Source organism: Equus caballus, chromosome 4, assembly GCF_041296265.1.
Source record: "Equus caballus isolate H_3958 breed thoroughbred chromosome 4, TB-T2T, whole genome shotgun sequence".
Lineage (NCBI taxonomy): Eukaryota > Metazoa > Chordata > Mammalia > Perissodactyla > Equidae > Equus > Equus caballus.
This window is the reverse complement of record NC_091687.1, coordinates 87,779,827-87,840,837: the sequence shown is the minus strand read 5'-3', so window position 1 is coordinate 87,840,837 and position 61,011 is coordinate 87,779,827. Positions and strand designations below refer to the sequence as shown.

The 61,011-nt window shown below is 42.4% G+C and overlaps 3 protein-coding genes across 23 annotated transcripts; 1 reads left to right on the top strand and 2 right to left on the bottom strand.

Moving 5' to 3' along the window:
* Positions 1-3,205: 3,205 nt before the first annotated feature.
* OPN1SW (opsin 1, short wave sensitive) lies at positions 3,206-7,206 on the top strand. The gene is made up of 5 exons (XM_001502735.6): positions 3,206-3,666; positions 3,968-4,136; positions 4,487-4,652; positions 5,063-5,302; positions 6,303-7,206. Exons 1-5 carry the CDS (start codon positions 3,312-3,314, stop codon positions 6,414-6,416), a joined length of 1,044 nt encoding a protein of 347 aa, XP_001502785.2. The 5' UTR covers positions 3,206-3,311; the 3' UTR covers positions 6,417-7,206.
* Positions 7,207-7,490: 284 nt separating this feature from the next.
* Positions 7,491-32,403, bottom strand: CALU (calumenin). 3 transcript variants are annotated; one of them, XR_011438228.1, is made up of 7 exons: positions 32,256-32,382; positions 23,258-23,489; positions 18,163-18,356; positions 14,220-14,386; positions 13,459-13,519; positions 11,305-12,376; positions 7,491-9,898 (listed from the first exon to the last, which is right to left on the bottom strand). XR_011438228.1 is itself a non-coding variant. In XM_001502691.5 (7 exons), the coding sequence occupies exons 2-7, from the start codon at positions 23,476-23,478 to the stop codon at positions 9,794-9,796; spliced, it is 948 nt and encodes a 315-aa protein (XP_001502741.1). In that variant the 5' UTR covers positions 23,479-23,489; positions 32,256-32,403; the 3' UTR covers positions 7,491-9,793. The 3 variants fall into 3 exon arrangements, 2 of the variants coding, with proteins under 2 accessions (XP_001502741.1, XP_003364896.1); XM_001502691.5 differs by having other exon boundaries at positions 11,305-11,504; positions 32,256-32,403; XM_003364848.4 differs by lacking the exon at positions 18,163-18,356 and adding an exon at positions 17,896-18,089 and having other exon boundaries at positions 11,305-11,504; positions 32,256-32,388.
* A 6,772-nt stretch (positions 32,404-39,175) lies between these two features.
* On the bottom strand, positions 39,176-57,662 carry GARIN1B (golgi associated RAB2 interactor 1B). 19 transcript variants are annotated; one of them, XM_070265775.1, is made up of 10 exons: positions 57,483-57,613; positions 54,067-54,143; positions 53,351-53,610; positions 52,730-53,118; positions 51,423-51,607; positions 50,030-50,282; positions 46,317-46,438; positions 43,882-43,925; positions 40,617-40,784; positions 39,176-39,847 (listed from the first exon to the last, which is right to left on the bottom strand). In XM_070265775.1, the coding sequence occupies exons 4-10, from the start codon at positions 52,973-52,975 to the stop codon at positions 39,834-39,836; spliced, it is 1,032 nt and encodes a 343-aa protein (XP_070121876.1). In that variant the 5' UTR covers positions 52,976-53,118; positions 53,351-53,610; positions 54,067-54,143; positions 57,483-57,613; the 3' UTR covers positions 39,176-39,833. The 19 variants fall into 19 exon arrangements, with proteins under 19 accessions (XP_070121876.1, XP_070121882.1, XP_070121875.1 ...); XM_070265781.1 differs by having other exon boundaries at positions 43,882-43,919; XM_070265774.1 differs by lacking the exons at positions 53,351-53,610; positions 57,483-57,613 and adding exons at positions 56,176-56,280; positions 57,061-57,119.
* Between the last annotated feature and the right edge of the window lie 3,349 nt (positions 57,663-61,011).

The window sequence follows — 61,011 nt, the reverse complement described above, 5'->3', positions numbered from 1 at the left end:
TTGTTGTGTCCCATATATTCCTGCAAGCCTCCCTTAAACTATTTCTGGAAAAGGTGGGAGTAAAAATGAAGGCACTACTAAAGAGAATAGGAAAAAATAAACTCTGGAACTACTTAGAAAATATCCTCTTTTTCTAGGACTTTCCTTTTTTTCTGGACAATTAGAATGATCGGAAAAACAGATTTTCTATGGACTGTTTTCCATTCAGTTCTGGGCGTTTGTAAGTCTAAATCCAAATCAACGGTTCTCAACTGGAGGGGACGGGAGCAGGGGCCGATTTTGCCTCTCAGGCAACATTTGTGTCTGGAGACATTTTTGGTTATTTTGACTGGGGTGGTGGTGGTGCTGTTGGCACCTAACGGGTAGAGGCCAGAGATACTGTTAGACATCCTACAATGTATAAGACAGCCACCTCACAACAAAGAATTGTCTGATCCAATATGTCAGTGGTGCTGAGGTTGAGAAATCCTGCTCTAAATATACCTAACATGACCTTCTGTAAAGCCTTAGTGTATTATCTTGTTCGTAAATTAATGAAGTGACTTTAAATCTGAAAAGGGCACTATATATATACATACTAAATGCACTTAAAATGTCTCCAGTTTTTATCTCATTATCCTCGTCCTTTACCACAAGCCCCTTCCTCCAAATCTCCCTTCCTCCTACTTTATGGCTTCAATGACTCTGGAAATTCTTTGTCCTTTGCTTAGGTGCCAGTGAGTCTCTATGCTTGGGTAAGGCTCTTTTTGGGCTGAGCCCCTCAGGGAGCATCTGCCCCCTCTTAGCTGGGGCTGGGTGGGCCCCAGATTGGGCCCGTTGCCCCTCCCTCTGATGTGGGCTGGAGTAGCGTGGGTAGGGACTGTCTGGGAATGCGTCAGGACAGTACTTGGAGAGGTCAAAGATATAGCCACCTGGCCTGGGTAGTGGGAGTGAGAGGGCCTGGGGTGTCTTTGACCTACATCTGTTGGGCTGGCAGCCCAAGCCCAGGGGCTACCCTTGAAGACTCCTGTCAGAACCATTTGCAGAGGTAGACACCTCGATAGAACCCTACAGAGAGCTGAGGCTGACTCACTCCATTCAGCCCAGGCTAACACAGCCAACTGCCCTGCCCAGGGATAGGCACCTTAAACACTGCCTTCAGGGACGGCCTCCGGCCCTGGTCCTAAAGGCTTGCCCAGGCCAAGGGATGTGCTGACTCAGGCAACCAGGTGGAGACCAAGTGGCCTTGCAATTCTTGGACCCTTAGCTGGCTCTCACCAGGAATCTCTGCCAGGAATCCTACCTGTGGGTGAGTGTCTGCGTGGAATGTGCGTGTGTGTGTGTGTGGGTGTGGGCACATGTGCATGAAAACGTCAGTCTTTCAGAGATGGCTAACAAGTCTCCATCAAGCCTCCTCTAGCTCAGGGTTCAAGGGACGTAGATTTTAGTCCTAAAGTGTGGCCTTTGGGAGTTTTAAATGGAAAGCCTGAAGTGTTGGCCCAGCTCCTCTAACTGGGTGGGAATCAAATTCAAATTCTTTTTAATTTTTTTAAAGATTGGCACCTGCGCTGACATCTGTTGCCAATCTTCTTTTCTTTTTCTTGTCTTCTCCCAAAAGCCCCCCAGTACAGAGTTGTATATTCTAGTTGTGAGTGCCTCTGGCTGTGGCATGTGGCTCGCCACCTCAGCATGGCCTGATGAGTGGCGCCATGTCCGCACCCAGGATCCGAACTGGTGAAACCCTGGGCCATCAAAGAGGAGCATGTGAACTTAACCACTTGGCCACGGGGCCGGCCCCTCAAATTCTTTCTGTGCTGCAGTGGGTAGCAGCCAAAAGCTCTGCTCAGCTTTCAGACCTCCCGTTCCAGTGTTTGCTGGGCCCCTTGGAGATTCCTCCGTGCATAGCCCAGCAGTCAGCCTAGGCACTGGGGGGAGTTTATACACAGATTTGACGGCTACCCCTTCTGTGGCTTCCTTCATCCCAGGAAACCTGCCTTCAATTTGCGGCTGCTCTGGAGCCCCAGACCCTGTCCCCTGACTCTTCAAGCCAATCAAGGCTGGGCTTTCTGCTTGAGTTCCAGCTGCTCCTTGCCGTTCAGACTGGAGAGTGTTCTCAGGAAAAAATCCTTTTAAATGTAGCTAGTTCCCTTCATTCAAGTCGAGTCCTTTCAGTTTCTGCCTGCTTTGGGGGTACTTTACAGTGCTTTCAAGTAGTTGTTTTTCATATTTTGTCCAGAGTTTACAATTTTTAACCTATGGGGTGGATTCATTTGATGCAAACTACTCTGCCATTATTACTGGGCCATCCTTTCACTTTTAACTTATCTATGTTTAAGCTGTGTCACTTTTGTCTACATTTTGATAGTCTACTGAGGTGGGGAAGAAGACCCATCCATGAAGGCTGAAGTATGGTGTTGAGCTTAAGTGCAGGTGCAGCTTAGAGCAGAGCTGGCATCATAGGGGCAGGCTTCACAGGCGAGGTCTTTGCGAATTAGGCTGTGAAGGCAGGGCAGGCTTTGGATGAGCAGATAGGAGGAAGACTGTGGGAGCTTGGGCACTGCTGAGCTAAGGGCAGGGACAGGCATGAACATGAGAGGGGCACAGTGTGAGCAAACCAAACCAACCACAACCCAGCTGGAGGAGGTCTGAGTAGGAAAGGTACGCTCTCTGGGGAGACTCAACGTGAGGAACCAGAGGCAGCCTGCAATGCCTTAGACCTCTAGGCATTGCCACATTGCCACTACACTGTGCCATGAAGGCTATTACTAAGCTCCCAGGGCGCTCCTCATTCTCTGCCCCTTCCTGCAGCCTGAGGCTGGTTTCCAGGCTGGCTGAGAGTCCAAGATCTCCGGAGAGGGAGACTTAGAGGGCACCTTCCACAAAGGGACAGTTGGGGCACAGAAACCTATAGGATGTAGTGCTGTCAGAAGCCAAATGGAGATGGCTGACCTCAACAGCTCCATTCAAATGACAAAAAAAAAAAAAAAAAAAAAAAAAGCAGTGGAAGCATCTTTATTAAATATGGGTCAGCGTCTCACAGGCCCCAGTGAGCCTGTTCATTCTGGCACCCATATTGCCCTTCCAGATTCTTTGAGCTCAATCTTTTATCCTCTGAAGAACACACAATCGGCTTTGGGGCCGCAAAATGAGGTTTAGGTGGGGGCTTGGGGATCTTTAATCCCAAATTTTGTCCTTAGGAGGCTTAGGATCAGTACTGATCATTCAGGGAGTCCAAAAGTGGCTTTGGAGGAGGGCTTCTTCGTCTGGGTCAGGGAGAAGCAGTGGTGGGAGGATAATCTATAAGAGGAATCAGAAGGGGTGGGGGACATCCTATGAGCAAAATGTCAGAGGAGGAGGAATTTTTTCTGTACAAGAACATCTCCTCGGTGAGGCCGTGGGATGGGCCTCAGTACCACATCGCACCTGTCTGGGCCTTCCGCCTCCAGGCAGCCTTCCTTGGCATTGTCTTCCTTGTAGGGATGCCACTTAACAGCCTGGTGCTGGTGGCGACATTGCGCTACAAAAAGTTGCGGCAGCCCCTCAACTATATTCTGGTCAACGTGTCCCTGGGGGGCTTCCTTGTCTGCATCTTCTCTGTCCTCATCGTCTTCATTAACAGCTGTCATGGATACTTCGTCTTTGGCCCCCATGTTTGTGCTTTTGAGAGCTTCCTGGGCACTGTAGCAGGTACTGCAGGGGAAGGGGGCTGGGGGGAGGCAAAGGATACTGCTCCAGGATTGGAACCAGGGACCAGGCTGTTGGGTTAGAGCAGGTCCCTAAGGAGGAGTTTGGGGGAGAGGAGTTTGATGCTTTTTTGAATACTCGGGTACAAAGTAGCCCAGACTAGAGTTTGACTGAGTCCCAAACTCTACTCCAACCATAAGTTCTACTCCATGTCTTCCGTGCTTGCTCCACCCTGTCTGTATTCTACTCCACCTGCCAGGCTGCACAGGACTGTCTACCCCATTATCCTCCTGTTTCACCACAGGTCTGGTAACAGGCTGGTCACTGGCCTTCCTGGCCTTTGAACGCTACATTATCATCTGTAAACCCTTTGGCAACTTCCGCTTCAGCTCCAAGCACGCACTGATGGTGGTCCTGGCTACCTGGATCATTGGTATTAGCGTCTCCATCCCACCCTTCTTTGGCTGGAGCCGGTGAGTGCAGGACAGTGGTGCTAACAGCCAGCTCAGGTTGGTGTGGGTGGAGAGTTGGGTATAACCTTTTAGTCTCTGACCTCTACTTTTTAAAGAGCTGGCAGAGTAGGTGAGGGAAAGGGCTCTGGGAGATAAGTGCTAAAGTTTACTCTGCAGTTGGAACTGCTATAACCTCTGCTGGTGAGGACAGAAAATCCTCCCTGCCTTCAGTCGTTGGGCATCCTTGGGGATCTAAGTGGAGAACACAATCTGGGAATCTCAGCTCCCACTCCACTAATTCTTGTGGTGAGCCTGCGGTCAGCAAGTGCTTGTCTTTCTTGTTCGCTGGGTAAGTGCTTGGTCCCTTACAGGTTCATCCCCGAGGGCCTGCAGTGTTCCTGTGGCCCTGACTGGTACACCGTGGGCACCAAATATCGCAGCGAGTACTATAGCTGGTTCCTCTTCATCTTCTGCTTCATTGTACCTCTCTCCCTCATCTGCTTCTCCTACTCTCAGTTGTTGGGGGCCCTCAGAGCTGTGAGTGGGTTTTGTGAGGGTCAGGGAGGAGGGGGTCAGGGGGCTCCAGGTGAGAGGTAAGAGTGAGTGTTCTAGAACATGACATCTCGAGATGTCCATAGCCAGGTAATGGGATATCTAAAAGTAGTGAAGGAAGTTGGGGCAGGGACAATGATGGAATGAGGAATAAGGTGGAGTAATCCCTGCTCAAATATACATGTCAAGAGATGCACGTGATCCTTTCCAATGTCACAGACCAGAGAGCCACCTCCATCTCACCTTCCTCAAGGAAGGAGAGTCGAGGGACTAGGCCAGACGCTGGGACAGAAGAGAGGCAATTGGCCCAGATGCTACCTGGTAGAAAAGCATCCAGAGACCTGGGAGTTGAGGGCTAGGAAGAGGGCGTGATGTTCTCTCTGTGCTCTGCCCAGGTTGCAGCCCAGCAGCAGGAGTCAGCTACGACCCAGAAGGCTGAGCGGGAGGTGAGCCGCATGGTTGTGGTGATGGTGGGATCCTTTTGTGTCTGTTACGTGCCCTATGCTGCCCTTGCCATGTACATGGTCAACAACCCTAACCACGGGCTGGACTTACGCTTTGTCACCATTCCTGCCTTCTTCTCCAAGAGTTCTTGTGTCTACAATCCCATCATCTACTGCTTCATGAATAAGCAGGTAATACTCTCTATTTACATTCCTGAGACCTTAGTCCATAAGACCTGATTCTTCTCACCACTGACTTTTAACTCAGAGCACCTTGGACTCTACTGAAAGGGTTTCTAGGGGTGAACAGGGAAAACCATAGAAACCCTCAGTAGGCTGAGAAGCCCTTGGTAAGCAGAGGGAGGAAGGTGAAATCATAGAGGCAAGATAATGGAACCCAGGGAAAATGGAACTTAGACCATAAAAATCAAGTTGCTCCAAAGGGCAGGATGAGAAGTTTTCCATTTTGTTAAAAAACTGATAGATCAATAGTTCCCCTAAATTTCTAGTCCTTCCATTTCAGTTCTTAATCCTTTCCCTTCCAACTTCTAGCCAGAAAGAGCATATGTGAAGCACAGAAATCACAACATATGCATAAGTCTCTAAAACAGCTTATCATCTGAAGGTACCAGGTGGCCTCATATCTCAAATCCTGAATCTGAGCTAATAAAAAACCCAAACTCAGATGAATCTAGGAGAGTTCCTCTCTTCTAGGGCCAACACCTTGCTTTGAAAATTATTAATAGTTATTTTGTTTCCTCGATCCCAGAGATAGATTCAAAACTAACATGAAGCCTCCTGGATGGAAACAGCATTGGCAGTCCTTTCCCAATCGGGAGCACCTTCTAGCAATGCTGGGGTGGGTGGGCAGACCTGCTCTGGGGCTGCTTTGGACAGTCCTCTTGGGAGGCACCTCTTGTGAGGTTTCCCAACAGCGGGGCCTCCGAGTTAGCCAGAATGTGTAGGGACTATTATTGTAGACCCAGGAATAGTAAGTAGTCCTAGACTGGAATCTAGCTAACTCTCAGGATTGGAAAGATATATTCAAAACCACAGGAGATCCTGGGTGTGAGCGCTGTTCAAGGTTTTTGGGATACAAAGAATGAAATCTTTTTTCCCCACACTTCCTGACGTTATCTCCTCTGTACCGTCTGCCAAGGGGGCTATCTCCAATTCTGCCCTTTCCCTCCAGTTCCGAGCTTGCATCATGGAGATGGTGTGTGGCAAGGCCATGACAGATGAGTCTGACATCTCCCAGAAAACAGAAGTTTCTACTGTCTCTTCTAGCCAAGTTGGCCCCAACTAAAGAGCCATATTGGCCTATTTACATCAACTAGGATTTTCCATTAAAGGAAATTTCTACTTTCTCGGTCAAAAACCAAACTACTAACAACACAGAACACAGATGGGAAAGAGTGATGGAATTTGGGGGGTCAATTTCCCATTTTCCTGTTATTCCCTTCCTACCTACAAAGCCCCTGTTCCAGCTGGTTGACTTCAGAACACTCCAAAGGCCACTGCAACAACCATCAGTTTCTACTTCTAAGTGGAAGCATTCACAGCACTTGGAGAATCGATTTCCACACACAAGGCAACTATAAACAAGTACGGCTGATTTTCTAGTGTGTGGCTAACAATCCTTTTCCTTTTCAGTAACATTGTTTTCCTACTGAGGATGTGTTCTGAGGTGACACATTCTGCATTAGGACAAACTACGAAAACACCTTCAAAATGGGAGACAAAGAAAAACAAATAAAACATTTAGTAGGCCCCACATGAGTTTGAAAGAATTTCTCTCTCTGCCAATGGTCGCTATAGCTTTGGCAGGGACAGCCATGTCCATGAGCCCCTGAGCCAGCATGAACTGTTTTAGGTGCTTCCTTTCCCCTCTCCTCCTATTTGGCTAAATCTGTCTTAGGCTGTATATTTGCTAAAGTTAATAGTTTAATTCCCTTCATGTTCTCACAATGAATTTGGACATCTTAATACCATTTATAAACTATACCAAAAGGTTCAAAAACCTGTTTTACCTTATACCGGCTATACCCCCTGAAAGAGCCTTTTTGAAATAAAAATCCAGATAAATGTTGTGTGTACATTCAGGGATGGTCTGTGTTTGGAATCAGAGAATTAATTAACGAGCAGCTGGGCTCCACTCCAGTTAGACGGCCGAAGGGAAGCAGAAAAGGGTCACAGCTGTAGTGAGAAGGGTGCTCGAGATTTCAGAAATAGGAGGAAAGGAGAAACCAACTTGGGAGAAGGCAGGAACTTCTCTGGGCTAGGGAGGGGGTATGCTCAACCTTCTAGGAAAGCTCCTTTTCCATGACTCCATAATTCTAAGCAAGAGTTCCATTTCTTAAGAGAATAAAGGACATACATATTCACAATGAATGTAAACAGTTTTATTTAGAAACAGATAGGTACCTGTTTGCATTACAGAATATAAAACTTGGTTTACACTCTATAAAAAATAACCAGTATCCAAATTCAAGAGAGCTAGCATTCACAGAACACACAATGTGGGTGTGCAGCTACTGTTCACCAGCCTCAAGCTTGATTTAAACCAAAATGATAATCCAGGGGGATTATTAAAGATTACAGTGCTTGCTGCTTAGCACCCAGCATCCAGAAGTTGCCGTCTTAGCAGATGAAGGTTTGCTTTCTAGGTGCGTGACTTTCACATAAAGCCTGGGTTCTCTGCACCTGGTGAGCTGTGAGGCTCTCCTGCCTACAGCTCATGATGTGCCCTCTCTACCTACGCCTGGGTTGGTGGCATCATTAATTATCTCTGGTCTTCTTAACAATAAAAATGGGGAATCTGGAGGGCAGAGAATTTTCATTCTCCTATATTGGGGTTAAACTTAAAGAGTTTATCCACTCTCAAGGGGTCAGTGTGAAGGCCAGGGTGAAGTTACACAATATGTGGCTTTTTACCAGGCCAAGTAGCCCACCTCAACACAATCATGGAAGACCAAAGGATATACCTAGGTTCAGATTATAATAATCACCCAGCACCACCTGAATGTATTATCCAGAAAGATAAATGAAATAATAGAGGTTAAATATACATATATTTATCTTAGTAACCTGAGGGCTAAAGACTTGGAATATAATAATTCTTCTCAAAAGAGGTCCAACTGTAAGAAAGGGACCAAAAAAGATAGTTTGTGTCATGTAAAATATGGGTAAAGTGAGTTGGGAACAGAGGATGGTTTCTTCAGCTCTTTCTACAGCCCTCTCTTTGATGAAGACTGGCAATCTGTGGATCCAGGATAAACTTGTCTTTTGGCAGCAGGGAGTCAGAGGAGATGGGGGAATAGGGAATGATGGATCAAAGGCAGGAAGGATGAGCAATGGTCCTCAAACCAAAGAGCCCTCTCTGTAGGCCCTCTCATCTTTGAGTCTGAGCTCAAGCTCTCCGGCTGACACAAAAACAGGCCTGGTAGTAAGTGGTTAGCATTCTGAGGTATGAGGATCCCTGGTAAATTCAGCAGCACGTGGTTTTTGGAAACCAGCCCACGAGATAAGAACACTGCAACCAAGCTCCTAACTAATACTGCTATTTAACCACTGTCCGAAAGAGAAAGGGAAGAAAAAAATCCCCACTATAGTGGGAGGTTCTAAGTTGCCATATAGGATGGTCCAAATAATCTTCTCTTTATCTTAGGATTTCTTAAGAGAATCCTCATTCAGTGATCATTTCTTTCATTCAAGGCACTTTCAATGATATGATTGGAAAGGAGTCCACTTTAACTGCAGTGAAAGCAAGACTAGTTCCTCAGAACACCTGGGGAAATAGGAGCCAAATGGGGCACTTACAGTGATTCAATAGGCAAGGCAGTCTTGAGCACTGCAACAGATGCACACCCAGAAAAGTGTGCGCCCTGGAAACACTTGTATTTTTCCTTTAGTTTTCCAGTTGTTTCTATGTATAGCTCTCTAAAGAGATCACACTCACGACTTGATTGATTTTCAAGACACTGGCCCTAACTCTTCCCACCACAGCTGCGCTTGACAAAATTAGCAAACAGCTAGTCCTATGGGAAAGGAAAAAAAGAATGAATGAAATCAAGTTGAGCCAAGTTTTCTTACAGCACAGGGATCTGTCCTTGCCCAGATAACACCAAGATCAGCTGCTGGACCTGAAGCAGCTGAATGGAATATCTAGCTCCTACTACTGATGACATATACTTTCAATAGTCAAGATTAAGTGTTATCTTTCTAAATCAAATTGTGGGGTATATTCTTTCCCTTTTCTCTCTCCTGAACATCTTTTATTGATCTCAGGCTTAGTTAAGTCGGAATTATAAAAATTATATGGTAAGGGTCGAGAAAGAGTGAAGGGCTAATGTTTGCCTACAAGTGTGAGTTGAGGATTTTGATCCTTCATATCATACTCCCAACCAGAGAACAAATATAAAAATAAACACACCGTGTTATACATAATACAAAGTGTAAATCTACAAACACACGTGTACTAATTAGAGTTGTTCCTCAGAAGCACGATTTCCCTCCAGTCGCTCAGAGACGAGGAGGAATGGGGACGGGATGGTTTTCGTTACGCCTTTTCATGTCTTAAAAAGTTTGTAATAACAGTCTCAGTAGCGCAAACAATTTCATGTGAAACCAAAAGCTGTAAAAATAAATTACTTTTGAAGAAATGTGGGTTCCTCTATCTGCAGCTCAGAATTCATCATGTCGTACTAAAGCCTCACCAAAATCTGTGGCCTGGCTGCCCACAAATAAATCATACTTGTCAACAATCTCCTCCTTGGTAAGCTTGCCATCCTGAAATTAGAGAGAACAGTGAATTCAGACAAAATATATCTCCCATTCTAAATTTAGAAACACTGCTATAGAATAGGCGTTAGTCAAGATTTAAGATTCTAAATTCCGCTAAATTAAATGTGAACTCAACTCTCACCCCATGGCCTACCCATACACACGGAAGAAAATAGCGATTAATACACTTTTCTTATCAAGAAAGTTAAAAGCGGAAGAATGGAAATAATATAGCTCAATGACTCAATGCTGGAGACATGGGTTTGTTTCTTGAGAAGATAATACTCCCTTTTGAGCAAAATGTGGGACATCTCCTAGATATGAGTAAGAGATAGTCAAGAAGAACTGGGTAAAATACTTCAAGGTGAACAAAGTCACTGCCTAACAGCAACAATGAAATCTACTAATATCAAGCCTAGTCCTTACCTCCACTATGCCCTAGCCACCAATCAGATTCAAGATGCAACTCAAATGAAGGCGCAGACACTCATCTCAAAAGTTAGCTAGGCCAGACTCCCAAGGGACGACTACCTGAGTTTCCTTTTCTCACATATCTCAGGACACAGCATCTGGCTACTGAAGTGACTGAGCAAGAACTCAAAACAGACTAACCTTTAAAAAGGCTCGATGATAAGAAAATGCATTTGAAACTAAAAATGAGCCTAACTAAAAGAATGTTCAGGATACTAAAACCCCCCATCTTTAGATTGATTTTCAGCTTACTCTAAGCAGAGCATTCAAATCTCTGAAAAAGGTGACCGGGCTTAGTGATAACACCACTCTTAATGAACTAAATGCCTCAGATAACTGATCAAGGACAACTTTTTTTTTTTTTTTAAAGATTGGCACCTGGGCTAACAACTGTTGCCAATCTTTTTTTTTTTTCTGCTTTATTTCCCCAAACCCCACCCTGTACACAGTATATCTTAGTTGCAGGCCCTTCTAGTTGTGGGACAAGGACAATTTTAACAGGATCCAGAGAAAAGCTGATTTATAACCTACTACAAAGGACTTAATTTTAAAAAGCATATTTGACTTAAAGAAGGAAATAACCAGCTTTGAGTAGGCAAAATGAGCCTATAATAGGTAAAAGAACAAAGAAAATAAAAAAGCAAAGAAAATTTCCTGGAGATCCAAAGAAACAGATGATGCTGGGCATAGGCTACATACAGAGGCTCTTTTCTGAAGGCTGAATTCCTCCAAAGCTATGAACACTGGGCAAAGGGATTTCTAAACGAGATCAGATAGCTAGTGCTGCCCTTTAAGTTTTCAATCACCAACTCTAGATCCGTAGCAGACTTAGACTAATTAAGACCTTAAATGCTCTATGAACCTTAATAGGAACTTTTTAGGCAATCCCCTGGAAACAGACTTGGATCACTGCTAGACTGCTGAGGCCTGGCCAGACTTACCTTGTTCTGGTCTGATTCATAGACCAGGTGCCTGGCTTCTGCCTCTGCATGATCATAGTCTGAGGGGAGGATCCAGTCTTTGGTCTCTTCCTTGTCCATCTTTCCATCACGGTTCTTATCTCGAAACTCAACAAATTGTTCTCTCTCTGTCTTTACCCATTCGGGCTCATCGGCATTTCCATCATGGCTGTACATGTCACCTTGTGTGCACAGACATACAAACAAATGAAATGAGAAGATGACTGACATTTACTTCAAAATAACAAAGGAGGTAAGGAAGTGGATGTGGATTTGAAAGGACTGGCCATGGGCTCATGGGTGTTGGTGGTGGGCTTGGGTACACAGGGATTCATTATCTATTCTATCTGATTTTGTCTATATTTGCAATGCTCTATAATAAGCTGAAAGAATAAAAACAATTCAACGGTGTATCTCTGGGGACTTCTTATTGACGCTAAATGTAAGAGGCAAAGACCATTTATTTCTTTATAATCTCTCTTGTCAACAGGGCAGAAACTAGCACATCCCTAGAAACTGGAAGACAATGTTTGGGAGACTTTTAGCTTTACAAAGCCCAGCACCCCCGACGTAAGTGTTCACGTTAGTTGATTTGCAAAAGAAAGCAACACACACACAGTTGATAGTTTTAGTAGTTTCAAGATACAATTCCTCTGCCCTTGAATCTTATGACGGGGAGGGAGACAGAAATATCTCCTTTTGGCCTCAATGCTTAATAAACGATGCTACTTAACAGTTATAAAACATAATTCCTTTCCTCAGGAGGTTCAAATGAGTTCCTCAGTTTCAGCAATGGTAATAAAGTGGAAAAACCCAAGAATGAAAAGATAAAATATTTAAAAGTAGAAATACTCAACTTTGAAACGAGCTCAGTAAATGCACCCAGGCACTCATTTCCACTATGCTGATGAACTCCACTAAAAAAAAATCATTTTGGAAAAAAATCCTATCTTCCATTGCTCATCCTTCTTTCTCTAAAAAACTCAAGGTACATCATTGAGTCTTAGAAGAAAAAAGTGGTCAATATTCAAGGAGTAATTCAACTGGGATAACTCTAGAAAATAAATAGCAGGTATAATTAGACAAAATCTGAGTAAAAGAGTGACTGGTTCAATGCAGTTTAAGTGACAGAAGTAGGGCTTAAGTCTCCCTTTCACACTTAAAATAAATATTTCAGGTAAAGTTCAGAGGTCTAAAAACAAACTGATATATGAAAAATAAAACCAGTGGTATACTAAAATTAAGTTACTATGAGTAAATATAAGGATGTGAAATACAAAATTATCTAGTATCTTTCAAAAGGAATGACATTTGTAACAAAAGTCTTAATGTCATCCATCTCTTCTCCTTTACTTATATTAATTTCCATTATAGTAATTGTGAAACAATGCTCAACTACTTGCTACGAGATGCAGCTCCTTTTTTTTTTAAAGCAAGGGGGAAATTCTGAAATTATTCCAAGGAAAATGAAAACAGCTTTTTGAGAGAAATTAGCCTTGAAGGTGTAGCATCCAAAAAAAAAAAAGGGAAAGGCTCTAAGAGGAGTCAGCCCCTCCCGGTTGCTTATCACCCACCTGTCTCTTTTATTCCATTCCCTACCTTCTTCTCCTGGGCTTCCTAATGCCAGTCTAAGCTCCCTGCAACTCTTTACTGTCAAGTCCGCAGGGCATCTGGGATGCGCTGTATCAGTGCTGCCCAGTAAGGGAGCCACTAGCCAATGAGGCTATTGAGGACTTGAAATGTGGTTGGTTCAAACTGAGATGTGCTGTAAGTATGAAACATACTTTCGAAGACTTTAGTATGAGAAAAAAACCCTCAATAATTTATACTGATAAAATGTTGAAACTATGGTTTTTTAGAATATTAGGCTAAATAAAATAAATTATTGAAATTAATTTCATCTGGTCATTTTACTTTTTCTGATGTGGCTATTAGAAAAGTTAAAATTACATATGAGGCTCACATTTACATTTTGATTGGACAGTGGGGCTACAGATACTTTATCATGACCCACTTCTTCTCACACTGGTCTGGCTTAATGATGTGCTGAGAGCTGGGGTAAACTGTTTCTATGGGTGAACATATCTTCCAAAGCTTCTCAGCTTCTTCTAAAAAAACTATGAGAAATAGACTTACCAATATACTCTTCTAGATCAATGAAACCATCAGCATTCTTATCTATATCCTCCATTGTTTCCTAGACGAAGAGACTATTAAAGTTAGTATTTAGGCATTTATCATTCATTAAGACACACACATATATGTGTACAAATATACTAGTATATGTGTATGTGTGTGAATATGGTTAAACCATAGGAAACTGCTGTTTTTCTAGCTAAAAAACCAGTAAAATACTATCAATTTCTAATGCTTCAACCTAAAATAACTATGAGTCTTCTTGGAGGAACACCAGCACTGCTTAATAACAAACCACCCCATCAAGCCCATGATGATCTGGTTGCCCTAGTCATGCTAAAGTCATACTAACAGACGTGACCAGCAAGTACGCCTATAGCTATAGTCTGGTTTATAGTTAGCTGCCTTCTGTGAGAATTCTTCAGTATCACTGTAATCACTCAGTGTCTGATCAGTGGTCACAGGATTTTTTAACAATAGGATTTCCTCCTGTGCTTATAATATGAAGCCACTAATGAAATGGCAAAATACATGATCTGATGCTAAATATTGTCATACTAAACAGAAAGCCAAAGACACTTAAGATAAATGACTTGATCAAGGTCACAGAAAAACACAGTGACAGAGCCTGGACTCTAAATCTTGCCAGTACTTGTACAGCAAGTCATTCTTGTAAATGCAGAGGACAAGCTAAAGAGGAAAGACAGTGTAAGCAAGAAAAAGAAACTGAGCTTCCATTGAGAATCCTTTTTCTCACCCACCTGTACTACTATATCTTTCATGTAGTCGTACTCCTCAGGGTGCAGGAAAGCTGTGAATTCCTCCTTTGTGGCAATAAGGTCTCCATCCTTGTCTGCCATTTTAAACCTCCGCTCATCTCGAACCATCATCTGTTTATAGTTAAATCCATCATCAGGGTCTGGATCATCTAGAAAACAAAAATTTAGGTCAAATCTTAAAGGACTTCCAGAAAACATGAAAATGTGTGGGCTAGGGAATCAATTTCCAAGAAAGATAAACCAATCAATGAAGAAATAGCCCCGGATTACACAGGTCAAATTCCAACAGTATAAAGACATTCATTTTTGGGCTAAAGCTCCAGTAATCAAATGCCTCAAAGTCAGGTCCAAGTTGAATATAAATGTTTGCCATCCAACACGGAACCCTGGCTGCTAGACTATGTAAACAATTATGTAATGCTTGAATATTATTGGTGTTAAGGATATTAAAGGGCTCAAGTTTTCTAGTTATATCTGGGGGACACTGGCAGTTCTAAAGTCATACTGTCTGGGTTTGAATCCTAACTTTACCACTTCCTATCTGTGTGACCTTAGGCAAGTAACTTAACTGTGCTTCAATCTACTCATTTGTATAATGGAGATAATAACAGTGCCTGCCGCGTAGGATTGTTTTGTGGTTTAAATGAGCAAATAAATCCAAGTGTTTAGAATAGTGCCTGGCATATAGCTGGCTTTTAAGAAAGTTAGCTATTGCAATTTTTATTAAACATTCGGCTCCCATCAAGAAGCTAGATATCAAAGGCCTTCTATCCCATATTAAGGCCACTTGGATTCAAACAGAACACCACTCTTTGAAAGGTCATACTTTAGTTTTTTCAGCCAACTCAGAAAGCTACCATGAGTTACAAGCACTGCTTGTCCCTATTTATGTAAGATTCTAGAAAATGCAAACTAACCTAGAGTTACAGAAAATAGGTCAGTGGTTGCCTACAGATAGGGGATAGGGAAGGTGAGCAGGATTATAAACGGACATGAAACTTTTTGGGGGTGATATGTTCATTTATCTTGACTGTAGTGATAGGTTCACTGATGAATACATATGTCAAACTCATCAATTGTGCATTTTAAATATGTGCAGTGTATCGTATGTCAATTATACTTCAATAAAGCTGTTACAAAAAATAAACATTAGATCAAAAACGAATTGAATTTGGACCTAACCGTTTGTTAGGATGTTGAACTGCACAAGCAGTAGTTATTCAGTCTCTATATAAGAATCTAGAAGAACGAAATTTAGTTTCTTTAAGCTGGAAAAATGTGAAGATGTTAACTGCAGAAAAGGAAAAAAACCCTTTTCAATCCGAGTTGTTGTGTGGACTAAATAAGATAACATGTGAAGATATTTTAAAAAGTAACAGACATCACATTAAAGGTAAGAAATGATTGCTCCTGCAACATACTGATCAAATAAAAAAGATATGGCACTGGTTTTATAAAAAGACCCACGGGGTCCCTTTAACAATAACATCACACTGCTGACTTTTCATACTGTAGTTCAATCTTCCCATAATTTAAGCACAGTTGAAAAAAAAAAAAACTACTGCTCTATTTTGAGAGTTGAAAAGCTTGAAGCTTCATTCTTTGTTGAGTGTCAAAATTCAGTATGACAGCTTATTGAATCATGAGGCTTTGGGGACCATATATGTGTATACTCAAAACCATAATAGGTTGGAGATGGAGAACTTAAGGAAAATACCACCTTTCTCAGATACTAAGTCACCTCTTCAAAACATAGTTTCAATACCAACTATGTAACATAAATGAATAAAGATAACAGAAGACAGACAACTTATACATTAAGACTAGATTCTTAGCTAAGAGTCCTTCTCTCTTCCTTAGGGTAAAACGTGGTGACTGGAATCAAGTAGCCTGATAGCATGCACATATATAAGGAAGAAAGAGGAAGATATAAAACTTATTTTTAATGACTCATGTGCCTATCGTCACTGCTTGGAGTGCTGCATAAGTTTACTTTCCTGCTGGCCTGCACACAGCTTGGGGAGGCTCTGATCTAGTTTTGGGATAAGCAGGGTGGATCTTAGTATTTCATATTTTACTTGGGGCAGAGAGAGTGTTAACCTTCCTTTTGTGGAAAGCAGATTAAGATAGATTTTAATTAAAAGCTAGATGATTTATACCTGAACTCAAAATTGAATCAGGAACACACTCTCAAAAAAAACCTCAGTCCTTCAATAAGCCGACTCATTACCCCCTGAGCTCTGTCCACTCACATGCCTCTAGGGAAAGATGCCTTATAAAGACATTGCTTCTCCAGCCAATGCTTCAGCTTATGCAGTCTCAGTCAGTAGAAATACCCATTACATTGAATCATTCGCCCTGTGAGGCAACAGAGCTCTCAACAGATTTTTATGCACATAATCATACAAAGAGTTTAAGATTCATTCTGGGCAGCAAGTGAGTGTCTAGGTGTGAGCTGAGATTTATTAACACACCATTCTGTTTAGATCACCAATAGCTTACCCTTTGCTTTATAGTTATCATTAATTCTAAATAAATCAGGAGGGTGTTGGGTCTCAGAGAGCAAGAAGCACTGATGCCTCTCCATTTGCGCTGACGTTTTAATACATGTGTTTTTAATTGAGTGAAGGCTATGTTTAGTTCTTGGCTAAGAGTCAAGCATGGAGAGAGATTGCCACTTTAGTTTTAGGAATGAGAAGAAGCCCAACACAGAAATAAGTCTCTTTGCCAGAAATGCGTGCAGTTCTGTAATTAACATGGACAGCTGGCTGTCCAGCGAGGGAAACAGATCATTATATACTCACTGACTGTTACTCAGTGGTGAACACCTGCTTTAACCCCAAAATTTGCCTAATTTCCAGGATAAAATGCAAAAAGTAACATTTATACATTCTTTCCTCAAATTGTAACCATGTACAACAGAGGAACCTAACAAAAATATCCAAAGTCATCAACTCAGTAAGATCGCCACCTAGCAGTCAGCAGCAGGCAAGTGTAATAAGTAAAAGAAAATTACTAACAGGTGGCCCAAGCTACCACATCAACAGAAAGCAATCCAAGTCACGTTTATTTGCCTTGAAGCATTTGCAAAGCAGGCTGATAAACTCATGTGCCAGAGAACACAAATGGGAAATTTTCATTTCTAAACTTCAGTAAGCAGACATACTGAAATAGTTAGCTTTTTATCAAGGAAAGCTACTATATGTGATCTTTATTTTATTAAGAAAAGACAGTAAATATCCTTCTATCCTCACCAGTTATAAAGGACTCTAATTTGGTTTGAATTTCAGGTGCAACACTTCAACGTGATCACGTCAAGAGACATCTCAAAGCCCCTTGCTTTGCACTGTTGGAACAATGCAGCCTTTGAAACAAGATCTACTATAAAAACGGTCTCTCTGAGGGATGGCAGAAAGAAAAATGCTAAAATATATCTGAAATGCTAAAGATACGGAAGATGCCAGACCTTAGAAAACCAAAATTAAACAAATCAAAAAATAAATAATATACACTTTAAAATGAATAAAATAAAGGGAAATCAGTTCAGCATCAAACTATTTAAAATAAACACAATTTATTCCTTTCTTTCACTGCGTGACCCATTTGTTTCTTTGACTCAAGACCATGGTCTTTGCCAGGCTGACATCTTGCCCCTTACCCAGGTAAGTGCCATAAGTCACGTTTCTGTACTCATCCCAGGAGATTAAGCCGTCTTGATTCATATCAAACTCCTGCCATTGGTTTTCAACATTGTCATATATGTATTTCTTCTGGGCGTGCTTAATCCAGGATTTCAGCTCCCCCTCGGTCACAAACCCATCTTTATCCGCGTCTATTTTATCTACAATCATTCTACAAGACAAAACAGTTACGTTTCAAGGTGCCGGCTCCACAAGGCTTTTTCCCCCAGATAGTAGGGACCTACCTAAAACGTAGCCGTAGGTGGCATTTTTATACTCCTCCCAGGAAACGAGGCCGTCCTCATTGAGGTCATGCCCCTTCCACTGTCGCTCTACATCCTCGTAAATCCAGCGCTTTTGTGCAAATTTAATCCAGTCTTTGAGCTCATCCACAGTGACAAACCCGTCCTTGTCGCCATCTATTTTACTTACAATCTTTCTGTAGAAAATGCAGAGAAATCCAGCAAGAGGTTAAAAGGACACAAGGCTCTGGACTTGGCCAGGTGTGTGCTGTGACCACAGGTGTTGCCCAGGGCTAAAGCATGGAAATAAAAAATTGTCTCCAGAACAAAAGCGCCAGACAGGCAACTAAAAATTTTTCTCTTAAGTGGCCCATTACTGGTCGGTAATGAGCCATCTGGATAAGGCGAGCACAGTCCATGGCTGGTGCACTTGGATCCAAAAGCAAACCCAGTCTATCCCTTTAGAAGTAGGTTTCAGCCGAAGGTTAGAATTCAGGAGTGAATATTCATACCTATCTAGGTTCTCCACTCTTTGTATCAAACAACATGCAAATCTCTGTATTTTTCTTTATTGTTTTTAGGAGAATCTCGAGTTCTTGGTAAATAATCATAATAACCACTGACACGGTTTTCTAAAAATTCAAAAATTTAAACTAGACTTTAAAAAATTCAGCTGCTGTTAAAAAAAAAGAGAACTTTTTTTTTTTTGAGGAAGATTAGCCCTGAGCTAACATCTGCCACCAATCTCTTTTTGCTGAGGAAGACTGGCCCTGAGCTAACATCCATGCCCATCTTCCTCTACTTTATATGTGGGACGCCTACCACAGCATGGCTTGCCAAGTGGTGCCATGTCTGCACCTGGGATCTGAACCAGCAAACCCCAGGCCACGGAAGCAGAATGTGTACACTTAACTGCTGCACCACCGGGCCGGCCCCAGAGACAACACTTTTATTAAAAATATAAAGATATCAAAAATAGTTCCGGGGGCCAGCCCGGTGGCACAGTAGTTGACTTCGTGTGCTCTGCTTTGGTGGCCCAGGGTTCGCAGCTTCAGATCCTGGGTGCAGACCTGGCATCACTTGCCAAGCCATGCTGTGGCAGAATTCCACATAAAATAGAGGAAGATTGGCACAGATGCTAGCTCAGGGACAATCTTCCTCACATATGCACACACAAAGTTCTGGGATCACTTAAGCCTCAAGTCAAGATTATTAAACAAAAAAATCAGGTATATAAAAACAGAAGCATGCTTATTCTAAAAAATGGCTAACAGCTTATTATACACTATGTTGAACTGGATTTTTACATATAACCACGAAAACCAAGAACTCTGAGGAAATTATGTGGTAAGAAAGTATATCCTTGATTATGAGAATGTTAATAAGCTGAGAGGGTTAGAGTGCAGACAATAAAGCAAAAACTACAAAAATAAAGAATATACTTCGCCCTTCATGAGTTTCTTTCTTCTAGCTCTGTCATCTTAATTTAAGGGTTTCAAAATATGTGCATGATACGAAAACTCCTGTTTAAAGACGCAATCACCTACTTACAGAGGCTTAGACAACCTACGTAAAGTCATACAAGTAAGCAGCCCAGTTTGGAATAGGAACTTCAAATCACCACTTCCAGCAGAATTGAAATCTTGCCATACTCTTATCCTCTATTATTTGCAGGATCGAAAAAGAGTGTCAGTGGGTAGCAAGTAATGTCTTTTCCCAGTTTGTGTTCATTTCATGAATACAATATTGGAAAGTGATTAGAATTAGAGTATTAGCAACACTATGAAAAGAGATTTTCATCTTGATATAGTGTTAGCCATAACTGTCTATTACTTCAATCCTATAATCAACAAGCATTTTCCTCCAGAAAACGTGTAATCTTGTAGCTTTTGCTCTAAAATGTTAATAGAAAAGGTAAAGCAATAAGAAGTCTTCTCTTAAATACCCTCCTCTATCTACATGGAACTAGGACAAAAAAATTCTTGCAAGTTTAACCCTGTAGAGTTTCAATAATATTAACAGATTAAGTTATACCAGTATTAAAGACTTCTGCATTATCTACAATGGGATCCAGTTTGTGTCCAAATGGTATTGGTTATCAATAGTGCCACTGCAACATTAAGGAAAAAAGGGCAAGGTATCAGAACCCCTCCCACTCCCCAAAGAAAATTTTAAACTATAACAAACAGCCTCAGAGGAGGATCACTCAGATAAAAAAGAAATAAAAAAAAAAGCTTTATGACTGGGCTTTTCTAAATGAAGCTGGCTGAATGCCATTCTATTTATTCCAACAGAAATATCCCAAATGGTTTAATCCAGAGGTTGGCAAAATTTTTCCAGAAAGGGACAGATGGTAAATATTTTTTACTTTGTGGGCCACATAGGTCTTTCACATCTTTTTTTGTTTTTTAACCATTAAAAAATATAAAAAGTCATTCTTATCTCTCTGGCCATCCCAGCCTGTAGGCAGCTGTGAAAATATGCTGGAAGTGGGCACGTTCTATTTTAGGTATGAAGCTCTAAACTCTAATCTTTAAGAGCCTCTGTAAATTTATGAAGCTAATTGCGTTGTATTCCTGACACTGGAGAACCCTACAGATGCAGTTACAATGCCACTAACCAAGCATTTATTCCAGGACAGAAACAACACACTTAGGGGACCTTATGTTCTTTCTCCTAAGAGGTAACACACGCCTCTACATTTTAAGAGGCATAAGAAAACTGGTTTTTTAAGAATCTGGGTCAGTAAGTGGGTTCCAGGAGGGTTCGTAATATTCCTGAAATTTTCAGTATGCAAAATTTTATATATATTCATATATGTGGACTTTTCTGAGGAAGAGTCCTTAGCTTTCATTAGATTCCCAAAGGGGCTGGGCCTGTGACCCAAAAAAGAATGAACTGCTCTAGTTCATTTCTATAGCAAATATATCAAGGGTGAGAACTTTTTTATATTAAGGACCACCAACTCAAAATAAACCCTCATTTGAAGGACACATACATGAAAATTAAGTATGCTTAGACTTCTTTGGGGGGCGGGGGAAATGAGAATACACATGAAAGAAAAAGTGTTCTATTTGTCAACATTCTTATTAAGAAAAAAGGAACTGAAAACTGTATATTGTTTTAAAATGCTTCCTGTGGTCTTTTAGAAATCATAACTAAAGATTTGAAAATAGCAAATTTTTGCAACTACAGGTATAAACAACGATCTTATCTCCTAATAATTACTTGCCTTCTAAATAGACAGAAAAGAGGGGGAATCTGTTGTTCCCAACATCTGGTGTACAGTCACTTATCCAAACAATGTTTAGAAATGCCAGTGAATATAAGTTTAAAAAAAAAAAAAGTTCAACTGGAATTCTTGCTTCCAACAGTACATCATCTTATAAACTGGACATATTTGTCATTATCTCCAAAATTTGAGAGAAACAAATAGTACTTAGTTCATTCATACATTCCATGAAAAACATGATTTTAACCATCTAATTTTAATCAAATACAGAGTTTGCTTATGTGTTGAACTTCTGATATTCACTGATGTCAAAAAGGAACATTTTCTCTCTACTGATTCCACTACCTGCAAAGAGCCAGAACATCCTGATTGACACCAAACCCAAGGGCTCTTCATTATTTAAGAGTTAATTCTGCAAATAGATATACGCAGACCAAAATGTGGGTTGGACATGCACGTTATTAATAGGCAAGACATGAAGACCGTGAACACCCTCACCCATCCCTATTTTCAGTCTGAAATATTAGCACAGTTATAAGAGTAAAATGAAAAGTGGGCATCGTCTCTCAGAGTTGGAAAAGCAACCTAACAGAAAACTGACACTAATATATTCCTGTTTACGTCCTTTCAAATGTCTTGGTATAGTTTCTCACTCTACCTAGCAAAATCTTTTGATTATTTCTGTCAGTGATTAAGAACAAAATATTGTACCTTTCAGTTAGCAGATAACCTCATGAAAGAATAAAATAAATTTATACTGAAGAATTAACCAAAGCAAATCCTATAACGTCTTCTAATCACAGCACTACCTATGACAGCAAAATATTTTTGGAAATTCCTATGTGGTACAACTTTCTAGACAAATCTCCTGATTACAGTTCAGAAAGTTAAACCAATGGTGCTCATTGAGGAGAAAATGTTCACTAAATTAACCTGCTTTTCCTTAAAAGGCAAGTCTTTGGAAGAGCCAAAAAGACATTCTCAGATCCTCAGTTAGAAATTATCAACTGGGATTCTACCAAATCAACTCTCTAGGTAAAAAGCTGTCTGCTGAGAAAGCCACATAACCTGACTATGACCTGGCTGTTACTGAAACAGCAACTCATACTCTGATATTAAGATCATTACTTGTTATAGTCTTCTAAAAGGCAAGTTGGGTTTGTTTTGGGGTTTTGTGTTTTTTTTTTGGTGAGAAAGATTGGCCCTGAGCTAACATCTGTGCCAATCTTCCTCTACTTTGTATGTGAGATGGCACCACAGCACGATTTGATGAGCAGTGCGTAGGTCCACGCCTGGGATCTGAACCTGCAAACCCCGGGCCGCTGAAGTGGAGTGTGTGAACTTAACCACTACACCACTGGGCTGGCCCCTGGTTTTTGTTTTTAATTAAGCAAATATCTGAGAATGAAAACAAAGAGGGTGAAGGGCACTCTTGGAAATCATAAATTTAACAGAAATTAGTCCAGGAGTCTAATTTGCAGTTTATTATCTACTCTAAGACTTGGCTTAGGCAACAATGAATAGGTCACAGATAGTTTTAAAAATTGAAAGCAGCAGGAGTGAGAAGCTCAATGTTCCTTTGAGATCAAGAAGATGCAGTTCAAGATGGGTCCTGTAGGATTTGGTACTTTCACGTAAAAATGACTTGACTTTGTAGAATGAGGTAAAGACTGTTATTCAGTGGATAAATGTATAAAGCAAGCACTTAATTAAATTTTAGCAGCAGCAATTCTGTGGTTAGCTTTCCAAAAATGTAGCTCATCACAGCTTTACTGGGTGACTGAGCCAGGAGAGAAAAAAAGCATGAGCTGATTTATAAAGAAATGTTATTACTGTAACTAGCCCCCCCAAGAGCTGGCACCTTACCCAAGTCTTTCCTTGCTCTCTTCTGGTGTCAGCTGATCAAAAGTCTTTGCTTCTTCAGCACCCAAGAAGGCATCATGGTCATAATCAAAACTCTGAGCATCATTGTGAACCTTGTCACTGAGTTGAGGCTCATGGTGTACACGGTCCTTCTTTTCTGTGGGCTTGCTCAAGGCAAAGGCTGTGCACAGGGACAGGCACATAAGAAACTGTCGCAGGTCCATGATAATCAGATCTTAAAGAAAAAGAAAGGTAGTTAATTCAGAAAGCATTCTGCTTAATAATTAAAGAAGAAATTAAAAGCTCACATTCAGTTAAACTATTAATTTGATATTATCCTAAATATTATTACTTAACCCATAAAATAAGTACGGTAGAATATCAGACTTTCCAGCTTTATGGTGAGAAATTTTAACCAGTTTCATCTGATTGTAGGTTGACAAGGAATTATAGTTAAAACATCCACCTTGTGATCAGTCTCTCTTTTAAAAAAATACCAAAGCAGAACTTTAATCCTTTTGCCAAAATTCATAAGACTTAAAAGTGAAAGGACCAAAATTTAAATCCACACCTACTGACTCCAAACACTTTACTTTTTGTACTTTATCAGTGGTCTGGTCTTCAAACCCAGCTAGTTATTAGAATCATCTTGGAAGCTTAAAAAAATTTCCTCTATTGAATTAGAATCTCTGAAGTTGAATCCAGGCATTTGTAGTTGTAAACACTTCTCAGGTGATTCTGATGAGCATCAAATTAGGAACCAATGAAATATTTGAGCGGTTTCCTTGGCCTACAGCACCAACTCATCTTCCATGTCCAAGCTCAACCTCAAATTACCATCAAAGATCAAACCATTCAGATGGTGCGGTGATAGATAGCAACTGCTTTATCATTTCGTATATTGTGCTTCTCAAACTTGCCCAGGCATAAGGACCACCTGGAGTACTATTCAAAGTACAGATTCCCAGGCCCTACTCCATACCTTCAGAATCTCTGCAGTCACAGCTGATTCTAGTGAACAAGCACAAGGCTTTATGGAAAAATGTGACCAAAAAAATTGAAGAGAAGCTGCAATATAGTAACCTGTTTAGCACACACTAAGATACCCCACAGTACTATCCAGAAAGCTTAAGGTCTTAGAGAAAAAACCATAAAATTAAAAGTCAAGGGGCAAGATCTTCCAAGGTATTCATATTTTAACTAATCCTTCATCAGTAGAGCATGGATTCTGGATGCTTTTCCCCCTCTGGTGAGAATAAGTTTTTGCAATTTCACATTCTCTCTTACTCATTTCCTTTTATGACTAATGGCTCCCTTACTGGATAGGTAGGTGGTTATTAGGCACACAGCTTGTTGTGGGTTGAACTGTATCCCCCCTAAAAATATGCTCAAGTCCTAATCCCTAGTACCTGTGAATGGGACCTTATTTGGAAACAGGATATTTGTAGATGTGATCAAGTTAAAATGATGTCATACTGGATTAGGGTGGGCTCTAATCTAATGACTGACTGATGTCCTTATAAAAGGAGGGAAATTTGGACACAGACACACAGAGAAAAAAAAGAACACCATGTTATGAAAAGATGCAGAGACTGGAGTGATGCACCTACAAGTCAAGGAATGTCAAGGATTGCTGGCAATCACCGGAAACTAGGAAGAAGGAAAGAAAGATCTTCTCCTGGAGCCTTCAGAGAGAGAGCATGGCCCTGCCAACACCTCGATTTCTAACTTCCAGCCTCCAAAACTCTGAGAGAATAAATTTCTGTCCTTTTAAGGCACCTAGTTTACGGTAAATTGTTAAAGCAGCCCTAGGAAACCAAAACAAGGTATTAGTACAGAGGGACACTGCATCACGTGAAAGTTAAAAGCATTACCTTGTCCCACTCTGCAGGTTAAACCAGCCACAGACTTCACCTTCCCCAGGATCTCACTAGTGGAATGACCTAGTAGAAGGGCTCACGTTTTATATGTAAATATTTTTCAAAATATGAAAATTCTTTCAGCATAGCCTCTACCTTAGTAGTTCTCAGTCCAGTCTGCACCCTAGAATCACCTGGAGAGTTTTCAGAAAATATGACTACTAAATCCCACCCTAATCATTATTTTTAAAAGGTATCCAGGGTGAGGACCACCACTTTAACCAAACTATCAAACAGCCATAGTGATGTCTTAAGAAATCTGACCCAAAAGTATACTTAACATGAATAAATTGCATATATCTGATCCTGCCTCAAAGTTTCGGGAACTAGAATGAAGAGAGTGAACTTGCGCCAGGGTATGAGGAAATTAAGCCAATAGATTAGACATAGTTCAATGTATCCATTTTTCTTGTTAATGCGCTAAGGAAGTTACATTGTATTACCTTGGATTTATAGAGTCCTTTGGATTCAATAAACTAAAAAATGCTTAGTACAGCTAATGGTGAGCATGCTATATAAAGTGCCTTAAAAGCAGAAGGAAAGCAAATAGAGAAATATGTTTAATCCCAACACAACCTAGAGAATTGATAATACAAAGGCACAACCTGAGGCCTCTATGAACAACGTTCAGGCTGTAAAAGGGCACACAAGGGCACTGTATGCAACCACAGGGAAAGCAGCTCAGTGGGGGAGGGTGGGAAGGTTCTGAAATGGCAGAAGAGGATACATCAATAGAGAGTAGAAAGTGTTCTAGAGTAAACAGGACAGTGACAATAAGACAAACAGAAATATAGCTAAGGAGATAAGAGGAGGCAGTCAGTCCTCAAGTGCCCATTCTCAAAAAAAAAAAAAAAGGGAGTCTCACAGGATGGTGGTTAAGACTGATGAAAACCCATGACAGGAAGCAATGTGAAAGCAAGACCAGGAGACCTTTAGAGAAAGGGGAAAACGTGGTACTTTTCTTAAGCTGTTCCCACCAATGTTAGAACTCAGCTATGCTTCTGAAAGTTAATTAACATTTTGTTTCATCCTATCCCATTGAAACACCCAAATTCATCCACAAAGATACTTGTACATAGGAGTTCAATGATGATAGTTTATAATAATTTAAAAAAATGGAAAACTAAACCAGAGAGCTAGTAAATGTATATTAAATCTATATTATGGGACGCTACACAGAGGTTAAAAAGAACGAGGTGGATCTATCTGCCCTGAAACTGAGAACTCACCAAGATACGCAAAGTGAACAAAAGACAAGTTGCAAAACAATGTCAAGACCTCACTTATGTAAAAAGCAAAACCAAACAACCTCCTCAGCTTGTTTATGTTTGTATAAAATATAACATATATGGACAAAAACAGTGTGGAAGGATAAACATCTATCTGTAAACAGTGGTAACCATTAGGCTCAAGGGAGAAGAGATAGGGGTGGTAGGGTGAGGCCAGTGTGAACTTTAATACTGTACTCTGTTGTGTTGCCTATTTTTCATAAATGAGCACACACTCATGTGTATTACCTTTTTGTGTGTATTACTCTTTAAACAATATTATAAAAACTCTTTTCAATATTAGGTACCAGAGCAAACATTTTCAAGGCATTTCTCCAGATTGAAAGAGAAGACTGAAGGAAAAACAGATATCTATTCTTAAGACATAAACCCTATTTTTAAAGTAAAACATACTACTCTAGAATAACACCCCAGCCTACCCTTCAATGATTCAACTGATCATCAAATCAGTGGAATGGTAAAGAGAAAATTAAGAGATTTACTGGCTCTATTAAACATCAAAATGAATATGGATTTATTTTAGGGCAAAATGTAACTTCCATCTCAAACTACAAATAATTCCTTAGACAAATAAAACACTTTAGAGACAAGAAACAAATTATATGTTCTTGTTATTTTGTGATGTATCCAAAAAAATATCTATAATGTTAGAAGCTTACCGAATCAAGTAAAATCAAGTCACTGCAGCAGAGGGTTTTCATTATGCCTATTATTTAGGGGATGTCACATTTAGGAAAATTTTATAAAGGATTAATTACATCCCTAGAATAAAATATCCTAACAAGTCTTGCATAATACCCTAAAGGCGTTTGCAACCCCCAAATGTTACAATATGAATAAATGCTTAAGCTCATTAACACTATCAGGGCCTGGCAAGGATATTGCACAAAGTTTTGATACATATAACATATAGAAATGTAACAGATTGATTCACTGTGATTTAGAGGGAAAATTACATTTAAGTTTGAGGCTTAACATCTTGATACAAGGGTAAGAGAAGAATTCCAGAGTAAAGGCGAAGTGATCTGGCATGATCACTTATCCATCTCTCTTTTCCTCCCCTCTCTCAATGAAACTTTCAATCTCACCCCTCCCTAGGCTCCTCCATTCTGTCAATCAACACTTCTCAGGTCTCCACAATCCAAAACCAGTCTTTCCCAGCCCCCACTATTCCTTCAAGCTTGCTCTTCCCCTTCCTTCACCCACACAGTCTCTAGAAGTTGCCTCTGCTTCCTCACCACTTACTGTCACCCTGAAATCTGGCTTTCTATCTACCACTGATGAAACTGCCTAAAAGGGTCATCAAGGACCACCTGATGGACAAAGCCAACGGTCCTACCCTCATCTCTCTGCAGTTGAGCAATGAAAAACCTGCACTTCAACTTCTTTTTTTAAAAATATATGCTCTTTGTTAGCCAGCCCTGGTGGTCTAGTGGTTAAGGTTCGACGTGCTCACTGCTGCGGCCTGGGTTCGTTTCCTGGTCAGTGAACCACATCACCCGGCTGTCAGTTGTTATACTGTGGTGTCTGCGTGCTGCCGTGCTGCTCAAAGTTATGCCACTGGTAGTTCAAATACCAGCAGGGTGACCCATGGTGGACAGGTTTCAGTGGAGATTCTAGACTAAGACAATCTAGGAAGAAGAACCTGGCCACCCACTTCTGAAAAACTGGCCATGAAAACCCTAGGAATAGCAGCACAGCATTGTCTGACACAGCACTGGAAGGTGAGAGAATGCTTCAAAAAGACCAGGCAGGGCTCTGCTCTGCTGTACACAGGGTCACTAGGAGTTGGAATTGACTCCACGGCACTAACAAGAACGCTCTTTGTGCCCACATATAATATACCAACTCCTGGCTATTAGATACTTTAACAAAAGGCCTCTTGTTTTATGAATATAGACACTAAAAAAAGGACTGTACTAGATTTATCTAATTCTATACACACTTAAAAATGTTCAAGTAGAAATAAAGGATATCCCCCAAGATAAAGGATATTTTATGTGGGAAGTTGTGAGAAGAGTATAAAACAACTTTTCACACAAGGCATTTGAAGAAGTACATTAGCGCAGTTATTTCTGAAGCATCGTTCTTTTCAACCAAACTAAAACCGAATGATAGAAAGCTAAATGATCTTTCTCTTTCTCCTCCCCCATCATCACAGCTACACACACATCAATGGATAATTAGGAAAATATGTGATACAAATGAAGGATTTGGTTGTATGAACTTTAATGTGATCTAGAAGGTGAATCAGTGGTTGTGAAAAATGCATCTCCCCATCTCCCATTTCGCAAATGACATATAGTCTCTCTCTCTCAAATTCTATCCCTCCCTCACCCAGGGTCACATCTAACATTTTTCTTTGAAAAAAAAAAAAAAAAATCTAGACCTGCATCGTCTGGGACAGTAACTAGCCACATGTAGCTACTAAGCACCTGAAATGTGGCTAGTGTGAATTAACATGTGGTTTAAGTGTTATACTTTATATCAAAAGAATGGTATTTTATATGTATTGGATTAAAGAAATCATTAAAATTAATTTCACCTGTTTTAAATTTTCATCTTAAAATTTAAAATTACATATGTGGCTTATACTATATTTCTACTGGATAGTGCCATGTTAGAGACACAAACTAAAGGGCTAGAACCAAAAATATATCAAATTAACTATCATCCTTTTGCAGTATTTCATCAATAATGGTCTTCTGCAAAGTTATTTTCACAAATTGTTCCAGTTAACTAATAAGGAGAAAAGATTAATAGCATAAGCTTGAATTTCTTTCAATAACAATGATGAGCCTTAAGAATCAGTTTATTTTATCCATTCAAAAATTTCCTTGACAGTTCTAAATTTTTGCCATTTCCTCTCTTCCTTCCCAGTCATTTTTGGTAAAAATCCATTGGTCACAGAACACTTGAAGTAAATTACTTCAGAGAAATTTAGATGTCTGGATTAAATTCAACTTTTCAAGAACATTAGCATTGAGTGATCCCACAGTCATTCTGGTTGACCAAAGACCCATTGCTCAATGTTAACAAGTGGGAGAAATGGGTGTGGTGGTAAAATTCCAGTTCTCTGAGCTGGATATTCAGCAAAAAAAAGACATTCCTCTATAATGCAGCAAAAGCAGGACCTCACTACTGAAGCGTCTACTTTCACTGTGGTTTTGGGGGAAAAGCCTGATAGCAATTTAACTATACATACTAAGTTGCAGGTTACAAAATCTAGAAATTAAAGCTATCCGGTTATCTATCTGATATTCTTCACTTAAAAACTTTAGTACAAGTACCACCAATGGATTATCACGTTAAAGTAATAATGTTATCCTTCATGATTTGATAAAAGTTATGATGACACCATTTATTCAATGTTTCCTTAGTGATGGAGCAAATTTACAATAGTTCATTAATACATTCTAATCAAATTATTTGTGTGACTGAGGGCACAGATTTCTAAGACAGCTGAGAATATAAAAGTGCAAAATTTGGCTGTAGAAGAAAAGCTTTGAGAATGACAAACTATTCCTCAGGCTTCATTGGTTCTATAACCAAAATATTTCAGTACAAGCTTTAAATTTTTCTGGCCACAGAGTGAAAAATTTTAAGAAAAAAGTTCTTGAAAATTTGGGAGAAAAAAATTTACTTTTGGCTGATGAAACTTTAATACATAATTAATTGCGACAGAAATGCTATGCAAAGCGTAGGGACAGCAACTTGGGTTTCTAGTTGAAATTTTGCTGTGCGTGTCTAACATGCAAAGCCCTTGAGAATTTGGTAGTTATTTTAGCTCAACCTCCTTTTGGTGTCAAATGTCTATAAATAATTTTAAAATCCTAGATGAAAAGAACTATCTACTATGATCACTCCAGGTGGAAGCGATCTGCAGCCATTTCTCTAAACTTTTATAAAACTTGTACCACTCCACAGTAATGAGCATAGGCTACTGCAAGTTGTCTCCTATAGGAGACATCTATAAGCTCCCCTATGGGTGCTACATTTTCGGAAGGCAGGGATCTCAGCTAAGATACATTAATATCCCTCTATAGTCCCTAATACAATGCCCTGCACTTTTTATGTACCAGTACATTTTACTGGATTAGTTGGACGGTACTTGGCAGCAAGGTAGTGCCTGCCTGTCGGTGTTCCCAAACTCCCAATGCCCCCTACCGGATCCGGCCATCAGCCAGCAATAGGCAAAGTGTTATTTCAGTTGTCTTAACTCTAATACATAAATTACAACATCAACACCCATATTTAAGAGTTCATAGAGAGAGGATCTAGGACCTTATGGCCTAGCGAGCATCTCCAACAGCGCTACCTCTGTCCTTCCAACACCTCTGGTACACCCATGTTACAGAAAACCTGTGTTAATATCAAAGTACTGATCTGCTATACTGGTGCAAAGTACATAAAATGTCATCACTATGTACCTTTTGACACATCACTGGATGAATGGGAGCAAACAATTATATTGAGAGTGATGATGAGTTGATTTCAAAGCTGTATCTGAGTACTATCCACTCAGGTGTACTCAATTCATCTTTGCCAGCTCATGGTTCTCCTGGTTGTGATTCTCAAAAGAATCCTACTGCAGATGCCTGAATGACTGTAAAACTCAGAATAGGCCTGGGCAAACTCATCCTTTCTACACACAAACACAATTCACGAGTTATCTCTAGACCCTCATTTGTACTATACTACATAAATTCTTCAGTGATGGCCATTGTTTGGCACTTGGTTAACTAAACTTACTGAAGGAGGTCAAACACGCATTTAGCTTGCGTCAAGTTTCATTCTATGGCAAAGAATAATTTATCAGAGATTACAAGGTTCTCTATCTCCCAGCTATAAAAACAAATCAGAAGTAACCTTATTCCTGATTCATTAACCTTGACTTTATAGTCTATGCCAGGAAGTGAATAGGAAAGAAACTACTCTGGGAGTTTACACGCTTAGCAATTGAGATCAAAGGCCTAACGTTTTAAGAGGAGACCCAAAAGCAGCTTTCAAAACTGCAAACCACCCTATAGTCTTAATCAGGGCAGCTGTAGGGAATTAAGTTTACTTCTGAATACAGCATGCCAAAAATCAAACTAGGATCTGGGGCTAGAAGCAACAAAACAAGGTAAAAATACAATTTCCTAATGAAGCTTTTAAAACTATTTTCCATCGTTGACTGAAGTACGCAGCCAAACAAAGCAATTCGCAACATTCCGCTTTTCTCTAAAATTACAGAGTTTAAAAAAAATTTATAGTGTCTTCAAGCTTTCTTTCCCCCTTGTTTCTACACCCTCAAAGTCAGCGAACACGACTTTCTTGGCAGATGCACCCCGCTCTCGGGATGTGGCCTCGGGGCGGGGCTGGAGGACACGAGCGGGGCCGTGAATGGGAGGTGGCAGGGAGCTGTTACAATAACACTACCTGATGCCCTCCGACCTTCAGGAGGCAAATAAGAGTGACCGAGGGACTCAGTGAGTGGCGGGGCCCGGGGGCGGAGAACGTGGCAAGCTGGGCACAAAACAGTACCCACAGGCCGCACAGCCGGGAGCCCGAGTTCGCGAGTCCCGGGCCCCTCTGTGACCGCGCGGGAAGGCGAGCGGGGGGCTACCACCCAGGCTGTGCGCCGAGGGCCCTGGGGTCGCGAGCCAGCTCAGGCCCCGGTCCCGAGCCAGCAGAAACACAGGCCCCGACTGAAAGAAGCCCAGGCTGGCGCCGGGAGCAAGGCCTCAGGACAAAAAGAAAGCGCAAAAGGACGAGGCTGCTGAAGGAGGCGCCGAGCACCCCCGTACCTACCTTTGCTCGCAGCGCTCACAGCCCAGGGCGCCGCGGCCGCCGCTCACCCACCGGCTCAGCTCACGCGCCCAAGCCCCGCCCAACCGGAAGCGACTCCGCGCCCCGCCCCTAGCCGCCTCGCCGGCGGCCTCCCGACCAATCATTAACAAACCCGCCGTTGACGCATAGCTGTCCGGAACAGCCATTGGCCCCGCAGTCGGCTTGCCGGGATTGGCTGGAAAGCGCCACGTCCCCGCGAGCGCGCCGAGTTGCGTGGCCCGGATTCCCGCCCTGCTCTGGTCCCCGGGCCTGTGGGGTTGGCGGGCCCCAGCCCCCTACTCCGGGCGGCGTGTGGGCGCGGCTGTCTCGCTGCCACGTCCCGGTTCGCAGCGCGTGACTCGGCCTCCACAGAGCTTCTTGGATTACCCTGCTGCTACTTCATGCTCATAAGCACCCAGGGCCGAATTAATCCGACTGTATCAGTCCCCCCAACCTCTCCTTTCCGCTTAAGCGCTACCGCACTGATGGGGTAGCCTAGAGGAGCTTCTGCCCTCGTTGCCTCCAGTGTATTTTTCAGGTCCGTCTCCCATCCCTCCCTCTCACTTATCTTGCGCTCTGGCCACCACCATCTCCGTGTTCCCGAACCGCCTGCCCTTTCACATCTCTATGGTCTGTCTTCATCAAGCGGCCTCCTCCGCTTGAGATTCAGTGCGTTTTCTGAGTCTGCTTTGTGAATGCCAATAAAAGTCCCAGTTCACAGAAATCCTGGCTCAGATGTTAGCTCTAGAAGCCTTTCGTGACCCCACTAGGCATTCCTCCCTTATTTGCCTTCATAGCACTTGGTATCTTCAGTACAACTTGCCAAATTTTGCTATAAAATGCTGATTATCCGTATGTCTTCCTCTAGACTAAGCTCCAGGGTAGAGATCTGCCTTATTCATCTTTGTATCTACAGGTCTGAGCTTGCTGCCCAGCTCGAAGTAAATGCTTAATCGTGTTAAATGAAGTGAATGAGTGGAACCCATTGCATGTGCCTGATTGAAGAGGAACTCAGGAAATTACTTAATTCATTTACGTGTTGTGAAATTAAAACAAATATTAAATGAGGGCTGCTATGTTTGCAACACAAATGGAATATAAACCTACTGTGTTCTTAGCACATGAAGCCTCTATACTTTAAAATCCAGTTGAGACAAGTAGTATGCTCAGGAAAGAGTTAAATACAAAGCAAGTTAGTTTACTTTTAAGCACCAAGATTGGGAATTCAGACAGAGAAGCTGACAGTGACCTCTCTGGTAGCCAGAGAGGGCTTCCTAAGGAGATGTGACTCAGGCAGGACTAAGGAAGTCCTCAATGCACTATTCAGAAGAGGAATAACAGGAACAATGGCAAGTTGGGGACAGAGTTGGAGGTAAATTCTTAGGCCAGGTAGGGGATAAGGGAGGTAAAAAGGGGTGGGGGGCATGAAGGGAAAGCATAGATGGTAAGTTTCTCCAGGTAATGGAAGGTCTTAACAATCTGAACAGCCTGAGCTGAAGGCAGTGGGAATTGTGGGTCTTCTGAAGGTTTCTAAGCATGTCTCTATGTGGGAGGTGGAATGGATTGAAAGCGATTCTTTCAGGGAGGCACGTCTCCTGATAAAGATTAACTATAAAACAGGCTGCATCAGGAGGTATTTAAAAAACTTAAAAAAAAAATGCCTCCTTGAAGTCAGGCACCATGCTAGGGTGCCAGTGAACCCACAATGAAGAGGGCAGAGTCTCTGCCTTTGAGGTACTGCAGCCTAGTGGGAGAGCCACTCATCCTGGAAGTGTCCTAAAGGAGGTTGTCCTAAAGGTAGTTGGACTCTGGCAAGGATGGAGCCTTCCAACCCTGAGATTCCCTGTGGATAAGAGCCTAGCCTGGCCAGAGAAAGGGAAATGGTAATGAATGCTTATATACAAGTGTTTTTTTGGTCTTTAGTTTTTGTGCTGAGGAATATCCACCCTCTGTTGCCAATCTTCTTCTATTTTGTATGTGAGCTGCCACTGACAGATGAGTGGTGTAGGTCCATGCCTGGGAACCAAACCTGGGCCGCTGATGCAGAGCATGCTGAACTTAACCACTATGCCATCAGGGCTGGCCCCAAGAGATTTTTAAAAGTGGAAATAACAAGTCCTAGATTTAGTGGCTGAGCCTCAAATTCAAAATATGCATTAATCAGACCTCTATGAACAGTAGCACAAACAATCTCATATGAAGTTGGGATGAAAGAAATGAAGGAGGACCACTCAAAAATGTAAAGTTTTAATCATAGGAAACTGGGAGAATGAACTAGAAGAGTGGAAGACAAGGGAAATGATGAGTTAAGTTCAAAATATAGTAAGTCTAAGGTAATGGGAGAACATCTAAAAAGAAATAGCCAATAGGCTGGAGGAGACACTTAGAAGGGTCATTGGCCAGGAGGCAGCTGATGGAGCCATGAGAACAAATGAGCTTTCTGAGAGAAAAGCAGATTAGATTTCCTGGGAGCTCCAGAGTTAGAAGGCAGGTGGAGGAGGAAAGGACTTGGGGACGACACACATAAGAAATGTCACCTCAATTGCACTCAAGGCCCACCTACCCCTGGATTCTGTCTCTGAGAGAAGCACTGAAGGACTATTTAGGGCAGCTATTATGATGCCACCCTCAAAAGGCTGATGTCTTTCAAGCATCTCAACACTGCTCATATGGTGCTACTCAACATTCAGTCTACAAATATATTGTTTTCTGTGTGCCAGATACTGTTCTAGGCACTAGAGATACAGTAGTGAACAAAATGGACTACACTCTCTCATGGTGCTTATATTCCAGTAGATAGCCAAGATAAAAAAGCAAAATATATAGAATGAGAGGTGGTAATAAGTACTAAGAAATCAAATAAGGCCAGAAAGGAGATGGAGCATGGGGACTATCAGGAGTGGTGTTGCAATCTTAGAAAGGTGGCCAGGGAAAGTTCATGAAGGAGGTGAGAGGTTTGTGAACATCTAAAGGTGGTGAAGAACATTCTAACGGAATGGCAAGGACAATGGCCCTGAGCTGAAGTATGCTTGGAGTGTTCGAAGAGCAGCAGGATGCCAGTGTGGCTGGAGTGCAGTAATTGAGTAGGAGAGGACATGAGGTCAGAGAGGTAGTAGTGGGGATGGGAGCAAAGGGGAGAGGGACACCATATAGGACTTTTAGGCCACTGTAAGGACTTTAGCTTTTACCATGAGTGAGATGTTGTGGAAGAGACTGGCTAACTATTTACCAAACCGTTTCTTCTTCATCCTGTGAATGCAGCTAGACTACCTTTCCCAGCTTCCCTTGCAGTGTGGACATGTGATTGAGCTCTGGCCAAAAGAAGAGGGGCAGAAATCATGTCCACTACTTCCAGCACTGGCCATACAAACCTGTCATGTGTGATTCTCCAAGCTCTTTCTCTGTCTGTGGCAACCCTAGAAACCATGTAGTGCAGATGGCAGAGTCACAACATGCAAGGAGCCCAGTTTCCTGTTAAAGAGCCATTCACTGAACAGGCACACCCTTTTTGGACTTTCTGTGAGAAATAAATTTCTATTAGTTATTTTATGCCTTTGATATACTGGGTTTATCTCTTACAGAGCCAGCATTACCCTTATACAGACGGGAAGCCATTGGAAGATTTTGAGCAGAGAAGTGACATGAGCTAAGCCTTTAAAAGGTCATATTAGACTGAAGAGGGCGAGGTTAGAAACAGGGAACCCACTTAGGAGGCTTTTGCAACAATCCAGGTGATGATGATGATGGCTTGGTCCAGGGTGGTAGCAGTGGAAATAGTGAGAAGTGTCAGATTCTGAATATAGTTTGAAAGTAGTTTAAAAGGATTGCCTAGGGCTGGCCTGGTGGTGCAGCGGTTAAGTTCGCATGTTCTGCTTCTCGGCAGCCTGGCGTTTGCCGGTTCGGATCCCAGGTGTGGACATGGCACTGCTTGGCACACCATGCTGTGGTAGGCATCCCACATATAAAGTAGAGGAAGATGGGCACCGATGTTAGCTCAGGGCCAGGCTTCCTCAGTAAAAAAGAGGAGGATTGGCAGCAGTTAGCTCAGGGCTTAATCTTCCTCAAAAAACCCCAAAAAACAAGGATTTCCTGATGTGTTCGTAACGGAGTGGAGAGAACAAGAGGAGTCAAGGGTGACTCCAAGCTTTTGAGCAACTAGAAGATTGGAGCTGCCATTTATTAGGATGGAGAAGACTTTGGGGGGAGCAAATTTTGGAAGATAATATTGAGATATTGGTTTTGGACATGTTGAGATGCCTCTTAGACATTCAAATGGAGACGCTAAGTAGGCAGTTGGATATGTATCTGTGCAGTTTGCAGTGGTCTGGACTAGAGATATAAATCTGGGAGTAATTGGTATATATGTGATATGAAAGCCATGGGTTTTGATTAGAAGAGACCCAAGGACTGAGTCCTGGAAATTTCTAGTGTTCAAAGATGGTAGAGTGGTATTGATGAGAAAGAATCAGCAAAGGAAATGAGAAGAAAAGCTAGTGAAGGAGGAGGAAAACCAAGAGAGTGTAGTGTTCTAGAAGCCAAGTGAAGAAAGTGTTTCACAAGGAAAGAAGTAATCATGTATGTCACATGCTGCCATCGGTGAGATTGGTTTTAGCAATGTGGGGATCACGTTTGGTGGGGTAGCGGGTACGAAAACCTACTGGAGGGGTTTGAGAGAGAATGGGAAGCAAGAAATTGGAAACCTTTGGGGCCGGCCTGGTGGCACAGCGGCTTAGTTTGCACATTCTGCTTCAGCAGCCCAGGGTTCGCTGGTTTGGATCCCAGGTGTGGACATGGCATCACTTGTCAAGCCATGCTGTGGCAGGCATCCCACATACAAAGTAGAAGAAGGTAGGCACGGATGTTAGCTCAGGGCTAGTCTTCTTCAGCAAAAGGAGGAGGATTGGCAAGCAGATGTTAGCTCGGGGCTAATCTTCCTCAAAAATAATAAAGAAAAAAAGAAATTGGAAATCCTTTCAAGGAGTTTAAAGGGGTAGAGAAAAAATGTAACAGAGGGGCCAGAGGGGCCAAGAGAGGTTTCATTTTGTTCTATTTTTAAGTGGAAGAAATAATAGTATGTTTAGAAGAAATACCAGCTTGTTTATTACTGGTGGGCAGGATCTAGGGGTGAGGGTCAAATTGATGATGTAGGAAAAAGAAGGGAATGGTGCTGAAGCAATGTCCTTGAGTAGGTGAGATGGGATGAAATCCAGTATCAAAGGAGGAGAGCTGAACTTTGCTTAGAGTGGAGACAGTTTTTCCATAGTAAAAAGGAGAGAAACTAGGTCTATGGGTCTGGTTCTAGGTAAGTGGTAGACATGGTGGTGAGAGCTTGGCGTTCTCTTTCGATTGCTACTATGTTCTCAGTGAAATGGGAAGCTGGGTCATCAGGAGGCATTGGGGGTTTGAGGAGAGAGAAGGTGTGAAATAGCCATTCAGCAGAGAGCAGATGAGGGGAATACAGTGTGATCTCCAGGCAATATTAAGGACCCTCGTGAGGCTTATGACTACGACTTCGAGGTGAGACTGGTTAGTACACCATGTGATTTTCTTTAGGCAATGGTGCAGGCATGGAGTTGGTGGAGAGCTAGACTTAGCCAAGTGAATAAAGTGGAAGAGACACACAGGTGTTGAGGTGCATGTAAGAGAGTGATAATAATAATGATTCATCACGTAATCTTGGGGGGGGAGCAGGGGAGCGAGGATGAGAGGAGAGTGAACGACAGTGAAAACCCAGGAGCAGCAGCAGATTGTAGGATTGGGAGGGTCAGAGGATTATTGGACTTGGCGGGAAAGATAGGAGGTGGGATAGCTGGAGAGTGGATAAAGGGGTGGTGTGCAGTTATTGATGAGAAACTCTCAGGTAAAATCAGGCTAGTCAGTGGCTGAGGAGGGTGGAGGACAGGATCGCTGTTCAAGGAACAGTGACCAGACTATGGGAAGATTCATCGATGTAGCTATTGAAATCACCAAGAATTACGACATAAGTCATCCTTGGAAAGAGTGATGATGATCTAGGAGCTCACTTTGTAGCCCTCCAATCGTTTCAGTCTGAAAACCACTTCAACGAAGAAAAAGACCCTCCTAGGATATCTTTTTTTTTTTTTTTAGGAAGATTAGCCCTGAGCTAACTACTGCCAATCTTCCTCTTTTTGCTGAGGAAGACTGGTCCTGAGCTAACATCTGTGTCTATCTTCCTCCACTTTATACATGGGACGCCTGCCACAGCATGGCTTGCCAAGCGGTGCCATGTCCCACACCCGGGATCCGAACCGGCGAACCCCAGGCTGCCGAAGCAGAACGTGCAAACTTAACTGCTGCGCCACCAGGCCAGCCCAGGATATCTTAAATCAAAGCAGGACATCTAAAAAACCTTTCCACTTGGAAGGTTGGACAGGTTTTCTGAAGTACTCATAGTCTGGTTTATTGAATGTGAAATATTGTGCATTTTAAACAGAGGCCAGTCCATGGGCCATCTGAGAGAGACTCTCTTGATCGATGATTTGTGAACCTCTCATTTTATCTATACTTTGAGCCTGAAATCTCTGATTCACCTATGCTTCGAGCCTGTATCTCCTTTTTGGAATTGCTAATTTAATAAACACTATAACAAGGTGTGTCGACATTTCAATGGGGTGCCATATGCAAAAGAAATTAAGCCAGTGTTTGTAGGACTCAGACATGAGCAAACTTAGAAAGTGTGAACACAAAAGAGAATTTTCCCTACCTCACACACCTTGTCTTACTACCTCCTGCAGGAGCCTTTCTGCAGCCTCAACCCCAAACCTCCATTTGGAACACCAGGGCCAGGCTAGCAAGTCTAAGTTAGGGAATGGGCTAAGGAAGAAGGCCAAAGCTTGAATCAGAAAAGAGGGACTCACAAGAAAAACCAGCAGAAAGGGAAATTTAAGGAGAAGCCCTTGGCTGGAATTCATTTCTGATTCCTCATACTTGTCCAGAGCAGTCTGAGCACAGAAGAAAACGTATTTCTTTTTTGGAATATGGCCTTACTTTCAAGTTTTAAACTAGATAAATAGAAGCTCCATGAGGCATCTCTCAGTGGTGTATTTCTTCTCTTGTCCTCTTCAGCTTCTCTCCCAAGTCTCTTTTGTTTCCTTCCGTTACCACCTCTCTGTATCTCCCCTCATCTCTGACTTCCTCCGTCCACCTTCCTCTTCACCTCCATTTTGTTCTTTTTTAGTTCTCTCTGGCCCTGCTTCCTTCTCCTCCCTTCTCTCCATCTCTTGGTCCTGGCCATCCTGAGAGCATGTCTTCTTGTGTCTGCCTGGCGGTGGAATGGAGACAAGGCGTGGTGATGTTTGTGGTGGTGAGGATGTGAAGTTACGGATTGGAATAATGCTAGAATAATGCTTCTCATCTTGGATCCATCCTCCCAAATGGTTCTCCAAGGAAAGGCTATGCTATAGATGTGAGAGGATTCTAGTTTTCCTGTAGTTGCAGCTTTCTCCTCCCCTCCATCCAGAGAGACCCCTCGGAAAGATGAATGCTGCACAGTGGCGTTGGCGAGGGCTGCATAGATTCTCCCAAGTGTGAAAGGGTGGTTCAAATAGAATTTCCTGTTAGTACAGGAGAGAAAAATGCTCAATAGGATATAGCTTGCCTAAAAAGCTCTTTTGTGCATACCTACATACTTAAATTATTTTTAAATTGTCAACTATTAATAACAGATATTTTTTAAGAGTTCGTGGCTTATTGATAATATTTTACTTTAGAAAATATAAACCACTCCTACCTTCTTTAGGAATCTATCTCTGATCAGACAGAGGCACATAGGAAGTACTTAATGAATGTTTGCTAAATGAATACATGGATGGGTGGATGAGCCGTGGAGCATGGAGAGATAAGGGCTAGGACCCAGAGAAGTCCGACTCCCACCCCACCCCTCCCAGCCTAGCTCCCTCTTACTATCTGCAGCAGAAGGTTGGGGCTCCCCCAGAACTCTGGAAAGGAAAAGGGAGAGCCAACTCCCTACCTCTTCAAAGGAGGAGCCCACGGGAACTCAGCACCTCACGCCTCCCACCCAGCAGGGAGAAAGCAGCTCTAGTGACAACAGTGTCATCCTGGTCTCTATCCATTCAGAGCCACTTGCAGGAACTCCCAGGGGCCTCTGCGGGCTCTGGAGGTGCCACACTTAGGGTTTCACTCAGCCCAGTTGGAGGTAGAGAAGAACAGGGCAAGAAAAAAGAGGGCTGAGGTGGCTGTGGCTGGCACCCCCACTCCCACCCCACAGCCTCCTGGAATCACCCCCGGACCCTAGGACCTGAACCTCGGTGAGAATTCCAGACCTGTCCCATGAAGGCAGCCAGATTAATCCCATGACTGTACCTATGAGCAGGGTCAGCTGTGGCCTCGTGCAGGCTGCCAGAGTGCTGAGGAGTGAGAGGGGCTGTGGTCCAGAGGGGTTCTCTCGTTCCCACTCTCCACAGGTGAGCGAATCCCTCCAACTGAGGTCGCGGGTGCAGGGGATGCAGTCTTCACTGGGAGTATCTTTCTCTATGTCAGAAAGGGAACGAATTTGTTTGTACTTTAATTCACAGAGCATGCTCACAGATTATGGCCAACATTTGAGGGGTGCTTAGTATGGGCCAGGGACTGTTCCAAACAATTACATGCATTAATGCTCTTTTAATCTTCACAACAACCCAGAGAGGTCAGCACTGCCATAGTCCCTATTTTACGGATGAGGAATCTGAGGCCTAGCAGCCAGTCAGCTGCCAGAATTCTCCCTCTTTTGGAGGTTAAGTAACCTGCCCACAGTCATATAATGAGGAGGCAGAGCCAGGATTCAAAGTCAGGCAGCCCAGCTCCAGAGCCCAAGTTTTTACCACTACATCATGTGAACAAAGCTGTGCCAGCAAAAGGAGAGAACCTACATGGCTTGGAGAGGTTAACTGAGTGAATTTCCCCAGGAGATTCAGTTAACTGAACTGGCAATGGCCTTGAACCCAGATGGCCTTAAGTCAGAGCCTGTTCTTGGTCCACTTGGCTTCAGCTACTCGAAGGGTGGCTCACAGCCCAGCAGCTTTGACATCACCTGGGAGCATGTCAGAAATGCAGTTTCAGGTCCACCCAGACCCACTGGATCAGAATCTGCATTTTAACAAGATTCCCAGGGGACTGTCTGCACGTTAAAGTTTGGGAAGCACGGCAATAGGCCACACCACTCATCAATGGGGAGTTGAAAGGGTTCAGCCACACAGGTAAGATTTGAGATGCTGGATTTTCCAAATGTAGCTCTCTCTCTCTCTCAATTTTCATTCAAAAGTTCCAAGAGGCTGGGGTGTGACTGTCCCTCCAAACTAAGAGCAGACTACTGAGCCCAGAGAGAAAAGAGAGCTTTCCTCAGCTCTGAGGAAAGAGAAGTGTCCTGAGGACATCCCAGGATGATCAACTGAAATCAGTCTAGGGACGTCTTGGGAGCGGTAGTTTCCACGACATCAGATATCCTCAAGCTGTTCTCTCAAGTCCCAGAAATAAGTTTGACATATTCTTTCTGTTTTCCTCAACTCTAACCTCATAGGGTATGGTCTATGTGTTTGTGTGTTTATGTGTGTGTGTATTTGAATGTATGTGCAAAACCAGAAACGAATCACCATTGTATTATGGGTCATATAACATGAGACAGCATTCATAGATTTGGAGAAGATCTGAGCCAGCGTCAGCTCTCCTCACCATTTAGAGCAGGGGCTGTGAACTGGCAGCTTCCTGGCTTAATTTGGTCTGCAGTTATGTTTAGTTTGCCCACCAAGTATTGGCCTATATTGTGCTTTAAATTTTTTGAGGGGGGGAAGAGTAACCCTGAGCTAACTACTGCCAGTCCTCCTCTTTTTGCTGAGGAAGGCGGCCCTGAGCTAACATCCGTGCCCACCTTCCTCTACTTTATACGTGGGACGCCTACCACAGCATGGCGTGCCAAGCGGTGCCATGTCTGCACCTGGGATCTGAACCGGTGAACCCAGGGCCACCGAGAAGCGGACTGTGCGCACTTAATTGCTGCACCACCAGACCGGCCCCTGTGCTTTAATTTTTTATGGGGTGGGGAATATGTCACATAAAAGCCCAGATTTTTGGCTTATCTTGAAAAATCAGAGTATCTGGCAAAACCAGACCTGTGTTCTAGGATGGCAAAAATTAATTGAAGCCTTAATTGAAACCTTCATTTCTAGTTGCCACTGTCCCCACCACTCCCTATTGTCTCCTCAATGTTGAAACCAAGTGTCAGCCAAGCTATCCTTTTGCTTATAATAGAACTGAGAGAAAAGTTAACCACTTCTTATATCCATGTCACCTAGACTCTTTACCCATTTACTCTACCTGCAGACGCTTGAGTTTATAATCCCTGGAATAGATGAAAGTTGGCAGAGGTCCCCTGGGATCTACAGATTTCTCTAAATTTCTAAATATAACATGATATTCTGGCTGCCTCCTGAGCCAATTTGGAGGAATAATTTATTAGTGGTGTGGTGCACAGATATTAATTGAGCTCTTGTTGTGTTCCCAGCCCTGCTGCTGTCGATAATTCAGAGGAATGAAAAAAATTTAGCATTGGTTGAGGAAACAAGACTGAAACCTACAAAATAACTCAGGAATAATATAAGAGAGGTTATAACTAAGGAAAGGTTCGTCTGGGCAGGAAGGTGTTGTGAGGTGTATCTGGAATGATAGGACTTGGCGTCGAGCATTGTCAGAAGGGAGCAGATGGGGATGAATGAGGCATGTCCCCCATAGCTAACGTTAGGCTAGAGGAGAAGATTTGGACTGGAGAAGAAGATGAGGCAGAAAGCTCCTATTTGAGGAGGAGTGGGTGATTAGGTGAGATGGGTAAGATGGAAGAAGTTTATGCAGGATCATGCATGCCAAAATAAGTGGATTTGGGGTAAACCAGAACCTGGAAATAAATAGGGAGTGGCTGCTATTTCCAGAATGTGTCATGCTCTCTCCCAGAGATTCTCCTCCTAGAATGCCCTGCCTCATCCACTTCGCCCATACCACTGTACTGTCCTCTAAGACTCAGCTCAGCTATGTCCCGGGCCTTCCAGGACAGCTTCCCTGGTGGAGCCAGGGACCCCGTCTTTATGCTCCTGTGGCACCCCAGGCATGAGCTTTGAATGTTGCCTGGAAAGAGAGGTTTTGTAATTTTGGAGTTTACCCATTTGACTCCACCAAAAGATAAACCCCTTGAAGGAGGTACTGTGTCTTTCTTCACTGGAACTCCAAAGCCTTCAACAGTGTCTGGCACTTACCAAGTGCTCGATGCATGGTTTTGAATGAATAAATGAATGAATGAACTAGCAGAAGATTACTGCAGTAGACCAGGCATGAGGTGATAAGGTGGACTAGGGTAGCATCTGTGGGAGTAGAAATGAAGCAGAGAATATAAGAAACATTTCAAAGAAAGAAATCGGTAGGATTTCGTGCAAAATTGACTACGTGGCCAAAGGGCCTAGAGGAACTCAAACTAAGGTACAGAAGGATGATGGTGATCCTGACAGCACCAGGAAAGTTGGGTGTGGACCTGGAGGGGATCTTATTCCTACAACTGCAGAGCAGAAAGTTCTCCGAGACGTGGGTGCCCTGTGCCCTCCGTTACCTGAGCTATCCTTTTTGGTGTCCGTCTTTTTGCTGCTCCTGGAACTCCAGCCATTTCAGGATCAAGGAAATGAGGATCAAAAGGAAAAGAATAGAACATGAAATTCTCATTTCAAGTCTTGTTTCTAGTTATACTTTTCTTGATGTGAAAGCTTTAGGGGTAGATATAAATATGAAAAAGGCCAGCTGTGGCTATACTGAGTGGGTGTGATGCATATTAAAGTGGCAGAAGACAAAATAAGGAAGGGGGAGGTGGGATGTGGTGGGGCGGTGGGGAGCGGAACCCACGCTGCTGATTTTGCTGAGGAGGAGTGGATGCGACTCCATCTGTTCAGTCCTGTGTCTCAGCCATTTGTTTTATTTGCTGTAAGTTGCATGTTGTTGCCAATGTGCAAAACCTGGTATAATTGAAACCAGACTAGAACCTACCTGAATGAGGAGAAAAATCCTCACTCAGGGCTTTGTTCTGGGAAATTAAAGAGAATAAACTAAATGTCTGCACTAAGCAATTATTGAGGTAACAGTGAAGCAAAAATTCATTTTCCCCTATTTCTTGCATCTCTCTGATCCGTTTTGTACGTGACAGCCCAGACTAGGCTGCCATAGCTTCCTGGCTGGTCTCTCCACACCTACTCTCCCTCTCTTCAAATAGACTGTCACTGCAACAGCCAACATGACCTTTTCAAAATGTAAATTGGATCACTTCCCTGTTTAAAATGCTGCTAAGGATCCCATTACATTTGAAGTCTAAATTCATTCACGTGGCTTCCCAGGCCCTGCCTGGCTCGGCACCTCCCCACTTCTACTTATGTCCTTCCACCTCCACCCCACTTCCCCATTGGCCTTCCTTCCCTGTCTCTAAATGCACCCAGCTTCTTCCTCAGGATGAAGCTTCAGTCTTATGTGTTCCCTTAGCCTGCACAGCTTTTTCTACCCTTTATCTGGCTTCTCCTTCAAGTCATAGTCTCCTCTGACCTTGTGGAAATATTAAAAGCTGTCTGTGCCAGAGATTGCCAATAGGCCCCCAGTATCCCTTTCTCCCTTCTCTCTTGGGGGCAGAGTATCTGACTCTGTGTTGGCACATGGCTATGTAGACTAGAGAATGCATTCCCCATCCTCCTTTGCAGCTGAGTGTGGCCAGGTGACTGAATTGTGGCCAGTGAATATAAACAGAAGCTGGCCTTCAAACAGTAATAAAAACACCTGTGATTTAACATTTTGAGACAGTTAAAAAGTTGCTTCAATATATCTTGCTATATTAGAGTCCAGCACTGTCTAACTCAGCAACGTGACATCTAACCCAGAAATTTCTTAATTGCGGATTTCTTTATGATATACAGATTGATGACCCTAGTATAAATTCTTTAATAGTAGGCAACTGACAAGTCTTTTTCTTGTGTTAATACTTGTCTATTTCCAGCCCAAGTTAGCGTTAATAATACAAGGTAATATTTATTGAGAGTTTACTTACATCTGCTTCTACGTCTGCTGAGGAGCACGTCAAGCACTTAACGCGTATGCGCTCATTTGATCCTGAGAATATCTGCGTGAGCTTGGTACTATCACAATTTCCATTTTACAGATCTGAAAACTGAGGCCCAGAAGAGCAATGTGCCCAAGAGCTCACGGTTGCAGCAGTGCAATCTCTCTACTACGAGAGATTGCCTCCTCTGAGCTCTACTGGTTTTCAGTTTTTCACCAGCACTCAGAAAGAAACCTTTCTTTTTTTTGTTCTGTCTGAGTAACAAAAATCGCCTTCTCTCTGACACCTCCTTTTTCTCTTCTGGTGACATTTACTAATTTATTTCTGTTCTCCCTTTTCTTACTCTACAAATCAGGTTCATGAGGACCCTGGTTCCCACTTTATCCTTGCTCTCTGTGCGTGGTGCCCCATGGTCTAAGTGCTCTCAGCTCCTATGTCATACCACCAGTCTTAAGACTCAACCCTAAGTCATCCGTACATACGGGGACACTTCCTCAGGCATGGAGAAGCTGGGCCTGCACAATGGAGCTTTTTAAGAAAATGACCACAGAAGCTCCATAAAGTCTAAGCAGAGGCCAGGTAAGTAGGTAAAGGAACCCAATGGGTAGACGCTGTTTTAAACAACATTTTGGTTATTTCTTTGTAGGGTTAGGAACTGGATTAGGAATTAAGTTTTACTCTTCCACCTGTGTTACCAACTTACTATTTCATTTTTTATAAAATTCCTCCTCTGGAGTCAAGCCTACCATGCTTGCTGTGTAGAGAAGGAAAATAAGGCACAGAGAACTGATAAAAGGTTGTCTGAGTCAAAGATAAAGACTGGATACTGAGTGGCAGTGTTTCATGCCCCTCCCTGTGTTCAGTGACCAAGTCACTTGGTTTCTGGATCTCACGGCCCAGACTATCAGGGCTGTAGAAAGACATGTCAGGCTGGCCTGATTTAAGTCTTGTACCTGAACTGGTTGTGCTGGTGCAAGTCGGCAAAAATCTGAGAGAGGGCCTCACTCTCTCCCTTGGCCATCAGCTGCATGAGGCTGTCACTGGGCTGGGGGGCTTGGAGTTTCTTCTGTACTAACTGGATGGAGAAAAAAAGCAAAACCAGGTGGTTAAGGCTTTAGGGTCTCTGCATTTTCCTAATATCATGGTCCAGACCCTAAAATGTTGGAACTCAAACTGTTCCATTGGGCAGCCATGCCAGCTGCTCAGAGAGGCCATTCTGAGGTGTATCTGTTTGTTGATATTCCCTGTATCGCTATAAATATCCTTTGGTGCCTAAGGATAATATCATCGTTGAATACTTTAAGTATAATTTAGTAGATAAACTATTCTTATTAACATACCTTAATATGTTATTGAATATCCCATTAATGTAAACTTTAATAAAGCTTATGTTACTTGGTTTTATATTTAAATGTAGGGGGATCAAATATTTATTGTAGGAATTTAATGAATATTTTAAAAATTAATTCCTATAAGAAAAATCCTATACTGAGCTGCTTTTCCTGCCTGGTAAAACTGCTTTCTTTCCCGTTGCCTGGGATACCCTGAAGTGCTCCAGTTGGGCATGCTGCTCATATTCATCCATCCATCCATCCATCCATCCATTCATTCAATATTTATTGAATGTCAACTATGTTCCAGGCACTGGGAATAGCAGTGAAAAGATAGATAAAAATCCTTGCCTTCATGAAGTTTATGTTGTCAGGCTTGTATTCATCACACACTAAGGCCTGGTGCAAAAAGGCCCAGGTGGCTTCACTGATGAATTCTATGAAATATCTAGAGAAGTAGTAATACCAATTCTTCACAGACTCAGAAAATAGAGGAGGAAGGAATACTTCCCACATTATTCCATAAGGCTATTATTATCCTGATACCAAAGCCAGGATATCACAAGAAGACTACAGACCAATATCTTGCACGAATATAGATGCAAAAATCCTTAACAAAATGCTAGCAAACTGAATCCAGGAACATTGAAAAACGATTATGCACACCAGGACCAAGTGGAATTTGTTGCAGGAACACATGGTTGGTTTAACATCTAAAGATCAATTAACGCAGTGTCCTATATTAATAGAATAAAGGGCAAACCACATGATCATCTCAATAGATGCGGAAAAAGCATTTGACAAATTCAATATCCATTCATGATAAAAACTCTCAATAAACAAAGAATAGAAGAGAACTTCCTCAGCCTGATAAAGGGCATCTGCAACAATCCACAGTGAGCGTTATACTTAGTGAAAGACAATGTTTTCCCCTAAGATAGAGAACAAGGCAAGGATGTCTGCTTTTGCTACTTATATTAAACATTGTACTGAAGATTCCAGCTAATGCAATAAGGCAATAAACAAATGGATCCAGATTTCAAATGAAGTAAACTGTCTTTATTTACAGATAACATGTATCTATGTAAGTAGAGAATCCCAAGGAATCTACAAAAACTACCACAACTAATGAACAAGATTAATACACAAAAATCAATTTTATTTCTCTATACTTTCAATGAGTGATGCAAAAATTAAATTAAGAAAACACAATTCCTGGGGCTGGCCCCGTGGCTGAGTGGTTAAGTTCACGCGCTCCGCTTCGGCAGCCCAGGGTTTTGCTGGTTTGAATCCTGGGTGCAGACACAGCACCACTCATCAAGCCATGCTGAGGCGGCGTCCCACATACCACAACTAGAAGGACCCACAACTAAAAGTATACAACTATGTACCGGGGGCTTTGGGGAGAAAAAGGAAAAATAGAATCTTTAAAAAAAAAAAAAAAGAAAGAAAACACGATTCCAGTCACCATACTATCAACAAGAATCAAATAGGAATAAATTTAACAAAAGAAGTGCAGAACTTGTGTACTGAAAGCTACAAAACATCGCTGAGAGAAATTAAAGAAGATCAAAATAAATGGAAAGACATTCCATATACATGTATTGGAAGACTTGATATTGTCAAGATGGCCATTCTTGCCAACTTGATGTATAAATTCAACATGTCCTTATCAAAATTCCAGCAAGCTTTTTTGTAGAAATTAACATTATGTGGAAATGCAAAGGATCTAGAATAGCCAAATCAATTTGAAAAAACCGAAAACAAAATTGGAAGACTTACATCACTTAATTTCAAAACTTACTATAAAGCTACATTAATCAAGACATTGTGGTATTGGCACAAGAATAGGCATACAGATCAATGGAACCGAATTGAGAGTCCAGAAATAAATCTTTACATTTATGGTCAATTGATTTTGGGCAAAGGTGCCAAGACAATTCAATGGGGAAAGGATAGTCTTTTCAAAAAATAGTGCTAGGACAATTGTATATCCACATGCCAAAAAAAAAAAAGGTCGTTAGACCCTTATCTCACATCATACACAAATATTAACTCAAAATGGATCATATACCTAGACGTCAGAGCTAAATCTATAAATTTAGGACATTAGGATTTTATTAGGATAAAATCTTTGTGACTTTGGGTTGAACAAAGAGTTCTTAGATATAACACCAAAAGCCTGATCCATAGAAGAAAAAATTGATAAATTGTACTTCATCAAAATTCAAAATTTTGCTCCTCAAAGGACACTATTAAGAAAATGAAAAAATTCATAGACTGAGAGAAAACATTTGCAAATCATATATCTGATAAAGGACTTGTATCCAGAATACACAAAGAACTCTTACAATTCAATAAGAAGACAAAACTCAATTTTAAAATAGGCAAAAGATTTCAATAGATGTTTCACCAAAGAAGATAGATACATGACTAATAAGCCCATGAAAAGTTGCTCAACATCATTAGTCATTCAAGAAATCCAAATTAAAAACACTACACATCCACTAGAATGCCTTTAATAAAAAAGACAGTACCAGTGTTGGTGAGGATGTGGAGAAACTGAAGCCCGTGTGCATTACTGGTGGGAATGTAAATAGTGCAGCCACTTTGGAAAACTATTTGCCAGTTTAAACATAAACTTACCAGATGACCCAGTGATTTCATTTCTTGGAATCTACCCAAGACAAAGGAAAACACGTGTCTATACAAAAACTTGTACACAAATGTTCATAGCAGCATTACTCATAATAGCCAAAAATTGGAAACAATCCAAATATCGATCAACTGGTGAATGAATAAACAAAATGTGGTATATTTATACAATGAAATACTAATCAACAATTAAAAGGAATGAATTATTGATAATCTGTGACTCTGCCATAGAGTGGCCCCATGCTATGATATGGATGAACCTGAAAAACATTATGCTACGTGAAAGAAGCTAGACACAAAAGACTATATATTGTAGGGTTCCATTTATATGAAATGTCTCAGAAATATGAATAGAGACTGCAAACAGATCAATGGTTGCCTAGGGAAGGAAGTAGGAACAGGGAATGACTGCAAATGGGCATGAAGGAAGTTTTTAGGGTGATGGAAATGTTCTAAAACTGGATGGTGGTGATGGTTGCACAACTCTCTACATTTACTGGCAGTGTTGAACTGTACACTTACAATGGGTGAATTTTATGCTTGAACCTTACACCTCAATAAAACTGATTAGAAAAGGCCTAAGGCAGGAATTGCCTTCACGGGGTGCTCACATACCAGCTCGCCTAAGCTCTACAGCTCAGCTCTGGCCTTGGCTGGAAGCAGCAATGGTGCCCACTTACCTTAGAGTCTCCTGAGGGGCTGCAGCTGTTCTTGGGTACCAGGCAGTGAGAGACAAGAATCCTAGGGTCTTTGGTGGTGATGGACAGGCCCGTCTGCAGAATTTGAACCAGTCGGATCCAGAAGTGGAAGACAGTCCTGGGATGATCAGGGTGGAGCCTTAGGTAGTAGATCTTCTCGGCAACTGTCCTCAACTGCAGGATGCGCTGAGGGCGGTCGCAGATCTGGAGCTCCACAAACTTCAACGGGAGAATCCTGAAGGCACAAGGGAAGACACACATTAGCAACCCCAGTGCTTCTGATCCGACACTATCTTCATTAAAATGAGGAGTGTCTCCTTCAGGACTGAGCCTTTTTGGGGTAGGAGAGAGAGTGCTTAGCACAGTGTTGCTCAAACTTTGAGGAGACCAGATGCACCTGGGGAGTTTGTTTAAGAGGTTGACTTCTGAAAACAATCCCAAAGATTCGGATTCAGTAGGTCTGGCCTGTGGCCCTGGGATCTCCATTTTAACCTCCACCCTGCCTGCCATGATTCTCATGCTGGTGTTCCCTGAATCCTGCTTGAGAGAGACAGCCTACAAGGAAGGTAGCTGGAATTATAGGGTTTTTCAATTTCCTTCTTGATAGCACAAAGTGAGCTGCCCTCCTCTGCCACGGAGTTGGCCCCACGGTCCAGCTTGTCCATTCATTGACCTTAATGCCTCAGTTACTCTTCCCAAGGGAACTAAGGTTCAAGGAGCTGGCTTTGGATCTAATATCGGTCAGCGTGGGGTGAGCTATGCATGCTATAGGTATACTCAGAACATAATGGAGAGATTTAGCACTGAGGAAACGTGAAGAAATGAAGAGTTTACCTGGACTCTTGGGAATATCTAGAGATTCTTGAGATATCCTATAAATTACTTAAGATACTGAAATATAAAAAAGGGCTGTTTCATCCCAGACAAGCATGATGTCACTATATGCTACAGTTCTAAGCGAGATTTAGTTCCACTTATTTTACTAGTAGGAAAACTGAGGCACAGCAAGTAATTCATGACTCAAAAATTATATTTTTGACTGGAACCTGCATCTCCCAACCAGTGCTCCACCTGCCAGACCTCCTGGCTTCTTTGCCCCTTGGCCAAAGGCGGAGAGATTTCCTAAGATTCAGTGGGGCGAGTGCAGCAAGAAGGAAAGCGGGGATGTTGCCCGGCTCCTCTTTCCTGTCAACCTTATGCCTACCTTTGCCCAACTTGGCCTTGATGCTTCCAGGGCACCTGCTGTCTAAAACAATTAATGTCCCTGCTGACGACTTCTCTGCTTTCTCCCACCCCGAGTTTAGTTACAAAGCAGCCTCCGCTCTGGGTCCACGCCTCGCCCTGCTTGTCCTTCATTCCCATCTGCGTTGCTTACCTCTTCAGGATGATGTTTGGGACTGTAGATGGTCTGTTCCATGTCTGGCTCTGCCCCTGGTGCCATTTGACACTGGCCATGAGGAGGATGTTGGGAAGGGGCAGACAGGGCACGGAGGAGGTGACCCCAAGGGCCATGGTGTTGGAGGCTTTGTACATGTCTATCCAGTTCCTGTCCTTTTTGACCTGCAAAGCAGCCCCACAGGCACCGTCTGAGCGTTTGACAGAAGCAGCGGTTTTAGCCGAGAGTTTCTCAAACTCGGCACTATTCACGTTTTGGGTTGGATAACTCTTTGTTTTCGGGGAGAGGGCTGTCCTGTGCACTGTAGGGTGTTTAGCAGCATCCTGGGCCTCTACCCACTAGATGCCAGTAATACTCACTCCCGCCCCAAGTTGTGACAACCAAAAATGTCTCCAGACAGTCCCAGATGCCCCCTGGTGGTGGGGGCAAATCACCACTTGTTGAGAACCCCTGTTTCGGTCTATATTGGTTAAGCAAGCGTAATAGTATTTGTATTTTCTGCTACCAGCAATTGCCCACAAGAACCATAACCCAGGAGTTCCCTGACATGTGTCATACTTCTGTGAATCCTCCCCGGACTGTTTCCTGGCTTTTCTTTGAAACACTTGTCTTTTGGGCCTTCTTTGAGAGGCCCTGTTTTCTCCTGTACCTTCCCTGCACTCTAAGGTCCCTTCTAACTCCCAAGTCCTGTTTATCCTGAGTCCCCTCTGGCCTGAGGAGAGCCCAGGCAAGGAAACAAGAATGCACCGCGTGCGCATTGTACCCAGGCCTTCGCCTCCCGTGTTCGCGTATAACAACCTAGGCCAGTCCAGCCCCTTTCACAACAGAGGAAACTGGGATTCAGGGTGTGCAGGTCACCTGACGCGAAAGCAGTGCACTAGACTCTGAGCCCAGGTCTCTCTGGCTGCTCAGCTCCTATTCTTTCACCAAAGAGCATTTCTGTTCCGAACCCTCAAAGGGCATCTTGTTTCACTGCCTCTTTGTTCGTCTGCTTTGGCCTGACAGCCTGGGAGAGGAAGTAAATGGAGGGATTCCGATACCAAATGCTCCATGCAGAGCAGAGAACACCCGACCTCTCTTCCAGGAGGGACAAAAGTCTGCAGGAGAACTGTCTGGGGCTCTGCAAAGTCAAGGTCCAAGGGGGGGGCCTTGCATTCCAGGCCCACTGACTTCTCCTTGCCTCAGTTCTTACTCCACTCCAGTCCCAGGGACGGACTCTCCCGGTCACATCTTGGGAACAGGTTTAGAAGAATCAAGGAGCACCATTCGGGGCCACCCAAGGGTACCTGGACAAAGTTGCTTTCAAACACCACTGAGTCGGGAAACAGGTTGAATTCTGGAGAATGAACCATCTGGCAGAGCAGTCCCTCCTCCACACCCAGGCCCACTCCAGGGTATGGCTCCTGATCCACAGGCAAGAGGTCCCTGAGTTCTTCCCAGGCGTTCAGGGAAGGGAAGGTTGGATAGGATCTTGTGACTTTTACTGTCTTCTTCAATTTGTACCAAGTCTTTCTCTGTGGAACTGATGACATTTCCGCACAAGCTCAGGGGCCCACTGCACATTTGTCCTGGGATCTCTCTCTTCCCTCCTGGCCTTGGGCAGCTGGCCAAGGCCAGGGACCGCCAATCTGCTCACAATGATGAATGGATGACATCATGAAAAACCAGGGCAGGCCTGCAGGAAAGGGAAATGCAGAGGAACCTCCCTTTTCCTCCAGAGTGCTTTTCTGGCTTGGCTATGCCCTGACATTCCCCAGCACTTCTCGGACCTGAGGATGTAGCTCCCTCAAACCTTGCTGAGACACGCAGAAAGCAAGGAAGGCAGGCTGTTGGGAAGCTCCTTCCACTGTTAACAGGAAAATATCCTCCCTGCCTTTCAACCCTCCCTTACTCTCAATGCAACCTACCCCAAAGAGTCTTAAGGGCTGTTGTCTATTTAAGACCTAGCCTTCCTGAGCTTTCCACCATGTGGGCCCCCACACGCCCTGGTTTATCTGCAGTAGGCTTTTCCGCTTCTGGAAGGAGTTCAGGGCTGTAGGTGCCGGCTCTGTGCTCTGCTGTGGATGGCTGATTGCGTCTGCAGGCCTATTTCCCCAGAGGGTCAAACTGAAGGAGCAGTAGAAGTAATTAGGTTCTCAATCAGAGGCTGGCTTTGTGAGGGTTCCAGCTGGGAGGAATAGAACCCTGATGAGCAGCCCCGCTGGATCCACAAGCCATCCCCTCGCTCAGAGAAAGACAATGTTCCTCATCCCTGAGCCAGAGGAAGAAAGAGCCCAAGTCCTGGGGTGGCTAGATTAGAGGCAAAGAACCAAGCAGGCTGCCCACTATTTAAGGCCATTTCAGTGCGAAAGCATATTGTAATTTGGATAGAACTCCAGAATTTATTAAATAATGTATTAACCATCAAGGTTAAATGCAATGGATTTAGAAAAGCAATTTCACAACCAATCTAGGCACCACAGAAGCACAGGCGTTTATTTTTGTATCTCATTATCAAGTCAGGGTGAGGCTGACAGGCCCTGAGGCTGCCCATGTCTGATTCCCTCAGCTCCCTCATCTGGCCATTTCTATTACACCCCTGCTCAAACACGGGAAAGCAACATCCTCATTTTCTTTTGTTTACCATGTGGGAAAAGTATCCTCTGTGGTAAGAATCTCTGAGGACGGAATCAGAGACCATGTCCTCTGGTTGACATTTCCCTGGAAACGGAACACACAGTACAAAAGCGACAGTAATTAATAAACTGGAACAATGCTTTTCGCAGTTAAAGCTTACCCACAACAGTAAAGCTCACTGGCTCAGACGTATGGTTTGGATGTATTTGGCCACTGAGACATTCAAAAGTCCCCTTCAATTGAGAAGATGACTTTTTCTCTTTTCCATACAAGCCTGTTGAGCCCACTTCTGTGGTGTGTGGAAGAAGCTTTAGACTCAGTCTAGAAACTAATCGAGAAAGCAAGCTTTTAGCTCTATACAAAATGGTAAGCAATGACATAAATGGTGCTATAAGATGGGTACTCTTTCCTACCTGCCCTCACCAAACCTCAAAAACCAGCACATTGAATCTTTTTAAAAAACATTTGACAGATGCTTAGCTGCCTATCCCAATATCCATTCTCTTCATTCATTTAGTAATAGAATGTCTGATTTTTTGTTGCACACAAGTTTCTGGAATAAAGATTTTATTTCCTGGTCTACCTTACAGCTAGATAAGGCTGTATGACTATGTTTTGGCAAAACAGAAATAAACTCAAGTGTTAGGTGCAGTTTCTGTGAGGAATCATTGTAGGAAGGGGGCATGTGCTTTTCCACTCCTTGTTTTTTTTCTTCTGGCTGGAATATAGACTTGATGCCTGGAGAATGAGCAGTCCTATTGGGCCATGAAGTGGCATGCTAAGGATGCTAGCATAGCAAGATAAAAGAGCTCCAGTTCTTTGATGATCGTAAAACTATCATACTAGTTCTGGACTGTGTACCTCCAGATTTCTTTTACGCATGAGAGAAATAAATTAAGGTTTTCTATTATATTGAGCCAGACTTAAAACTAGGTGATACAACCATATAAAACTGCTATCTACTCTTCTGGACTGATTTTACAGGAAATGATGTTACTATTTACCAATAATTCTAAGCAATGAAGAAAATAGGGTTAATTTACAAGAAATAAGGACCTTAAGAATGACACACTTGTGGCTTCTGGGGAAATTTATATAAATATATATTCTGATTATTTGAGAAACTCATTGCTTTTATCTGCCTGTGTATTCAGTGATGTTGATGCTGCCACAGTTGTTGCCTTTTGCACATTTGGCAATGAGCACTTTAGTGACAGTCTCCTCGCCTATGTTGACTGTCCTTTGGTTTGAGGCTAAAGTCACTTTGGCAGTGTCAGTTATCATTTCAAAGCTTGCTCAGGAACAATCAGGATATCTGGTTGTCAGTTGGGACTGGATCCAGGTTTTGTGGGGTTTAAAGCTTATACAATTGTGGAGACTCTTAAAAACAAAAAGACTGGAGGGAGGGCAGAATTAGGAGTTATTATTTAATAGGTACACAGTTTTAGTTTGGAAAGATAACAAAGTCCTGGAGATGGCTGGTGCTGATGGTTGCACAACAATATAAATGACTGTAATGCCAGTGAACTGTAATCCTAAAAATTGTTAAAATAGTAAATGTTACCATAATAAAAAAATTCTGGAACATAAACAGTAAAATTTTAAAAATCTCACAAAAGTCTGATACAAAATTGCTAGAGGTCCTCCTAGGGTCTTGGGAGGGCCCAGGTGAATAAAAGACCCTGAAACTTAAACTTTACTATCTTCATGGTAAATCTGTCTCATTTAAACCTATATCACTATTAAAAAAGCTTTATTACATAAGCAGTACATGTGCTTTGTAGAACATTGGAAAATACAAGTTTAAAAAACAAACAGAGTATTCCTACCTTCCAGAAAACATCACTGTAACAACGACACGTGCGTGCATACCAAAAGGAGATCATACTCTAAAAATTGGCTTATAACCTGTTTGATTTAGTCAATACTCTCTACCTTTGTGTTTCAGTGTACTTTCACCTCATCTCATTTAATTTCCAGGCCATAGTAAAATTTCTCCAATTATTCTTACAATAATTTGGATATTGATTTATCCAAATTAGTATCCAAGCCAGGGCCACACATTCTCCCTAAGTTTATTTTAATCTAGTACAGTCCCTTTTTTGGGGACACTTACTAGTGGAAGCAATTTAGTCAGCTGTCCTACAGAATGTCCCACCTCCTGGATCTGTCTGGTTACTTCCTTGCAGTGTTTAGCCCGCTTCTCTAGCTACTATAGTTCCTGTGAGATAGAATTTGTATTTAAAAGGCTGATGGATTCCGGCAAGCATTTTTTTAATTATTAAAATCATCACTATTTCTCAGTAAAGAGCTACCATGGGATCCATGTAAGAAACTGCCCTCCTCTCCTAATGAACATCCATAGGAAACTACACATAAAGAGCACATATCAGAAGAAAATGATTCCAGGAAATAGAACAAAGTCTTTGAAAAGAATTTTCTCTACATTCTCAAGGAAATTAGTTTCCCTATGAAACAAAAAAATCAGAGATATCAAAATCAGATGAAAAAGGGTCTTGAAAAGTTAAGGAAAGAATAGAAGAAAACCCCACTAAATATCTGAAAGTCACATTAGAAGCCACAAGAAGTAGAGTTGACATGGCAGAAAACTGAGCCAGTGACATGGATAACAGGCTTGAGAATGTCACACAGAACACAATAAAGAGGGGCAAAGGGATGAAGCGACTGGAAAGAAAATGATAGATCTGTAAGACATTTATGTTGATCCAACATATGGCTAGAGTCCCTGATGAAGAGGGAACAAATGGAATTGAAAACGTAGTCAAAAACCTAAAAGGAAAAACCATTTCTGAAACAAAAAGGCTCAATTTGGCAAATTAACAAGATTTACTATATTCCAGGTAAATTGAGCAAAGAAACCATTGAGACCAGAACGGTTCTTGTGAAGTTCCTAAATCTTAGGGATAACAAAAGCATCCTACTACAGACATCCAGATAGAAGAAGCAGACAATCTACGGAGGGGAATAAAATGAGACTGGCCTCAGACTTCTTTTCAGCAATTTTAGATGGCATAGGACAATGGAACAATGTAAAAAGAATGTTGAGGAGGAAAGGATGTGACCCAATAATTCCATAAATGGCTGGAAATTCATTCAAGCGTACAGGTAGCAAAATAATCTTAAAACGCTAAGCACACTGGAATAAATAAATCCATAAGCTGGTTCTTTGAAAAAAAAAGAAACATTAGATGAACCACTAACTAAGAGGTGAGTTTTAAAAAAGGAAAATATAAAACATAAAATTTGAAATTAGAAAAACACAAGTAAGTACAAATAACGAGGAAGTACAGGCTTCTGGGTAAAGATAGTGGCACGAAGCTGTCACTTAGTGTATAGTCTAGGTAGCCCAAAGACCCCAAAATATAGTGACTTAAACAAAATAGAGTTTTGATTCTCTCTTACACAGTAGTCCCGTGGTAGGCAGTCCAGAACTGGTAGAGTATCTCCACCATTCTCAACATATGGCTTCCATCTCTGGGTTCCAAGGCAGCTGCTCCAGCTCCTGCCATCATATTTGCATCCTGGCCAGTGAGAAGGAGGAAAGCAGGGGAGTGCACACTCATTCCTTTTAAGGGCACGACCTGGAAATGGCATAATCACTTGCTCATATCCCATTGGTCAGAACTCACTCACATGGTCACACCCAGAAACAAGGGAAGCTGGGAAATGTAGCTTTTAGCTGGGTGACCATGAGCCCACCTAAACTGGAGAGTTCTCTTATTTATTATTTAAGGATATTGGGAGGTAATCAGCAGCCTCTGCAAAGAAGCCATGTCACAGAATTATTCCCAGTCCACAGTAAATATATAATAATTTTTTTTAATAGCAAAAACTTAACTAGTGACAACCTACCAAGGAAAGAGGTTGAATGGTGGCCAAAGGATAGAGAAAACAGAAAATCTGGGTATGGTCTGATAGGAGAGAAAGAAAGCTAGTTTAAATAATTGTGTGTTCTCACAAATTCTCTCTCACCTGCCCCCTTGCCCCACCAATTGAGAGAGGCAGCCTGAGGGAGTGAATAATCAGCTCAGGGAAAACAATGGTAAGAAAAATCTTCAAGAGTGCGAGCCCCCCTGGATGGCAGTGCCGCCTCGGCAGAGGCAGTAAAGCCCAGCTGGGCTCGCCAGGTTTCAGATCTTCAGGCTCAATTGACTAAGATCACTCCGTGAGAACAGGATACACTCCCAACTAGAGCAGAGGACGTTTTAAACACTGTCAGGAGAGAGTGTAGCCCAAGTTCTCACCTGGATGGACAGTCCGGAAGAGATTGGAGATGACAAGTGTGTTGGAGTGAGGGTGGAACCAGCAGGACGTACCTGTGGGGTTGGGAAGGGTGAAAGAGCCTGAGAAGCCGGCCATGGCCTGGCTGAGATTGTACTGGGCGCAAGTGATGCTGTCAGGGACTTGCTTTCCTGAGAGCTAAGGAGAAGGTGTGGGACCAGCAGAGCAAAGGAGCCTCCAGGAGCAGCCCCAGTGTGAGGTGGAAGTAGGAGAAAGTGGAGACAGCGAAGGAGGCTAAAAAGTTGCTATTTGTTCAGATATCATCAAAGTCAACAGGGCAGTATTCAGGAGAAGGTCCATACTCCAAATAGTGGTTCTCAATCCTGTCCGACCCAAGTCCCCTTTTCATGACAAATATTTGTAACACCCGTTTTACCATTCTGAAACAAAATTCAGTGATTATAACCTACCTATATATTATTTCAAAAGTTGATATGCTACTCAAGCTGTAATGTAAAGGGGAAAAACCTGTAATAAATATATACGCCAATATGTAAAGGTTTATGCATGATTCTGTTAGAAGTCATAACGAAATCTAATCAGAAGCTTGTATTCAACACAGTAGTTCCGAAAAAGGATCCGTAAAGGTGTATTGGATTGGCTGCTCAAAAACAGTAAAACTCCATTATAGACTGCTAAGTGGGGTCCCAATAGGCAGTCGGGGTGGGGCGGCGTTACTGTGAAGTTAGTAAAATGCCTGGGTTTAGCCTGCTCAGCCAAGGGGCTTGGCAGGTGCACACCCGATCCACTGGAGTCCCGGCTGCGATGTGGCGCCGCCTGGTGGCAGTTATCGGCTCTGTTTATATAGGCACGTGAAAGAATCCGGGTCTTGGCGTGAGCCGGCCCCTTGGTTTAGCAACTAGACTGGCCGGAGACTGCAACCAAAGGTCTCAGTGATGACGGGAATGGGCAGGGTGGAGACTGATGCCTGTGAGAACAGGCCTGGAGGCCATTGCCCTACTGCCCTCTGGCCTTGGATAATCACAAGCTGCCCAAAGCTCATGCTGACCTGTTTTGGGCTTTACTTTTCTCATCCGAGGAGTATAGTCCGTAATAACAGCTATCCCACACAATTATGAGAATTAGGTTAGATTGTAGATGTGGAGACACTTTTATAAAAATGCAAAGCATTTACAAATGGAATAGCCTGAGTATGCATGTGTGACAGTCTAGTACTACTAGTTGTAATGTTCTTGCCTCTAGACATGGCCTTTGAATGGCGGTGAGGGGAGGGATGGAAGTGATGGAAATTCCTTTCCTTCTTTGTGCAAGCCAATGTGCTTAATGGGAGGTTTTAGGGGTTATAAAACCAATTTAGAAGAAACTGTCTATGAGTATTTCTTTGTATGGATACATGGTGTGTTTCCAGTTACTATTGCAACTAACATCCAAAACAATGTTTTGTTTGGACACAATTAAAAATTTTGGTGATATTTTAATTTTAAAAATCCCTATCCCCAATGGGGAAATTGATTTATCCTAAGTCAGGCAGGAAACAGAGACAGAGTGAACACCAGAACTGCCCACTCTCAGAATATCTCTAGATTGTTGTATTTCTGGTCGTTTCCATTCAAGTTATAGTTCCTGTAAGTGGCCTTGGCCTTAATAATTCTAATTTTCATTTTAAATGCTCATTTTATGAAGCTTTACCACTCTCAGTGGTTGTTTCCCTCTTTTGAAACCATAGTCTTGGATTTCTCAAGATTGATCTCTTATGGGCTTTTTGTTGTGTTTTTTTCAAAGCATGATAAAAAAGACTCTATTTTGGTGGGGGGACTATCACAATAGGTGTTGGGACCAGTGCGATGGGACTTTGCCGTGGGGGAGAGAGATTGGACTCAACACTGAATACAGCCTGGGTGAGTGGGGCTGTACAGCCATGGAGCAGGGTGGGCGTCAGCAGATGGAAAATTACTGAGGAAACATCAGGGGTCAGGGGATTCTGGCTAAACTGACCTAAAAGGATTCTTGCTGAAAATGAGACCGTTGTCTTTTGTTGTTTTCTAAATCAGTGGCCTGTGGTTCTGAGAGTTCCTTAGGGAATCCCTTGGTAACCCCAGGGTACAGGTCAGGACCGCTCATTTCTACATGGTCAGTGTCCCCAGCCCTCTGCTTCCCCTTCCTGCTGTCCCATCAGCACAACTGGAGTCTTCATTGACCAGCTGTTGATTATTTTTCTCAAGACATACAAGGGCATTTGGGAAGCTTTAATCTCATTTTCATCACACATTTTAAGTGGGTCCATCTTGGCATTATTCCTTGAGGACATTTTCTCTTTTCTCTGAATCCCATTTCAGAGACTTTAAGATGCATTCTTATATTATTTTTGCAAATGTCATGTCCTGGTGGGCTCTAGTTGACTCTGGATAACAATGTTTTGCTCATTTTCTCTTTTAAATAATGTATTTATTGGCCCTTAAAAGCTTTACCAGTCCCTTATGTGGTGGTATTTTCATCTAAGAAATAGTCTCTGGGAAATCAATTTCAGTGATACATCCATTCAGCAAAGGCCGTAGTTTATTCCCTTGTTTGGGGGGAGGAACAATGTGGGGCAGCCAGAGCTAGCTATGGCAGAAATGGATTTATTTAACAACACATAATTGGGTGTCCTGTAGGAAGCAGGCACTGGAGGATACACAGACAAATAAGA

Bases quoted from the DNA above. Each gene is read 5' to 3' on its own strand.
- OPN1SW (XM_001502735.6), top strand. From the start codon at position 3,312: ATGAGCAAAATGTCAGAGGAGGAGGAATTTTTTCTGTACAAGAACATC. The intron at 4,137-4,486 runs GTGAGTGCAGGA...GGTCCCTTACAG, and splicing joins CCCTTCTTTGGCTGGAGCCG to GTTCATCCCCGAGGGCCTGC. The intron at 4,653-5,062 runs GTGAGTGGGTTT...TGCTCTGCCCAG, and splicing joins TGTTGGGGGCCCTCAGAGCT to GTTGCAGCCCAGCAGCAGGA.
- GARIN1B (XM_014739203.3), bottom strand. From the start codon at position 52,975: ATGTCATCAGTTCCACAGAGAAAGACTTGGTACAAATTGAAGAAGACA. The intron at 51,608-52,729 runs GTACCCTTGGGT...GCTGCTTTGCAG, and splicing joins TTGAAAGCAACTTTGTCCAG to GTCAAAAAGGACAGGAACTG. The intron at 40,785-43,881 runs GTAACGGAGGGC...TTTCTGACATAG, and splicing joins CACCAAAAAGGATAGCTCAG to AGAAAGATACTCCCAGTGAA.
- CALU (XM_001502691.5), bottom strand. From the start codon at position 23,478: ATGGACCTGCGACAGTTTCTTATGTGCCTGTCCCTGTGCACAGCCTTT. The intron at 18,357-23,257 runs GTAAGGTGCCAG...CATTTTCTACAG, and splicing joins GAGAGCAAGGAAAGACTTGG to AAAGATTGTAAGTAAAATAG. The intron at 13,520-14,219 runs GTGGGTGAGAAA...CTCTTCGTCTAG, and splicing joins TGAAAGATATAGTAGTACAG to GAAACAATGGAGGATATAGA.